At 47.2% G+C, this 72,089-nt stretch overlaps 4 long non-coding RNA genes across 4 annotated transcripts in view; 2 read left to right on the top strand and 2 right to left on the bottom strand.

Moving 5' to 3' along the window:
• LOC130529275 (uncharacterized) overlaps nt 1–1,545 on the bottom strand; it is a 3,738-nt gene extending 2,193 nt beyond the window's left edge. The window contains exon 1 of the long non-coding RNA XR_008951534.1: nt 1–1,545. This exon is cut by the window's left edge and continues 584 nt beyond it. This is a non-coding gene — a long non-coding RNA (uncharacterized LOC130529275).
• A 21,705-nt stretch (nt 1,546–23,250) lies between these two features.
• LOC130528677 (uncharacterized) lies at nt 23,251–28,613 on the bottom strand. The gene is made up of 2 exons (XR_008951351.1): nt 26,880–28,613; nt 23,251–26,575 (listed from the first exon to the last, which is right to left on the bottom strand). It is a non-coding gene; the product is annotated as an uncharacterized LOC130528677 (long non-coding RNA).
• Nucleotides 28,614–32,001: 3,388 nt separating this feature from the next.
• On the top strand, nt 32,002–32,606 carry LOC130529223 (uncharacterized). The gene is made up of 2 exons (XR_008951515.1): nt 32,002–32,169; nt 32,244–32,606. It is a non-coding gene; the product is annotated as an uncharacterized LOC130529223 (long non-coding RNA).
• A 24,087-nt stretch (nt 32,607–56,693) lies between these two features.
• On the top strand, nt 56,694–57,539 carry LOC130528762 (uncharacterized). Its single transcript, XR_008951390.1, has 2 exons — nt 56,694–57,129; nt 57,236–57,539. It is a non-coding gene; the product is annotated as an uncharacterized LOC130528762 (long non-coding RNA).
• Nucleotides 57,540–72,089: the final 14,550 nt, after the last annotated feature.

The following is a 72,089-nucleotide window of genomic DNA, read 5'->3' as shown; positions in this document are numbered from 1 at the left end:
GTGAAGAGGATTGGTCCGAGTACAGAACCTTGAGGAACTCCATGGCTAACCCTACTGTATGAGGAGGGAACACCATGGACATGAGCAAACTGGTATCTATCAGATAAATATGATCTAAACCAGTCTAGTGCTGTCCCTTTAATCCCAATCACATATTCCAGTCTCTGTAACAGGATGCTGTGATCAACTGGATCAAAAGCAGCACTGAGGTCCAGCAGAACCAGCATAGAGACCAGTCCATGATCGGAAGCTATGAGAAGATCATTAGTGACTTTAAGAAGTGCTGTTTCTGTGCTGTGGTGAGCTCTAAAGCCTGACTGAAACATCTCAAACAGGCTCTTCCTCTGCAGGTGCTCCAGTAACTGAGTCACCACCACCTTCTCTAGAACTTTAGAGATAAAAGGAAGGTTGGATATTGGCCTATAATTTGCTAATACGTCAGGATCCAGTGATGGTTTTATTTTATTTTTTTTAAGCAACGGCTTAATCACTGCCACCTTGTAGGACCGGGGTACATAACCTGTCACTAAAGAACCATTGATCTGGTCCAGGATAGAACTGCCTATCATTGGTAAAACATCCTTCAACAGGTGTGTTGGGATGGGATCTAAAGGACACGTGGTGGTCTGGGATTTCTGAATTAGCAATGAGCCTCAGAAAAATATATAGGACTGAAGGAGTTTAAGGGCTTGTTGGAGAACCTGTATGTTCCCAGTCAGCACATCTGGTGATGGTCCAGTTGTTGCGATGGCCTGCTTAGCTTTTTCTCTGATAGCTAGAACTTTATCAAATCAATCTTTATTTATATAGCATCTTTTACAATCAAAATTGTTTCAAGGCGCTTTCCAGAATGCCAGGACCTAACTCCAGACAAGCAACAGTGGCAAGGAAGAACTCCCCTTTAACAGGAAGAAACACTGAGCAAGACCAGACTCATGTAGGGGGACCCTCCTGCTGATGGCTGGCTGGGTAAAGAGAGAGAGGGGGGGCAGGTAGAGGATAGAATGGGGAGGAGAGGAGAAGACAGGCACAGTGCACAGAAACGCATACAAAAATACGCTATTTATGCAAGCCGCCGGCCGAGTGGGTCAGCGGGGCCGGAGGTCATCATGCAGCTCCGAAGGCGGCGATACCTGTAAATGAATACAGAAGGGGGGAATATATAGGGCTGAAGGAGTTTAAGGGCTCGTTGGAGACCCTGTATGTTCCCACAGTCAGCACGTCTGGTGATGGTCCAGTTGTTGGGATGGCCTGGTTAGCTTTCTCTCTGATAGCTAGAACTTTATCAGTGAAGAAGCTCATGAAGTCTTCACCACTAAGGGAAGAAGGGATACGTGGATCTAAAACACTGTGACTTTGTTAATTTTGCCACAGTGCTGAAAAGAAACCTGGGGTTGCTCTTATTTTCCTCAAAGAAGAAAAATAAGCTGTTCTACCCTCACGGAGGGCCTTTTTGTAGACTAATACAGTCTTTCCAGGCTACATGATAGCTGTCTATTTTACAAGAATGCCACTTCCTTTCTAGTCTGCGTGCTTTTTGCTTGAGGGTGTCGTTTGCTCCAACGTGAATAATAACTTTACCAAATTTACGTTTACTTCTCGCCGGCAGCTTTAGATTGGCTTCTATGTCGCCCGCTCTCTTAACGATGGTCGCTGGAGTTGGCTTCACGTCGCGCAAAACAGAGTCGCCAATTACCAGGGTCGGTTTCTCAGCGGGTGTGTCGCCGAGTGGGGAAAAACGGTTAGCCACGGGAAGCGGTTGGTGGTGCACCGTGGGCCTTTGTTTTGGGCTACGCTTCCTACGAACCGTCAGCCAGCCGCCCTGGCGAGCCGGCTGCTGCCGGGGGACCGCTAGCTGTAGCTATGCTAGGCAGCGCCGCAGCAGCTACCTTCTCCTGGCTACCTGACGCAACTCCAGCTAACTCCAAGCTGCGGAACCGTGTCTCAAGCTCACCAAGTCTTGCCTCCATAGCCATAAATAAACTCCACTTTCTGCACCTATTTCCTTCATTAAGGGAGGCAGAGGAGTAACTAAACATTTCACACGCTGAACAGACAAAGACACCAGGTGGAACAGATGGTGAGGCCATGCTAACGCTGATAATCGGCAGAGTCCTGTATCTGTATAATATGGGTTATTTCTCACTGTTATCAGGTGAATAGAATGTCCCAAGTGTTCAATTTTAATTAAATTGAATTTTAAGTAAAGTGAATACAACACACCGTGCACAGAGCAAACAACAAACGATTGAGAAGTCGGGAAGTGATGCAATACGTTACCGGAAATCCTCCTGTGATCAGTGAAGCTCATGAAGTCTTCACCAAGGGAAGAAGGGATACGTGGATCTAAAACATTGACTCTTGGTTAATTTGGCCACAGTGCTGAAACACAGCGTTTCAAATCACTCCTTCAGGAAGAGTGACACAAGCTCCAAAGCCTCGGTATCATTTGCTCATCACTACTTTCTGGACACTCCTCATAGTTCCCCTACTGGACCATACAAGTTGAGCAGTTTGCATCAACTGATCCAACAGAATCGACATAAGGAGGATGTTGAGATGAAATTAGCTTCTCCTCCTGTGTTGATCGAGCTTGTGACAGTCTTGGTGCAGCAGCTGGGTGGTTTGATGGATCTGCAATAATGTGGGGTTGGATTTTCTTCCCCCCATGTGTGTGTGAACAAGCACATTCTCTCTCTGGTTCAGTGCTTCTGTTTCCATCTACAGCGTGAGGTCTTTGTGCTCCACCATTTGTATGCGCAGCAGCACGTCCAGACTGGACAGCTACTGTAACCATCACTCGCTTTTAAAGAGAAGCGCATTAAAGCTGCACAGCCTCGTCCCTCTTCCCAGTCTGAGCATGTGCAGCGCTCGATTCCCTGGGCTCCATGCCTCAGCTTTTGATCCCAGTCAGCCGGGCCTGGTTCTCCAGCATGGGTCACCATGTGAGAGCCGTGGGCCTGGATTGTCTACAGGCTCCGCAGGGAAGAAACCTGGACCTCAAAGAGAGGTCAGAAAGGAAAAACTCAAATCCTGGCTCCTCGGGGAGAGAAGACAGACTGCTTATCAGAGAGCTTATCAAGCCATGGTGGGATATATGGACAGTCGGGCCTCTGAGGATTGGCATTTAAACTAAGGATGGATTTGGGAAAGCAAAAGGAAAAAGAGGATCAGGCACGGGAGGAAGATTGGCATTCTGGGGCAGTAAGATTGGTCTGCTGGGGGGGTGAAATGAGCTTTGTTTTCAGCCAGATTTTCTTTTGCGTTTAATGAGTTGGTCACTCCCTGTGAAATCAGACCTAACAAGAGATGTAATTTATTCCAGAAAGGGAGGAAAAATCAAATCACTTGAGGAACCTTTTACTTTTCATTAGAAGCTCCAGTGCTAATTGACAAATTCAATGTTTTCACGTGGATTTCAGGGATGGGTGAGAGCTGGTATCATTTCAGAGGGTGGCCCCCAGCATGAGCTCTGAGAACATTTATACGCTCGTTTCACCGCCTGCTTCCAGAACAATCATGCACAACTTTATCACAGTTGGAAGGTGACGCCCAATCATGACAGTTTAGGAATTTTAATTGTTAAATCGGCAATCTGCCGAGAACTGGACCTCGCACCAGCTTTACAAACCACTTAACGTAAATCAAATTTCGCTCAAACTGACCTGATTTTAGAATTGAAGCACTTCTGCTAAAGGTTCCCAGTAATTTATTTTGGGATTAGTTTTCTCACATGAGCCTCTGTAGGCTGCAGGGTTGCAACATAGACTGACTCATTGTTCATTAATGACGTCTGGGCGGCTTTAAAGGCAAATCCAAATGTTTGTTGGCCAATTATGTTGTGTTTCCAGCAGGGAAGCTCCAGTGTGTGTATATTGTACTTGGAGAAACCAGCCAGAGAAGAAAATGCCTCACAGATACACAGATGTGAACATCAAACTGCATCAATATCAAGGATGGAAGAGGCATCGGCGCCTGCGGGGATTCAAAGAGACTGTTTTAGCAGGAAAAATGAAAACAAACATGGCCAGTAAGGCGGCGAACCAGGAGCTGAAAATAGAGATCGTTCTTTCCCCCATTATATTTCACCAACATACAGTTTTTCTGCAGCCTGACGCCAGCTTGAAAAGGCTTTTATGAAACGGGGTTGACCCAAAGGTGCCAAAGCTCAGCTGTGGGTTGGCTGCAGGGTTCAGGGGCCTCGCTGTGCTTAATCCAACATGTTACTGAGGCAGTAACACTGGAAAATCCTGTAAGTACACAACGCCCACTCTGCAGTCTGCCTGCAGGCAAAACCTGCTTATTTTTTGCCCACTAACTCAATTTTTAGGTTTGTTTTTCCCTTTAGTGCCTTTTGCTGTGCTCGTTTACCAGAAACCAACAGAAAAGAGAGAACTGGACTTTGATGTTTTTAATGTTAAAGATGACTGGTCACCTGAAAAATGGGACTAAATAGTTCCCTAAAACATCCCTACAACGGTCAGACTGACAATTTCCCTGAGACCCCCCCACCCCCCCAACTGCCTTTAACACAACTCCTTCTAAAAATCCAAACCTTCGTGTACTGTTCATGCACACTTTTAGATCAGACAGCAATTCTTAGTCCCACCACACACAGAACTTGTTAAATGAAGAAGCATCTAATAGTGATTTTTAATAAACGCTCATAAGCGGAAAGATTCACACGCGATCAAATGACATCTGTGAGAAAACGGCATCCGCGAGTGCCTAAATGCATGATTAGAAAACATTATTTAGATAAAGGCCAGGCACTCGCGGGGATTTAATCTCATAATAACCGTTCGGAGACTAATTGCAGCACTCTGCTGCTGTAATCGTCGGGTGTCAGAAAAGGGTGAAACGGACATGGCAGCCTCGAATGCTTGTTTTCATGGTTGCCCCCCCCCCCACATCTGAATAAGCACGACCATCAGAAATATTGGGGTAATGTTGAAAGTCAAATGTCTGACAGCAACAATTACAGTAAAACCTACAGTACCGAAGGTGAGACTTGAATTATCGAACGGTCAATAATATCGCTCACATTAACCGTTTGCGTGTCGTCCACAACTGCATCATCAGGTCATCAACATCCACAACGTTCCCAGCAGCCCCTCAGTTTTCATTCCAGCAGGCAGAAAACAACCAGCTGAGCAATCGTAATTAGCATTTGACTCGTTTGACTAATGACGCATTTCGTCTCGTCGCCCTGTTGTTGCTAATAAGAAACAACATTTTTCTGACGCTAGGATGAATGTGAACAAGCAAATGTGTGTTCCGTTTCCTTCGCTCGGGCATCAGCTCATATTAGTCTTTGACTTCACTCCCATTGCAGCTCTAACAGGAGCCAACGTGCGACCGATGCAGCCGCGGCCGCATCCGGATACGTCGCATTTCTCACCCCGAGATCAACGTGGTGCTGAAGTCGTCCAACCTCATCTATAGTCTAAGGTTAACCGTCACATGAGCACATTAGTCTGCATGAAACGCTCCCCTCATAAACACCTGGCCTTCATTGCGGGTCATCCGGTTCCTGTCAACTTGTGGAGTCATTTTGGACCTCGTAGGAATTTGACGTCGGTTTGTTTGTTTTCACTTCTGATGTTGGAGGATCGTCCACGAGTGGTGGCTGTGGACATTCTGGAGTACAGTGGGCACGGAGGGCTCACCCGGGAAGACAGACATTATGATGATGTCGGTTGACATCAACCTTCCGAGTCGACCCGTATTCAAAGGTTCCACGTTGCTGGAGGGCGAGGAGAGCTGCCGCAGCCCGTGCAGGTAGCAGATAAGGAGTGGATGTGTGATAGATGACCTGAATTAGAAACCCTGCCACAGCCAGAATGGCGGCGTGGGATGGGTGCTAAACTAAATGACTTCATGGAAACCTATTTACACAGCAGCATTCATCAGACATTAATGAACAGCTGAAAGGCTGGAAATGCAAATGTGGGGACTGGAAAATGAGACAGACGGATGGCGAGACGGAGAACGAAGGGAGGGAGCGAGGAAGCTATCATCGTTTTGATGAATGAGAGTGGTGGCAGAAGCCCTCGGGCAATCACTCCGTCACTGAGACAGCCCTCTGTGGCCCTGACTTCATTATCATGACACAGTCACATCAACACACTCCCCCAGATAAGAGCACAGCAGAGCTCGGCTGGAAAACGGATCAGTCAGGACCGGTCGGGCTTCAGTGATGCGTCACAGACGCAGACAGGGTCTGCTCAGACTCACTCCGACTTATTCTGCATCTCTGTAAAAGTGTGCAAGAAACTGCTATCACAAGTCGGATAACATTGATTTTTGATGTATGATTAAGCCGCATGAACTGCTGTTTTCAACCCGAATCAACAATAATACCTCGAATATTCGTCTTAAACAACCAAGTACCATAAACTACTGGTACTAAACAGTTTTTCCTCAATAGGTTGTGGTAAATGACAGAAACAACTCGGTGTTCAACAATCCTACCGAGTCTAATCCACAATTGTGTGACATCAATTGGATTAATAAAGCAAACATCTCCCGCAGCACCAGTGTGACGCTCCTCCCCGGTGGGTCTGGACACATGCTAAATAAAACCTGCAGCGCTCATTAGACAGGAAAAAATAGGTTTGCTCCTGTGGTATCAGAAGAGAAAACTAGCCACAAATGACCAGATCATGAACGAGAATCAAACAGAATGAAGGAATCCTGCCGAGCAGGAAAGGCCGAGTCGAGTTATTTGGTTTCCTGCAAAGTCAAATTGCTTTGGGACTAACCCCGTTCACCTCCGCAGCAGTCGGGAAACAATACAGGATTGATCGTGTTATGTTTTTAAAGAGCACTTTTCTCCTGTGTGCACACCATATATCATCGGAGCGAGCGGCCCGCTGTGCCACGCTCCTTTCTACGTCTTACAAAGTGCTCCGAGGATCAAAGCTGGCATCCAGCTGTACACAGGAGACCGCTCCGTCTTCCTTACGATGCCATGTAAAAGATTTCTGCCTGGCGTCCTCCAAAAGCCTCCTGTTCGCTGCAAACAGGGCCGTGAGCGCCGGTATTTATCATAATTGTAGTTCATATCAAATTCTGTAGCAGTTATTTCATCTTGGTCACTCGTGTCCCTGGGCTAATTTTGCTTTACATTGATTCCCACCCTCCTGGGCAATTGCAACAAACTGGCTCTGATTACACCCAATTTGATTGATGAGGCGCTGCGGCCTCTTGGTCTGAGGCAGCAACGTGAAGGCGCCGCCACACAGCAAAAATGCCGCCTGAGAAGCTCGCTGCCGCTCTGCAGCGGTCAGCGGGGAGGACTGGCCGAGCTACATCAACAAAAAACCACATCGTAATCACGGCTTTTCTTGCTCAGAGGTCACGTAATAAGACAAAGGTAACGAGGGGACCGTTTCCATGGAGTCGCCAATTGTGGGTCCTGAGATGGATTTTACAGCTAACTGAAATGTGGAGATATAAAAGGTCCATATTAAATATTTATGCTGTGAATGAGCTTCTTTTGGAACGTGAACGAGAACATCAGATAAAATATTAACAGTGGTGAAGTCGTTCCAGAGCTCCCTAAACCTTCTTTTTAGCTCGCTGGGAAAAGTGAAGGAGAGGAACAGGAAGAGGATGTCTCTGGGCATCCTGTGACGTGACCATCCCATTGGAATCAACCTACCGTATTTTCACAACCATAAGGCGCACCGTATTATAGGGCACACCTTCAATTATTGGCCTATTTTAGAACTATTTTCATACATAGGGCGCACTGTGTTATAAGGCGCATAGCATAGAAACTACGTAGTGCCTGTGGTTTCATGACGCATTCACTAGATCGAGCTGCGCTAAAAGGAATGTCAATAAAACAGTCAGATAAGTCAGTCAAACTTTATTAATTGGATAGTGGAGTTTAATAAATCTTCGATTTAGTGCAACATTGTTATCACGTAGTACCGTTGCGGTAAATCAAACGTTAGTGCAAGCGCAATATACGGTAACTTGAACTCTCGTAACTCTCGAAGTAGTGCAAAACAATAGCAATATAACAACGTTGATCAAACGTTAATGTCCATATTCACAGTATGACCAGCCTTGTTAAGTTGTAAACACACAAAAGAAACACGTAAAGCTCACTTTATCAGTTCATTCCTCATCCAGGAATCCCACGAATTCCTCTTCTTCGGTGTCTGAATTGAACAGTTGTGCGAATACGGCATCCAACATGGCTGGCTCCGTCTCTTCAAAGTCGTCATCAGGGTCAGTGTCGCTGGTGTTGTCTGACATTTCAGTGACAATCCCTGCCTTCCTGAAAGCTCGGACCACGGTCGAGACTGATATATCAGCCCAGGCATTTACGATCCACTGGCAGATAGTGGCATATGTCGCTTGGCGCTGTCTCCCCGTCTTGGTGAACGTGTGTTCGCCTTCTGTCATCCACCGCTCCCACGCAGTTCGCGGTCTAGCTTTGAATGCCCTGTTGACACCAATATCTAGCGGCTGCAGTTCCTTTGTTAATCCACCCGGAATGACGGCAAGAACTGAATTAGTGTGCTTCACTTTTTTTTTTTTTTACACCATCGGTGATATGGGCGCACATGGAGTCACAGATCAATAGGGACGGAGCTGCGTGAAAAAAGCCACCCGGTCTCTTGACGTAAATTTCTCTCAGCCACTCACTCATCTTTTCTTCCATCCATCCCTTTGAGTTAGCTTTGGTTACGCTGAGTTTTCTTGGCACAGTCTTCCTTTTGAAAATAACCATGGGTGGAAGTTTCTGGCCATTAGCCTGGCAGGCGAGAACTACGGTGAAGGATGCCTTCTCATTCCCTGTGGTGCGAACATTCACCGTATGTGCTCCCGTTTTGTCCACAGTAATATCGAAGGTGAGCGGAACCTCGTCCATGTTGATGTGTTTTGGCCGGATCTTTTTTTCAGCGATGTCGTTTCTGCAGTATGCGCGGAAAGTGGCCAGCTTTTCTTGGTAGTCTTCAGGCAGTTGCTGCGAAACACTCAAACAGCTTTATTGACAGTGGGGGGCACACTGTTAAGCTCGAGAGGACTGGCGGTCAAGTGTGGCGGAACCCCAAAGAAGGCAGACAGACACGGGAATTAAAAGTAAACTCAGAAGGTTTAATGAAGCAAAAAACAGGAGGGAAGAAACTAAATGATGAGAGAGGCCGAGACAAACTATAGGTGCGTGATGCGGCAGACGAACCAAGTCCGAGATCCAGGGGCGAGAGTCCGTGGGGGAGTCCAAGTGTCCAGAGGCCAGGAGAAATCCGTCCGAGGAAGGGGAAGAGGTCAGAGGAAGAGGGGCTAGGAAGGTTGCAGAGGAGCCGGGGGAGACGCTGGAGAACGCTGGGAGTCGCAGGAAGACGCAGGGAGACGCAGGGAGGCGCTGGGGGTCGCTGGGGAGCCTGGAGAGATGCTGGGTCGACGGGAAGTGTTGCCAAAAACATCAGTAAGATCAAGCACTGGCCTGAGTGCATAGGGGCCTTTTATGGGTGCAGAGTCGTTTGGGCGGATTGGGTGCAGCTGAAGGAGAGGGCCAGGTGGTGGTGGTTGAGCTGATTGCCCAGGAGGAGGTGGGGCCAGAGTAGGAGTCACAACAGTACCCCCCCCCCCTCACGGGAGGCACCGGACGACCGCCCAGGAGCATCTGGGTGCTCTCGGTAGAAGTCTTCGAGGAGGGAGGGGTCAGCGAGATAGGATGGGGGCACCCAGCTCCGGTCTTCGGGGCCGTAACCCACCCAATCCACCAGGTACTGGAAGCCCCTTCCCCGTCGGCGGACCGCCAGCAGCTTGTTAACGCTCCACACCGGCTCTCCGTCCGACAGGACCTGTGGGGGAGGTGGAGTCGGAGCAGGAGGGGACAGGGGGCTGGTGGAGAAGGGTTTAATGAGCGAGACGTGGAAGACCAGGTGAACCTTGAGGGCGGCAGGGAGATCCAAACGGACTGCAGAGGGGTTGATGATGCTGCAGATGGTGTAGGGACCGATGTAGCGGGGGTTCAGTTTTCTGGAGGAAGTCTGCGAGGTCTGGAGGGGGAGGTCCCGGGCCAACAGCCAGACCTTCTGGCCAGGTCGGTAAGCAGGGGCCGGCCTCCTTTGCCGGTTGGCCGAACGCCGGGACTGCTCAGTGGCCCGCAAGATGGCTTTGCGGGCAGTCTTCCAGATGCGCCGACATCGGCGGAGATGGGCCCTGGTAGACGGCACTGCGATCTCCAGCTCCTGCTGGGGGAACAGAGGGGGTTGGTAGCCCAGGAAACATTGAAAGGGGGACATACCAGTAGCAGAGCTCTCCATGGCGTTGAGGGAGTGTTCCACCCACGGCAGGAACTTGGACCAGGAGGCAAGATTGCTGGTGGTCACGCAGCGCAGGGCCGCCTCCAAAGCCTGGTTGGCCCGTTCGGCTTGTCCGTTGGACTGGGGGTGGTACCCAGAGGACAGGCTGACCGTGGCCCCAATCCCCTTGCAGAAGGCCTGCCACACCCTAGAAGTGAATTGGGGGCCACGGTCAGAGACCACGTCAAGGGGGATCCCGTGGAGACGTACGACGTGGGAGACCAGGAGTTCAGCAGTTTCTGCAGCAGAAGGGAGTTTGGGGAGAGCGACAAAGTGGACCCCCTTGGAGAAGCGGTCCACAATGGTCAGGATGGTGTCGTTCCCCTGCGAGACGGGGAGGCCCGTCACAAAATCCAGGGCTATGTGAGACCAGGGTCGACTGGGGACGGGAAGGGGGTGCAGAAGGCCTGCTGGCGAGCGATGGGAGGCCTTGCTGCGGGCACAGACCGTGCAGGCGCCCACAAACTCCCGAACATCCTCTTGGAGGTTGGGCCACCAGAAGCGCCGCTGCACAAACTCCGCTGTCCGACGCACGCCAGGATGGCAGCGAAACAACTGGAGTGGCCCCACTCTAGCACCTGCGGCCGGACGGAGGAAGGCACGAACATTCGGTCCTGAGGCCCGTTCCCAGGATCTGGCTCGTCTCTCTGGGCTTGCTCGACGGCCGTCTCGATCGGCCAGGAGATGACCCCTATGACCCGGGCTGGGGGAACGATGGTGTCAGGGTCCTGGGGGCGCCGGGGAATTCCTCCGGAAACTGGCAGGAGAGGGCATCAGCCCGGATATTCTTGGAACCTGGACGGAAAGTGAGGGTGAAGTCAAACCGACTGAAGAAGAGAGCCCAGCGGCCCTGTCTGGGATTGAGTCTCTTGGCCGTTCTCACATAGGTCAAGTTCTTATGGTCCGACCACACAAGGAACGGGTGTCTTGCTCCCTCCAGCCAGTGTCTCCACTCCACCAAGGCTCCATAGACCGCCAGAAGTTCCCTGTTGCCCACATCGTAATTTCGTTCAGCCGGATCAAAACGGGAAAAGTAGGCACATGGGTGAATCTTCTGGTCTGCCTCGGACCGCTGGGAGAGGACTGCCCCGATGCCCGCGTCCGAAGCATCGACCTCGACGATGAACTGCCGAGCGGGGTCTGGATGGGCGAGCACCGGAGCCGTCGTGAACCTGTCCTTGAGGGCCGAGAAGGCGGTCTCAGCCTCCGTTGTCCAGGTGAAAGGGCGCGAGGTGGAGGTGAGAGCGGAGAGAGGGGCAGCCACTTGGCTGAACCCTTTGATGAACCGCCGGATGAACCCGGCGAACCCAAGGAACCGGCGAAGCTGAGTGCGGTCGGTGGGGCGTGGCCACTCCACCACAGCCTGGATCTTGGCCGGATCTGCGCGCACCTGCCCCTCCTCCACGATGTAGCCGAGGTACCCCACTGAGGCGGAGTGGAAGACGCACTTCTCCTTCTCGCTTTGATGAAGAGTCGGTTCTCCAAAAGCCGTTGGAGGACCAGGCGAACATGCTGGTGGTGCTCCTCCATGGTGCGGGAGAAGATCAAGATGTCGTCCAAGTAGACCACCACAAAGACGTTGATCATGTCTCGGAGCACATCGTTGACCAACTCCTGGAAGACGGCGGGGGCGTTGGAGAGGCCGAAGGGCATGACCAGGTATTTGAAGTGCCCGAGGTGAGTGTTGAAGGCGGTCTTCCATTCGTCCCCTTTCCTGATCCGCACCAAGTGGTAAGCGTTGCGGAGGTCTAACTTGGTGACACCCCGGGCATGAGTGAGAGGCTCGAACGTGGAACTCATAAGGGGAAGAGGGTACTTATTCTTAAACGTGATGTTGTTAAGTTTGCGGAAGTCGATGCAGGGCCTCAGGCCGCCATCCTTCTTGGCTACAAAGAAGAAACCTGCTGCTAAGGGGGATGAAGATGGTCTTATGATACCAGAGGCAAGGGATTCTGTGATGTAATTGCGCATCACCTCCTTCTCTGGGACGGAGAGATTGTAAAGTCGACCCGTGGGGTAAGGAGCCCCGGGGAGGAGGTCGATGGGGCAATCATAGGGCGCGGTGAGGGGGAAGGGACAGAGCATTGTCCTTACTGAACACTGGGGCTAAATCATGGTAGATAGGGGGAACACCAGTGAGATCCGGGGGAGTGAGCGCGGGCCTGGGATTACTGGATGGAGAGGGGGCGGAGCGAAGGCAGTTGGCGTGACAGGCCACGCTCCACCCCAGGATCCGACCCGAAGCTCATGAGATGTGGGGGTCGTGCCTTTCCAACCACGGTCTTCCTAACACGAGTGGAGCGGTGGGGGCGTGCAAAACCAGGAAACGTGTACTCTCTATGTGAGTGTTAGGGTGAGTGGGATGGTGCGATGTTACCCAGAGAGCGGCCATCGATCGCCTGGGGGGACAGGGAGCGATCGAGAGGAACCAGGGGAATGCCAGCTTGACGCGCGAGAGAAAGTCCATCAGGGACTCATCAGCCCCAGAGTCAATGAGAACACTCACCGGAATAGACTCCTTATCCCAGGAGAGGGTTGCGGGGAAGAGGCGGTTGTGTTGCTCGGTGGGTTGGGGAATCACAGCTCGGCTCACCAGTACTCCCCCTACTGGTGAGCAGGCCCTTTTGGTCGGACGGGGCAGGCTTGGATGAAGTGGCCGTTGTTTCCGCAGTACAGGCACACTGGTCTCGGAGTCTTTGCTCCCACTCCTGCCGTGAGAGACGGGACCGCCGATCTGCATGGGTTCCTCTCTCGGCTCTGGGGGAGGAGTGAGCTGGGGATTGCAAGGGGATGTGAGGAGGCGGGGCGGCAGTGTTGTAGGGAGAAGTCAGGGGCAGAGGAAGTGCGGTGGGAGAGTTGGCGGGTAGAACCGCCCGCACGTTGGGCGCGCTCCTGGCGGCGCTCCCGTAGTCGTTCATCCATCTGGAGCGAGAGGGTGATCAGCTCGTTGAGTGACGAGGGGCGGTGTCACGAATACTTGGCTCAAGGTAGCCATGACATACAAATGGGGAGACCAACGATGAGGATTTTCAACCCAACATAACATTTATTAAAGAACCCAGTGGAATATAAAACAGAAAAGTCCAAATAGTCACAAAGAGGGAAACTCCAAACTCCTGCGGCCGTGACAAGCTCCGGGCTCATCTGACGAACTCCACTGCAGCACACCAGATAGGACGAGAGGGGGCCTCCTCGACGCTCTCCAGACAGGTTTTATACCTGGACCCGTCAGGCAGCAATCCCAGCAGATGGGCCACAGGTGAGCAGGTGAACATGCTGGGTCGACTGGAAACGCTTGGCACTCCCCCTGCAGGTCAGCCAGGGAATTGCTCTTCCAGCCAGCCCCGACAACAGTGAGGCACGACAGAGCCATCACAGGCAGTCCCTCACAATCAGGTCCTTGATTGCCTCACTCAGGCCCCGTCGATAGGCGCTACGGAGCGCGGTCTCGCCCCAGCGGCTCTCTGCAGCCAGGATGCGGAACTCAAGGGTGTACTCCGCAACTGACCGTGACCCTGCTGGAGAGCGAGCAGACGACTCGCGGCGTCTTCACCGTAGGTGGGGTGCTCGAACACAGCCTTGAACTCCCGTCGAAAGGCGCTGTAGTCTGAGGAGAGGCGGGGGTCCAGGTCGACGGCAGCTATGGCCCAGCTCAATGCCTTGTCGGCCAGGAGGGAGGTTATAAATCCAACCTTGGCCTCGTCGGAAACAAATCTGGAGGGCTGATGGCGGAAGAGCAGCTCACATTGGTGGAGGAACCCCTTGCCCAGGTCGAAATCCCCGCCGAACACACGGGGGCTGGCAAGGTTGGGCTCGGCTCGGGGAGAAAGCGGGAGAGATGGTTCTGATGGAGCAGCCCCGCCGGGGTCGCTGCCTAGCTTCTGCAGAATGGAAGCCAAAACGGTTGCCATGGCGGACATCTGGTTGGAGAGGGCGGACAGGGTACTGGAGGTGGTCTGGGAGGAGCTCTGGAGCTCGGAAATCTCCCCTTGGATTGTGGGGAAGGCCTTGGTTAGCTCCGACTGAAGGGAGGAGAGCTGGGCAGAGTGGGCCTCCACTCTTCTTTCGAGGGGGAGGGTAACGTGGGGGTCCTAGGGCCGCCCGGCTGCCCCGGGGTTCCACCTTGACTCATCTTGGCTTGATCTTTCTGTTAAGCTCGAGAGGACTGGCGGTCAAGTGTGGCGGAACCCCAAAGAAGGCAGACAGACACGGGAATTAAAAGTAAACTCAGAAGGTTTAATGAAGCAAAAAACAGGAGGGAAGAAACTAAATGATGAGAGAGGCCGAGACAAACTATAGGTGCGTGATGCGGCAGACGAACCAAGTCCGAGATCCAGGGGCGAGAGTCCGTGGGGGAGTCCAAGGAGAAATCCGTCCGAGGAAGGGGAAGAGAAGAGGTCAGAGGAAGAGGGCTAGGAAGGTTGCAGAGGAGCCGGGGGAGACGCTGGAGAACGCTGGGAGTCGCTGGAAGACGCAGGGAGACGCAGGGAGGCGCTGGGAGGCGCTGGGGGTCGCTGGGGAGCCTGGAGAGATGCTGGGTCGACGGGAAGTGTTGCCAAAAACATCAGTAAGATCAAGCACTGGCCTGAGTGCATAGGGGGCCTTTTATGGGTGCAGAGTCGTTTGGGCGGATTGGGTGCAGCTGAAGGAGAGGGCCCAGGTGGTGGTGGTTGAGCTGATTGCCCAGGAGGAGGTGGGGCCAGAGTAGGAGTCACAACACACACAAAGAACATGAGGAACACGAGGGCATCCCTCCAGGACTGGGGAGCACCCAGGGAACAGGGGCGGCCCTCCAGGGCGCAGGGAACAGGGGCGGCCCTCCAGGAGACAGGAAGCTGGGGCAGCCCTCCAGGAGACACGAAGCTTTTCATAAACCGAAAGCACCAAGAAGGACCGCCTCTAAATTCATTTATCTTCAGTTCGTCTGCTAGCGCTGTTGCCTTCATTCGAATAGTGACTGTAGAGACACTTCTACTTGCTGCTCTCTGTTCAACAACCCACTGTTCGAGTTTGTCCTCCAACTGTGGCCATCTTGCTTTGTTTCCTTGGAAGCTCCGTTTAGTCTTCTTTACCTGGCGCAGGTCGTCTTGTTGCTTCCTCCACTTCCGCACCATTGACTCGTTCACGTTAAATTCTCTTGCCGCTGCTCTATTTCCGTGTTCAACTGCATGACTGATAGCCTTCAGTTTGAACTCTGCATCATAAGCGTGTCTCTTGCAAGGAGCCATTTTGGGGTCTTTACAGACAGAAATGGTTTGGGACTCGACTGGAATTCCTATTTATCATTCTTACCGCTGTTACTTCGGCCATGCCTTCTGACTACGGTAGCCGTGATTAACCAATATTACCGTAATCCATACAAAAGGCGCACCGGGTTAAAAGGCGCACCGTTGATTTGTTTTCGAAAATTCTAGGCTTTTAGGTGCGCCTTATAGTCGTGAAAATACGGTAACCACGATTCCTGAAGATTCCGGACACCAAATGGCCCCGATCAGTCATTGAAACAAGCGTCCCTCCAAATTAACGACATCTGTGGGAAAGTGAAAAGATGATCTCGGAAAAAGTAATCACCATAAAGCCAATGAGCCGTTCTGACCACGTCTCGCACGCCGGCGAGCATCAGGTCAAAACGTGTGCTGATCGTTTAGAGGCAAGGGTGGCGGTGGGACGCCATCAGCTTCTTATTAGAGCATGAGGCTCTTTCTGCTGCCACAAACTCAAACGGTGGTTTCGCTGCGCTGACCAGCAACTACTCCTCACATCTCCGGATCCGGAGACTCCAGACCGATGGGTCACAGGAAAAATGGAATTTGAGCCATTTGCTGTTTTATCTCCACATACCTGGTTGTCCCGTGACCTCTTATGGTTGGCTGAGGCAACTGTCAGCGCATCTATCGTTGTACCATGTCCACATAAATTGCACCGAAGTTCTCTCCTCTTTTTTTTTTCTTCTCCCAGAGGAATGTTTCCTAAATCTGATTTATTTCAGAGGATGAAGAGAAAATGGGATGGTTAAACAAAATCCACTTTCCTGCATCGTGTATATATTTTTGGGTATCGAGGTTTAGTTGTGTTTGCAACCCGTATAGCTGTGTTTTGGAGTAAAGACATTAAGATAGAAAAGTGTTGTTGTTCACGGATCATCAAAAAATGAAGCGACCTCAGAATCCTAACAAGATGGGCCGGCAGCTCCAAACGTGTGTAAACAGATGTTTGCTGCCCTGATTCTCACCAAACCCTGACAGCACCACCTAAATATGTGGTCAGTACAGTATCAGTGAGTTTGCATCATGAAATGACACCAGAGGGACGCTAAATCCTCTTTATGAAGCCTTGAGGAGGCTCCGGATTGATCACTTGTTGAGTTGGGAACCTGTTGGAATCACTGTTCCACACGGCTGAAATGTGGATTGTTCTTGGATCGAAAGGTCAGTCCAAGAACCAAGGCTCAAGGTCCCTTCTGGACCGAGTGGTCACAAAAGATATCCCTCATTCTGCTGACAGGCTGCGCAACAGAGTGGTGGAAAGGCAGAATAAAGTTCCTAAAGCAGGAATGTGTATAAAAAGAGGCTTGGCTGGAAAAGGTCACCGGCCTCAACTTTCCCTTCAAATAAATCCATGGAGGAGAATTTGTTCCCACTGTAGCGACTGTCCTCATGAGTGAGTCTTCCCTTTGAAGCAGGATTATAAAACCAGCATAAACCTTCACCAAAATCTGCTGAGAGCTGCACTGGAGCCACACTTGTGTTGTGTGACACACAAAACCGCTCCAGTCTCTCCTAAAGGCTCAGGTGAGGCTGGTGAGCCCAGCCCAGTTTAGGCGCCAATCAATAAAAAGAGGTTCTCGACAGCATTTAAATACAGTAACGGTGCACTTTACAAATGTTGCTGATGACTCAAGCGCAGTAAACAGGTCTGGGCCAATTATGTTATTATCTGCGGTTATTAACGCCCGAATCCCATCGTTCCACCGCAGCAGATCAAACTTGTAAATGTCCAAGTCATCCAACCTAATGAGGTGACTGTGTAACTGTCATCACACCTGACCGCTGACAGGTTTATTCAGCCTCTGATGGTCCAGGCGAGTCTCCAAATGTGTCACTAGTTGCTCCTTTTCTTCCTTTGTTATTTGACCTAAACGTCACTGGTACTTTTTGGTCCCCGAACTCCATCTTTCCTCCGAGGTTCCGCTCATGTGCTCCACCTGTGTCTGATACCTGCCTTGATCAGTTTCACCTGTGTTCTTTCTCCAACCGTCTATTTAAGGCAGAGTCATCCTTTGCCCCCTGGTGGCTGCAGCATGAGCCCATCTGGCTCTGCTAGATCACCTGTTTGCAGTTATCTGCTCTCATTTACTCTGGTCTGACTGTAATAAACACGACATTTTGAATCTCTGTTTACTGTAGTTAATAAACCTAGTCAGGTTCTATTAGAGCCATCTGAGTGGGAGCTCATCATCTTTGGGGCTCGTGAGGGGGTTCATTGTCTTTGCCAGAGCAACGGCTTTCTATTTAAAATCTAAGCCCCCCCCCCCCCCCCCCCCACACACACACACACAATGAAAACCATCCAAAGAAAAGATGAATTATTGGTTGTGATGGACGTTGGCTATTAATACAGGCTAAAATGCATTTTCCCCTCATGTAGAAGCACATACGAGAGATGGAAGATCGACAGCTTCACATTTTCAGATAGAATTTGTTTTTTTAAATAGATTAAATGCCCCATTCAGACATGGGGCACATTCAAAGTGGAGAACGGGGTCATTTTTGACTGAATCCAGTGAAATTAACAACCTTGTCTTGTTGGGGATGTGCTGACCGGTTTATATGCTAATATTCCAAACCTCAATTGGGGTTTTTGGTGATAACGACATAAGTGGCAGATGAGAATTAATTCCATCCGCAACTGAGGGTGGAATGACGCAGACGTTCTCATTCACGGCGAGTTTCTCCTGACTAAGAATTCAGACTGAGACAGAACAGCTGAAGGTCATCAGCTCTGGAGTCTCTTCACTGATCCTGAATCTGCTGAAACAAACGGGCTTGGACCAAATAGGATCCCCCTCTTCTCCACATTTAGAATTTAAAACGGGATCTAAATTACTATCTGGGCTTGAACAACAGTTCGTACTGTAGAAAAGTTTAGTATTCACAAAATTAGGGGAAATGGATTTAAAAATGAATTGGCTGATTTCTTCCTTCAACATTTGGCTCAAACAGAGCGAAACATCGGCTGTTTCGAGCTCAGAGTGAGTTGCTCAACCCAATTGTCATTAAAGAAATTTTTTTCTTATTTGTTTCCAATTTAAAAACTGCATGTTGGCCTCAGCTCTTGAATGGGGGGGAAGGGAAAAGTGCATTTCCAAAATCTTGGCTTAGCTTAATATGTAGCCACACTTGAAGAGAAGCAGAAAGAAACTGGCAGCCACACCACCGGCTGGAGCTGCGTCAGGGAAACGTGTCGTCTTCGTGAACAAACTCACGGCCTTTCCTCCCGTGGCGTGTTGGCCAGAGTTGGCACACGTGGTTTCGTGCTGTCTGGCGGAACAAGAGCCCTGTTGAACCGTTCAGGGCTAAAGCGCTGGCCAGGATGCAGCACAAAGGATCAGAGCAGAGAGGGGAGAGCCAGGTAGCTCACTGGCTACCTGGACTTTAGCTACAGCATCTGCTCTGTGTTCGTTATCCTGCGTCGTGGCCGAGACGCATTTGAATCAAAACATTAGCCAAACAAAAGACAAGAATTATCCTCGCGCTGCTTCCTGGTGGCACAAATAAAAGCTCTAGCGGACTGAAGTTCATTAAACAGGTCCATATTCAATTCAATTCAATCTTTATTTATATGGCACTTTTCATACGCTGGGTAGCACAAAGTGCCTCACAAAGGATAAAAACAAAGAGAAACAGGAAAATCAAGAAACAAGAGAATCAAGGACAAGAAAAAAATACCTGACCCTCCCACCCCCACATATATGCATACACGAGATATATAAGCACACACACTCATATACACTCACACACAGATACAGACACACACATGCATACACACACTCAAACACACACACCCACACATACAAACAAGCTGAGACATGGCCGGGCACCGAGACCTGAGGCGAGGGAGACGCCACCTTTGGGGGGGCCAGCGAGGCCACGGTCCATGACCACAGGGGGTACCGCCACCCCGACCCGGACGGACAGGAGGCTCCACAGGAGGCACAGAGCCCCCTCGCCACCCAGGCCAGAGCCGTCCACGGGGGAAGCGGGCCCGAGATAATTAGCCGTTTCCCCGTGTCCAGCAGACGGTCCACCAGAGAAATGAAGTCCTGCTTCAGAACCTCCGACTGCTGGAATTTGAGGTCGTTGATGCCGGCCTCCAGGACCAGCGTGGAGGCCGAGGGGTGCTGTGCACTCAGCTGCAGGGCCGAGGATGTAACCTCCACAACACGGGCACCAGGGTGACAGAAGGTCCGGCCGTCACGCACCGCCACGTGCCTGACCATTTTAGGTCCCGACCACCAGCACCGCGGGGGTGCACTGCACCTGAGTGGCCGCCTCTGACCGTCTGGAGGTGCGGCGGTGGCAAAGAGGAGCCTGGGGATGGTGGCGCCGGGCCGTGGCTGCTCTTGACCGGGATGGTAGGGGTGTTCAGGTTGGGCGAGCTGACCTCGGTTCCTCGCCTGGTGAGAGCCAACTGGACGGACAGAACCAGGAGGCGAGCTGGAACAAGAGCTCACGGGAGGGAAGTCCTGCAGGCTTAGGATGTCATACCTGTTGTCCAGTGGCAGATACGGGGCGGAGAAGGGGGAGATGGACGAGCCCCAGCGCCCCTGGCCACCACTGACCAGGGTTCCCTTGGTTTGAGCGGTTTGAGCTCACTAGGAGAACCATGGTGAAATTCCCTTTGCTACATTTGACTCCTGCCAGAATCATGAATGAAATGAGGTCCTGAAGGACAAGCTGAGCTTTGGTGGTTCGTAATGCACAGGGCAACTTTGAAGTGAGACTTTTAACAGCGTATCCTGAGGCCTGTTCATTAGAGGTGAGGAACATCTATTTTTAATGTCTGTACTGTCAACAAGAACCCCTTTGATGTTCTTTGGGAAAAACCCAAAAACCCTCACTCCCTAAACATGAAAGGAAAGAGTGCCTTTAGAGGAGATAATGAAACTGTGTGGTCACTTTCACTCTTCATCCCATCAGTTTTCAGCTTTTCAAAGGGAACGTGACCACAGATTTACAGCAAAATGCCAACACCTGGCTTGAATTCTGCCCGATCTCCGCTTCTCCTTGTCTGCCTCCATCGGCAGGAGGCTCCTGCTTCAGGTTCCCCCTTGTTAAAAGGCAGTTTTCTGTTGCTTGTTTGGGGCTTCTGGGTTTCTGTTAACTGCTCGATTAATCAACAGTTGAATATAAAACTGAAGCTATACATCTGTTTTTTATGGCTTATGACCAACGCGATAAGTGGCTTTTTTTTCTCAATCTTTTAGATTTAGGAAATCGGAATCACTCTCGTGTTAAGGGTTCATACCAGGTTTTCATTTCCACTAGTTAATAGTCTGTTTTGTATTCGATATGAAACCCTTCCCCTGCTCACAGGGAGCTATGCTTCCTCCAAATTGCCAGATGCAGTGAATCTGTTGCTGTTCCGTCTCTGTTGCCAGGTTTAATTCACATAAACGTCAGTCAAAATAAAATAAAAGCCCGTGTGGAATGAGCAGATGAAACACACAATAGATCCAGCGTTGTGGGCGGTTTTCAGCGAAGGACCCACAAATGGGCATGGCAGGGGATTTTAGGAGCTGCGTGTCACAGAAAATTGGGAATCAAAGAAAAATAAATGGTAAAATTTTCTTAGCATAAGTTGGATTTGCCACCAAGGAAAAAATCAGTAATTCCTTAATGCCTTAGACACGTTCTGTCCAGGAGGAATGCCAGGGAAAAAAAGGAAAATGTAATCTCCCTTGTTGGCCACACTGGTGTTATCACACACTCCCCGGTAACGTCTTCTCACACATTCTTCAACATTTGACTCTCCTTCCTGATTCACTGAATTTTTTGGAAACGGTTGCTGATAGTTTCATGACTTTTATGATGCTCATATTTAATAAAAGTGACATCTTTCTTTTATAAACATCCACTTATTTTCTAAAGCCTTTTCCGTAACATGAAGTGTGTGTGGGGGTGTGTGTGTGTGGGGGTGTGTGTGCACCTGCCCAAACTGTTGGTTCAATACAGACTGTCATACATTTCCTTTGGTCTTTGTGTTGGTGTGAGCTTGGGAATGTCGGGAAACATCTCCGGATGTGTTTGGATCCAAACATTATTCGGGAACAGTTTCCTGCTCCTCCCACTGGCATCACAACCATGATGACATCTTGTGCACACCTTGTTGAAACTGGAATTAAAGAATTCTCTCCACAACTGGGTCAGGAGGTGCGGGAGCCGACCCGCCGGGCCCCGGGGCTGTTGCCCTTCCACCAGGTTAGAGCACAAAGGCCAAAACATCCAGAGCAGCTTCTCCTCCAAAGCCGTCAGCCTGAGGAACCCCACACGTCCCTGAACTTCCATGCTGCTGTGTAGCTTCACAGCATGTGCTTGGTTATTATACGTGGTGTTTTATGGAGTCTGAGGCAAGAGTGTAAATGGAGAATAAACCTTGAACGTTGGAACTTTGAAAGTGAGAAGCAGCTAGGTGTGAGTTGATAATCAGCCCTGTCGTAGCAGCATTTTTTCAGACTATTTGTCCTCGAACGTGAACACGAACGCCTCCTGCGATGCGTTGAAGGGGAGCCTGCAGATGGAGAACGGCCCCATTTTCCCCCACTGTTCCCCCTCACATGCCTGTTTGTCCAGGTCGACCCGCGTCTTTGAGGTGGATAAATCACCTTTGTGAGGGTTTTCTATGTTGGGACCAATATGAAAAGAGGAAACATATAATTCCTGACTTGATAAAAGACCTGGAGCTTTCTTTTTATGATCTTCGAGCTGATGTTCTGGTTAAAGCTCTCCTGTAGTTTTGTGGTGGTGTAAATTTTAATGCCCTCAGGAGGAGCAGCGGGTGGCAAATCATTCCTCGGAACTCTTCACTTATAGACCAACTCTGGTCTCTGGGGTCTCTTTTAGTTCTGTTCAACGAAATGGCCACTTTTACTGTTAAAATGTGTTATAGCCGCCTGTTGCCTGCATAGTAAACGGCTCTTTTTCTGCCTCAGCATGTTTGAGGAATATTTAAGCAATAAGCAAAATAAACAGGAAAAATGTTCAGTATTTCAAAAGCTGTTAAATGTAACTTTGTTTTGGTTTGCTAAATGTTAAAAATATTAAACCTATTTCACCACCTGTCACCCAGAAATCAAACACAGACCTCTGCCATCTCTAAAATATATAAAATTCTGGTCCATCAAATATTTGAGAGCTTTAACTCTAAGTTTTAGCCTGACTGGATGGAAAAAACGACCATCCTTCCATATCAAAAACGATTCGCACATCTCTTTATTGTGCAAAAACATCCATATTTGGATGATTTTCCCCATTAAGTGTCTCCAGATTAATCTGCAACTAAAACCAAACATGCTATTAACATTCTGAATGTTATTATTCTGATCACACAGGTGGTTCACAGTAAACCCGGTAAAGGGGGAATCCTGGGGACTCTCAGGTAGACCCACATCTTGTGACTCTGCTGGGGCTTCAGAGAGATCCCCACTCTCGTCTAAAGAGTGAATTCAGGAATTTAATTCCATGTCTGGGTCTTGTTCTGTCATGTGGAGTTGAAGAGGTCGTGATCGTTGCTCCTGCCTGTGCTGAGACGTCCCGTTCCTCCCTAGATCCGCTAAAAAGAGCTCGGCTGTTAATTACAAACCAAGGACACGCTGTGATTTCACGCTCAAGGTCGACCAAGTGAGAGAAAGATTCACAAATGGGCAAAAACCCCAGAGGATTTATTAGCATTCACTTGAAAGAGGAATAACGAAGGTAATATTGATTTAATTAAGATGAAGTTCAATTACACACAGACGAACAGAAGAGTTTTACGTGAGGAAATGATTCTGCAGAAAGCTTATTGTCCACCTTGCTCATAATGACACAAAATGTTTAATTAAATAAATATACAATATTATAATCCAGGATTTTAATGAAAAACGTGGAGACAATTATATCGAGCTCAGCAGTCTAATGAAATGTACTCAGATTAATAAATGTCCGATTTTCAAAATGAACAAACAGGTTTGTCTGCAGGTTTAAGTTGCTCCTAAAACTGTCCTGGAATAACAAGTTAAATATGACAAAAGTGTGGGTTTATGCAGCCCTTTATGTCACACATGAGCACAGCACCCAAACAGAAACGCTAACGTTTGCCTCAGAAACGTCTGAGGCAAACGTGATTGACAGCGGCATAGGCCCCGCCCAACTGCATGATGGCCACGCCCATTCAGCTCTGCTCCAAAGACTTGACTTTTATTTTATGTCAGGAATGTTGGAAGTCCAGCTTTTCGGCCCTACTTAAAATTGTCATGAAATATTCTCTCAGAATCTCCTTTTCATCTTCACATTCCCTGAATCCCGACCCCCAGTTTCCTGGCTGCCATTTCCTTCAGCAGTGGAAGAAAGAAAATGAGTTTAACAGTCACGTCGTCACGCAGATGATGCGGATACGTCTGCGGTTACTCATCATGGTGAAGTCGGCCATCGTGTAGCCAGAAGACAACGGAGATCCTTTATGGGGCAGATGCTCATTAAAAAGAGCAGCTGAGCTTAAAGATGTGATGAAAATAGCATCGCGTCGCCTCTTCATGGCCTCTCAACACAAACATGGAGAACTCTATCAACTCCAAAAATCTAATTGGTGGTTTCATTGATACTTTCACCGCTCCAATCTTCACTGTAACGGATTCTTTTGTGAGGACGTCGTATTTTCCGGGAGATGAGGCCTGTGTGATCAGCTCTCAGCGCTGCAGTTGTTGTTTCCCCCCATTTTTAGGTAATTAAATTTCTTTCCGCCTGCCTTTTATCAGCAGCTCCAGAATGTGCAGTTTATCTGTCACTCTAATGAGGCTGCTTTCTCACCTCCTCTGGGTGCATGAAATAATTTAAATTTCACAATAGCAGAGCGCATGGAAAGCTAATGGCAACGAGGCAGAAGGAAATGAATTTGAAATGATTCGGAATGCTTGTGTGTGCAGCAGGTAACTCAAATGGAGAGAAGACCGAAGCCGTTGCAGGCGACTGTAGGCAACCCCCCACGTCTGTAGAATATTAAATATGGCACGTAGCTCAGTGGACGGCGGTCATGCTGCCTCCAAACTCCTCCTCACTCATTTCCCAGTCTCCTTCATTGGACAGATGAGTTTGAAGCCCGCTGCGACTGACACGCATCAAACGCGTCTCTTTAGGTTCACGCTACGACTCTCTGATCTCTTCAAACACCCGCAGTCGGGGAGGTAGTTAAAAGAATATGCTGCACTCAAAGGAGATAAAAGTCTCCCCAAGATGTCGCGGGCACACGGCGAATCGGTCAAAAGGTCAGAAATCAGGAAACATCAGCGTCATCGTTAGCGACGACTCCACCGCTGCCCACAGACCTGCGCCCAGTCTGATTCCATAGAGAACCTTCGCGTCCCTCGTAAAACAAAGGGAATGGTTAAAAAAGACGATACGTCTGCTGATAACGTTGCTATCGGCGACTCTTCGGCGGTCCGCGGCGGCGTGGGCCGCTCCTTTCAATTTCATCAGAAAGTCAAATGTTATTAATTAATGAGCAGGGGAATAACTGAGAGGAGAGCAGCGAACGTGACGTGCACGCTCCTCGCTTAATCAGGGTAAAATGTGTTCTCTCACAAATCATCCAAATTAGATTCTAAGGAGCACTCGCAGGTCGTGGGTGCGTTTTGGGCTCAGGCGCCAGCGACGCCACTTCAAGGTTTTTGGGAAACGAGGCCCAACTTTAGCTCATGTGAGGGGACTGGACCTGGAACCGGAGCTGCACGGTGATATCATGCACCAAATCTTGTGCAGGCAACTTTTCATCCACCATCTTCTTTTTCCCCTTTGTGGGGATGATGGGAAGATTATGTGAAAGCTGTCAGATGGAGTCAGGTTAGTCACCAGTCACGGCCCAGTTAAACGTGCGCCGCCACACGAGGCCCCTTCTCGGGCTGACGCGCCTCTCGTGGTCGCGACTCATCGGGAAAACGCAGAATCTGAGACGGAGGTGTGAAAGGAGATAAACTCGGAGAGAAAATCAGCCTGTTTGTAGGTGGCAGATGTTGGCGATGGAGTTTCTATCGGTCACAATGATGACGGAATGACACTGGTGTCCCTCTTTATCTGCAGGTTTGCCTTTCCAACGTCTTCATATCCTGCGGGGTAAATGCACGGGGCAGCTGCAGGTCGGGGTGTTGGTGGTGGTGTTTGGAGCAGCGTTGGCAGATCTGCACACGAGGATATTAGATGCGTATTCATCGTCCTGCCGCGCGATGATGTTTCTGCTCGATGATGTTTCACCAGAGCTTTGGTGAAAATGCGCCGCTGAAACTCTGATTTCTCAATCGATCCACTGATTTGAATCTTCTTCACCAATGAGGTGATGTTCTCACTGCTGTCATTAGATGGGAGTTAATAGGCAAAACTTCCTCTTCAGCTGAGCCGTGCGGCTGCTGGAGTTCTGGTTCGATTCCAGCCTTTTTTCCCGTGTCTCTCGGACAAACTATTCTCTGGAAAATGGAGGATCCAGCCCGGCTCCTCAGCGACGTCACACGGCTTATTTTGCTTTTCTTCCGGATTGGGCGCCAAATGAAGCATCTCGGCTGCTCGTGTCCCGTCATGCGCACTCGTCAGATCAGATTACAATGAACACTTTATTAGGAGGTGTTTCACTTTGAAAAACGCTCTAATGTGACGACTGCAGATGTCGGCAATTAACATAAAAAGCATGAAGATTCTTTGAAGAAGCTTTTAAACGTAATTATCACCCCGCAGTGCTGAGTCAACTATGGTGGCCTAAGACATCTATCCAATAATGAGTGCGTGGTCCATCAGTGATGAGTCCACATTAAACGGTGAGTGTTGTGTTTGACACAGGAAGAAGCGGCGCCTCTCTGTTTCTCAGGACTAATTGTCTCTCATTAGTATGAAAAGCATGACATGATGCGGTTTGGGCAGCCAGGCGTGGTGGAGCTGTTTACTCATGTGCTGGCTGCACTCCGCAGAGAGCCGCTGAGCGTTGGTTCGTGGGAATAAACAATGCTGAAAGGCAGAATTTCAAGTGTTAGCTGCTGTCTTATAAAATGAACCCTTGATTAAGAGTCATCAGATCATTCAAAAATGCAAATATAAACAACACACATGTGGAAATCTGAGAGGAACTTGATATTTGTGTTCATTTCCAAAAATGGGTCCAACTTGATTGGATAAAAATGGAGCTGCATCATGAAAAACACCACAAATGGCGTCTTATCTGTGCCTTCAAGGTCAGGGGTGGCGTGGAGAGAAAACACGAAATATTTGCACAATTAATTAGCATTTATAGATTTGAAATTGTAAAACTCACCTCTGACCTGCTCTTCCGTAATCTTCCACTGGTGTTGACTGTGCACATAATTGTCTCTGGTTAATGTTTGTCCTTAGAAAGTGATCTGTGTCCAAGCAAATCCTCTGTAGCCTGAACAGACCTGCTAATATTTAATCAGCCAGAAGCAGCGGAGACTTGAACCCTCAAATATTGTATCCACAGTGGAACATTAATGTGTGTGTGTGTGTGTGTGTGTGTGTGTGTGTGTGTGTCTTCTGCTGCTCTGGAAACAGAAGCATCTTTGTTGCTCATAAACCTGAATAGTTTGAATAAATATGCATTATCCCCCGGAGCACAGGCGCTGCAGGATCGTCACTTGGCATAGCTGATTGCCTTTCTCATAACCTCAGCTGCCTTCCTGCGCATGTTTTATGGAAAAATAATTAAACTCTGACAAACTTCTACCTCCAGCAATGGAGGAAACCGTGAGATCACCCTCCTCCATCAGGGGCTCTCAAGAATCCTGAACATGTCAACACATTCAACATCCTGTTAGACTTGAAGCTGCTGATGAAAGTCACAGTTTGTGTGTTTAGGATTAACAAGACACTTAATTTGAATCTTTTTACAGCCTCCCTGTCTAGTTTATCATCTTGTTTCGCAGACAACAAAGCAGAGTCTTTATCTTCAGTTTGGTCTTTTGTTTGCCTGTCATAACAACATTTTAGGAATCTGCTGAACATCTACTATTGTGGAGAAAAAGAGCCTGTAATGTCGCTCTCGGGGTTGTTCCTGCAGCTTCTCACATGTTCCTGTCACCAGCAGCAAGTCTCATTTTCCTGCTAACACATGCACAGGTTTCCATGCGCAGGAGGACAACGTTTTTACGTAAGCGCACTGCTGATGAGCCCGCCATGAATAAATAAGCAGGTTGGAACTGAGTTATGCCACAGCACACATTTAACAGGTCCCAGTTGCAGCATCAAACAGGGTCATTGCTAATTGCTATTCACTTTGACTGGAACTAAATAATAAATCAGCAATCTGCTTATGTCACCGAGCAAGGGAACGTTAGCACACAGCGGCGTTGGTAACACGACGATTAAAACTTCCATCAGTTCTACAAAAACTCCAGCGTTGGCTTTCCAGGGTAGACAGATGGATATAAAATAACGTCTGCACGGGACGGAATTATATTTCCATTTCAAAAGCAAGCTGTTGACCTGTGTGGTACGCTGGAAATTTCACTTAGCGACTCAATACGCTAATGATCTGCACTTCGATCCCTCTCACCTTGAGACATAAACACACACACACACACACACACACACACACACACGCTCTAGCAAGAGTGTTTGGCACCACGGTGTCTCCGCGGTGCGATTGTTGCAATCCGACCACCCGCCACATCCCATAGTACCAGCAGAGTACAGTAAAACATCCCCTCATCGGCAGCTGCCTTTATTTTCAGCACTAAGTAGGATACATTTTGTCCTAATTAAATATAAATAAAGTGGCCTAAGATTTTCCTTTGACTCCGCGTAAACGGACCTCCGAGCTCGGTCACGTTTGAACGGCTAAGCCTGCAGACTCAGCAGTTCTTTCCCAGCCAGAACATGACAAACTATCAGCTGTGAGGATTGTTAAATGGGTATTGATCCAGTCGGAGTTTTTCCCATTAATATGGGCTTCATAATCCTTTCTTCATCTGCCCTCCTCCAGCACTGCAGTTCACGAGTGTCAAGCAGCAGCAGCAGCCTGGAGATGATGCCGATGACTGAGCTGACTTTTAAATCAACGCGGCAACGGAAACACCAGTAGGAGTCAACTCATGCGTCGCCAGAGCAAAACATCTGGAAATCCTCCACGCTGAAGCTTCATTGTTCCACAAAAACAGTTTGAGTCTCAGAAATGAGCCTGGAATGCTGAAGCTGCTGGAGCAGCAAATGCATAATATTCAGAGGTTGAAAAGAGCCTCTAGCAAATCGAACTTTTACGCCAGCTTGAGTCGCTTTGAATAACAATAATGAAAAAAAAGTTGGCTTGTTGTCTGACTCGAGCACAGCTGCAGCTCAAAGTTCTGCTGCATCCAGGCATCAAAGGCTTAAGTTGGAACCGGCTGATCCAGTTGGACTCAAGCCCGAGTGACAACAATGACGTTCGCTTATTCTATGATCTAACAGTTTTTATCTTCACTGTTGGAGTTGCTGCTTCACTGGTGACACATTTGGCAAGATAAATCTTCTTCAGGTAGTATTACAACAAACAAGGGGCCCTCAAGGTCATTTAGCCTCAAGGTCAGCAGGTAGTAATTCCACCTAAAAAAGCAGCCCAGCGTGAGAAATTGTGATGCATTTCTTTGATATTATCATTATTTTTACTGCCATCGTCTGCAGCCGTGTGGCACCAACAGCTCGGCTTCTACACATGTTAAACAATAAATGTATAATTATTATTTAACACTCTGTAGATCAGCTTGATCAAAACAAGAGCATTTGAACTGGCCTCGCACTCGTTCACCACCCTCTGTTCTCATGCAAGTCCGGACTTTTGTTGTTGGTTATTTCCATGGAAAAGCTACACACGGTTGCACGGAGAGGCAGAACAGTTGAACAAGGCTCATTTGTCGCTGTTTAAAGGTCCTCTGGCTCTACACACACTTCGTGACTCAGCTCTTCTGGACCACAAAGGCTGTAGTATTACAGCGAAATGCACAGACATGCACACACATTATTACCTGCAGCTCTGTGTCTCACACACACACACACACACACACACACACACACACACACACACACACACACACACCTCTCTGACCTTCTCTCCGCTCCCCAGCAGTTTCACTTTTGTGGAATAAAACCCAGCCATTATCGCTGCTGTCAGAAGAAACGTTGTCATCTGCCCAGATTCCTCAGAAAAGACCGCTCTGATTTTAAATCAAGCTTTTAACAAGAGAGCCTCTGATGATGCAGTTTAATGGGAAAGCAGACAGAAAAACAAGATCTATTTTGGTAAAGGGGTGCGTTGCCTTCAGCAATGTCAAAACAACAGCCTGTTCGGCGCATATGTGTCCTCATTTACCGCCGTATGCTGAGTGTGTGATTTTGTCTTCTCCCATTCTGCATCAATGCAGGTTCACTTTGCACACGGCGAAGACGAGAAGCCGGGATAGAAGTGAGGTGGTGTATAATTATCTGCTCCAGTGCATTAGCCTTTGGAGAGGAATCCATGCAGGGGGTGGGGCATGTGTAAGACTGCGTTGGAGGAAAGTGGAGGGAATGAAGAACACGGAGGCTGAGAAGCAGCTATTTTATTTCAATTATTGGTGTGCACGAAAGGCTTCGGCCGGTCTGAAGTTTGTGTGACTGTAACCACATTAGTCAGACTGGTTTTTGGATGGAGGATGAATGTGATGCTTCTCATCCATATTTTACCGCAGTGCCTCGGAGCAATCCAACCTGCTGACTTTAACGTTTTCCTCCATTGTGGTGGAAATGAAGTTAGGAAGAAGCTTCAGCCAGAATTAGCGCCAGCTCCTGCGTCCGCTACCGTTGCTGTTTGTTTCAGGCTGCAGCATCTGGAGTTATCGACACGTTGGATTGTACAGTACAAGGGTTTGAGGTCATGTGGTGTTTTTAATGCAACACTATGCATTATACTGCAGGAGGCCTGCTTCGTTCCCAGTCAACAGATCATTATGGGTGAGAGGAAACCTGGTCTTATTCAGCTTTATCAACATCTTCCATTAGCTGCTGCAGTAAAATCTGAAGATAAACCAAAAGCACGGTAGGGAAAGAGGGGGCTGATCCCTGCCCAGGTGGGGTATCAATAAAGAATTACACCTGAACCTAAATCCCTGAATGATGTGCGTTTATGGAAATGGCATCACTCTGATGACACCTACCAAGATGGTGAGACACATCTGTATCCTCCTGTCCATAAAGGCCACAGGAAACTGCTGTCTGAGTCCTTCTAATGAAGGAAGCGTCTGTGTTTCCAGTCTGACATCAGTGCTGAAGAACCCAGCATGTGGTGAAGACGTCTCAGAGGAAGAACAGTTTAATCTTCATCTCTGACACCTTTATCCAATATCAGCACAGCCAGCCAGGGTCCATGTATGCAATCAGAGCGGCTAGCTAGCTTGCTCCGGGCACCGCAGACAAAGAGAGAAATCAATAGAAAAACAAAATCAATCGAGAATTTAATTTGTTTTATTCATTTCACCTGGTAGATGGAAGAAAGTTGATCCGGTATAATATTCTGTCAAAGTGCATCACGTTGACTGTTGGCAACAGCGGCGTTGTCGGGCATTCATGAACGTCCAATCAAAGCAACACACGAATGTTAGGTACACACGTAGCCGCAGCGGAGACTTTCTGGAAGGCTGCACAGTCCTATAGCCTGCAGCTAAAGATGGCGCTATTCAACACAGACGAAATGAGGTTCGAGTGGAAAAAAATGAGCGAAATTCCAAATGGCCTTGAGATAAAACTCGCACGCCTGTTGTTCACAGAAATGGCTCTCGCTCCAGCAATGAGAAGGGGACAAGAAAAAGAGACTTGACAGTGTAGAGGTGCCATTATCGCCGTTGTTACCTGGAAATGTAGCCGAGCAAAAGGTTATATTTATCACTAATGAGATAAACAATGCCGCTGTTTGTTTCCAGCTTAGGCCTGAAGGACTACATCAGCTCAGAGAAATGAGAATTCTGCAGTGTAACAACCAAACAACAAACAGGGAGGTAATACGGTGAAACAGACTGGAAATAAGGCGACTGGGGTGAATATGGATGCATTTTCTGAGCATTTGTCTGCACAGACAAAAGTAATCATACCAAAGCATAAAAGCATAAAAATATGGAGGCTGAGAGCATTAAGCACAGCACAGCCCAACAAAACAAAGAATCCATTTGCAAAATGATAATAATAACGATAATAATAATTCTACTGTATTTCAACCAAGAGGGACGATGGAGGGGCCAATAACTGTTCGTTCACCTGATTTCACCTGATTCTGTCCTGAGGTAACTCGGGAGCAGAAAGGAGGCATCAGATCATGACATCCCATGATAGCAGGAAGACAGGAAACACCTGAGCTGGGGAAGAGGACACGGGTGAAACAACAGGTGGCAACAATCAGACAAATCAGGAGAGACCAACACAGGCAGGAAACATCATTGCTCTGTGTTTCCATGCCCACGACGAAAGCAAGAGCAGAGCCGATCCAAATAAACAGGAAGCAAGTTGCCCCTAAAGTTGCCCCTCCCATGATGAGTGCCCCAAATGAACGAAGGGAGGGAGACGTTTCCCCTTCGTGCTGCTGTCGCTCGGTAAGAAGATGCAGGTTTACTGTAGTTTAGTGCTGTTGTGGTGTTCTCACACATCCGCGCTGACCTTTCTGTAGCTGCCGTGTCGGCCGAGGAGAGAACGCAGAGCCAAATTACCGGGAGCCACAAGGCCAAGAAAACACAATTAGCTGGGAGAAACCTCCCACCCTGAACCACCCCTCCGTGCCTCCGCTGTCTCTCCTCTCCTCAGTCACACTCCGCTCAGGAAACAACCTCACATTTGGTGCTGATGTGATCAGGCTGGGATCGTGCACGTTGTTTCCCTGTCCCTGGTTATTGTCTCCATGGGGGGGACACCACTGATCTAGCGGCAAGATGAATGTTCAGAGGAAGAAGGGATGATTTTTCTGATGATTATTCAGGGATGGTACCTGCTGAGGGCTATAATGAGAAAAATAACAAAATATTGAATAATAAAATTACTGGTTAAACAGTTTTAATATGCTAAAAAGGACAATTGTCAATTGAGGTCCTGCTGTGCATCTTTAAAGTGTATAAATAACTCGGTGAGTCTTACAAAAGTAGATGTTCCAGAGAAATAGAACCAGAGCCGTTTCCTCAGGACCTCGAAATTCATTTTAAACTAGGTGAATGACCACAAAGAGCCAATTTCACCTCATTTGGGTGAATAATAATACAAGAGTGTGTTTAATCAGAGGTGACATCAACATGTAACGACACACTTTCTGCAAAACTCATCTCAAAAAAGCCCCTCACAAATAAACTTGGGTAACTTTTTCAACCACCCACCTGGAGACCACTGGGAAGGTCCCAGGATCAGGGTTAAGAGATGGGTGGGTGGATGGATGGATGATGGATGAATGGATGGTGGGGTGGGTGGATGGATGGATGGATGATGGTGGATGGATGATGGGTGGATGGATGGATGGATGGATGATGGATGGTGGGTTGATGGTGGGTGGATGGATGATGGATGGGTGGGTGGATGATGGGTGGATGGATGATGGGTGAATGATGGATGGATGATGGGTGGGTGAATGATGGATGGACGTGTACGTGGAGCCAGTGGGAGCTCTGTGGCCAGCGTGTGTTTCAGGGCAGAGTTGAGGGCCAGGATGTGTTTTGCTGTGAATCACAGACCATGATGCACTGCTGCAGACACATTCAACAGTCAGTCAAAAACAGTTGAGAAGGGAAATTTACTGGCCTCGATCTCTCATTCTCTCTCTCTGAGCAGCCGAGACTCGCGAAAGAGCTCAGGAGAGCAGCTCTCTCTCGATCTCTCCATCTCTCTCTCTCTCTCTCCTCTCTCTTCTCCTCTCTCTCTCTCTCTCTCTCTCTTCTCTCTCTCTCTCTCTCTCTCTCTCTCTCTCTCTCTCTCTCGTCTCGGCCTATACGGACTTGATCAAATGATGCCTCTGCCGCTCTGATTAATCTCCCCACTGTTTCTGGGTCCCTGACCGCCGCCCACCCCTTCCCTGGCGTCTCTATGAGGCCGACAGACTGACAGCAACATAAGTCACAGGGCTGCATTAAAAACACATTAGGCCAGCGGAAGGAATTAGGGTTGCACTTATCTGGCGGAGAGGACCTGCTCTCCTGTGTGCTGAATGCTGCCTCGCTCATGTATCACCATCTCCTTTTCTGACAATGTTGTGAATTATGGACTCACCAAATGCACTTCCAGACACTTCCAGGGACTTCAAGTACTATGAATATATTGAATTTACGAAATCTCTGAGGACTGCTGCAGTTTCTATTTCAGGCGGAGGATGGAGCCGAAACAGGGGGACCGGTCCTACCTGAACCCCTGGACCAAATATAAGATGACTTCCTTGAGTGAATGTTGACCCACCAAACATGACAAAATGACCTTTAATCAGGTCAATACGCTGTCAAACACTAGCAACCTTCATGGGTATCGGTTAAAAAGACTGAGATGGAGAAGCACATACATGAGTGGGAGCCCAAGGTTGCCTTACAATGATCAGCTTGTTTTTTCCTTGAGCTCATATCCCGACCTGGAGTCCCTGTGGTTCCCATTTGTTTCCTGAGCTGCTGAAATTAGGACCCTAACTCAGTTAATAATCTGGTAACATATCAACCTTGTTCATTGGATTTATGTTTCTTTAGATTGACATGTGAAGGATTTGGAAACATGGCTTTGGAGCGACACAGCTGCTGAAATAAAAGGGATCTGATCAGAGAGCCACGGATAAGAGGAGAGGAGGGGAGCACAGGGCTAAACCTCCTTTAGAGTAGTAATTTGATTTCCCATGGTTCTCAGTGCTCCTCCGTGTACAGGAAAGGTCGTAATGGCAGCCATCCACCATCCATTATCTCACTAGCGTGATGCGTTCAGGCTCGGTGAGCAGGTCCCAACCGCACTCGCTCCAGCGCTTTCCCGCCTCTCCTGTTCATTAGTCACAGACGCTAGATAAATGGTGAAATTTAGGTCGGAGCGGCGTCGTGTTTGCATGTCGGCGACACACGCGGGCTGCAGGTCACAGCCAGACTGGGGGTTAAGCTTTTTGACAAGGACCTTTGACACCGTGGACGTGAATGCTACTGGAGCCCTGAATAAACCAATTAAAAACCAATTTGCCCTCCATCTTCGCCAGCAGGTGACTTTCAATCATCGGTTTAAGCACTTTTGCTGCTCAATTTTAAAATCACATTACAGGTTTTTTGGCCTCCAGCATTGTTTACCATTCAAAATATTCCAAAAAATAAAATAATAAAAAAAAAAAAAACACCGAAGAGGAAAACAGGTGGTCTCGGTTCTGAGGATTAATGAGCTCCAGTAATCTGACTCCCACATTCACCAGCACAATATTAGCGTGACAGTTTCTCGTGGGCGTAGACCTGTGCATCTGTGTGTGTGTGTGTGTGGTGTGTGTGTGTGTGTGTGTGTGTGTGGGGGTTATTCTGTCTTATTTCATTATTTCATAATAAAGGTAAAGTCCCCGATGCCTGTGCATTGCGGCGTAATACGCACGCTCCTGAAATCTGTCGATTTATTAACGGCAGCTGCCTTCAGGAGACAGATTTATGCAGTAGCGACGTTTTGGTGCTATTGGCAATGAGATGTTGGGTCATTAAAACAACTTTACCTCCAATTGAGGGTCGCCCGTCAAAGAGATTCAACTGAATCTTTTGGACAAATGTGGCCTGAGGTCATTAGATAGACTCTAAGGAGGAGGCTTCAAGCCTGCCTCTACATGCTGCTGTATTGACGTTACCTTGGTAACGTCATCAATGGTTGCCCAGCTGGTGACCTTTTGGCTTTACCTTTTTGTCTAAATGCAGTAGAGAGAACATGGCTCATTGTTGACCACCTGTCAGCCCGCAGTGCTCTAGCTCCACAGTTACTATGGTTACTACTGTAACTAAAGTTAGTACTCTTACTAATGTAACTGCAGTTACTGACTGTGCTTTTCAAAATTTGACTGGTATTTTATGACTCTTAACTTTTGACAACGAAACTGCAGCTCCGATGTTCAAGGGGCAGCTTTTTATGGGAATGTCGTGTATTTTTGTAGGTAACTATTTTTTTTTTATTGTGTTGTTGGTATAAAATCCAAACGACCACAGGTGGCAGGAGAACGCAGCCTGTTTACTCTTCTATGGTAAATCCCATTATTGGACACAAAACCAGCAAAGTGTGAAAACACTGGCAGCAACTAAAGGTTCTAAATCAATGCGAGAGTAACAGCAACGTTCAGTCATAATGTGCTTGATGAGCCCTGGTGAAGAAATGCTGCTCGTACCGCCAGCCTGAATAAGCGCTCCGCTGCATACAACAGGACAGGTTACCGATGTCCTGCGTCCATTAGCTGATATTGACTCTGTCACTCTGAGTGCTGTAAGCCGTGATTGCCAACGACACATTGTTACGTGGTATTTGTTCAAAGATGCCAAGCACAATTCCTCTGCTTGCTATTTATTCCCGACAACAACCAGAGCATGTAATTAAGAGACTACTTAATCCAGCCAAAACCTGATACGCTGACAAAATAAACCCTCCTTCCTCTGCTGTTTATCTCCAACACACCACACACGCGTAATCCCACCAACAAACACCCAGTTCATCCATTAACAGGTTGCTCCAATATGCTACATGAGGCGAACAAGCCGTGTGGGAAATCCAGCAACAAGCAAACTCTTAGAGCAACAATGTTGCCAGACTTTGTCGGCGTTGCCGAGGCGTCAGCTCGGTTCTGCGGACTGAATCAAAATAAATCTCCTGCATTCAGATGGAGCCATTGTCTGTAAGTCTTTCCGTGCGCATCCTGTGCGTGCTGTACTTCCACTCCTCTCCCATGAGTCTTCCAGGCGAGGCAGAAATTCCGACTTTGCAGCTCTTCGTGCCGTGGGAGGCTTCCTGCGAGACTCGGCCAAGGCATGCTGAATTTTACATGACTTTGCTTCAAAGAATAACAATGATGTATGAGGGAGAATTAGTGCCTTATTGTGCTGAAGCCTGCCTTTCCAGTTTGACCTCCTCCTGCACCCATCAACCCCCCCCCCCCCCCCCCCAGCCTTATTAGCCACCCCTTCCATCGTTCCAAATCAGAGCTTTGCCGTGTATCGTTCATGTTCTCTACCCCAACACGACCCGCCGACGTATCAGCTGATAAGAACAGATGGATTTTCTGTCAGTGGATGAAGCTGCAGCAGGATAAAACCTTGCCAATGTCATATGATAAATGGGTCTCAGAGTTATCAGGGTGGATGGATCAGTGTGCTGATCAATGCCAGAGCTCAGATTCCAGGGTTCCCACCTGTTGACATGTTCCAGATCATTTTTATTGAGTGAGCTGAGGAACATGGGTGGCAAAGACACTAAATGAACAATGTTTGACAAACCAGGGGGACAGAAAAGGCAAACTAAATAAATGCCTTCATGTCAGGTCATCTGCTATTGATGCAAAACTGCTGGAGTTGGTTATTTTATGATCTTCTATCAATTAGCACCACATCACATAAATGGAAATAACAAAAAGGAATAAAAATACTTCCTTTAATTAAATCTCAAACCATAAAACAGTTGGTTGTCCATGCACACGTACTTCAGTGGGCATTAAATCACATATTTTGAGGTCTAGCTCCACCACCTGATCATGCTGGATGAGGGGCTAGTTGGAGTGAAGGGGCAGGTGACGTGATGAGGCAACTCCACATCTGGAAAAAGGCTCCCTTGGTGACCTCACAATGAGCTTCAGAGTCGGTGGAGTTGGTGGTGGAGCAGCAGCCGGTTCCCTCATCAGCTCCGTGCACAAAAGATCCTCCACACACTATTTAAGACATACATGATTAAGATATTTATACCACAACCATTTGCATAAAGCATTATGCATGAATGGCACAGAACTGCAGATGATTTAAAGCCTGGATTAACCTACTTCACATCAGTCATATCACTGAATCAATCGGAAATTGGTGTTTATCTTGTCAGGAGGCCGCCTCCAACTGGTCACGTCGGGCTTATCGCGTGATGATAAAATCACATTTTTGAAAGGTCATTGATGGATTATCATCATCAGCATAATCATCATTTTTATGTTGCTGCTTCAGAGAAAAAACACTTGTTTTACAAGAGTGTAATTTAGACCAAAACTGGACCTGCAGGCGGAACCATTAGCCCATACTGCTGAGCTTAGGAAAGAACACATGCACGCATGCACGCACACACGCACACACAGACACAATGATAAAGCTTTTGGGTCATTAGCGTGAGGAATATTGAGACGATTTATTTATAAATGAAGTTGGATTTAAGGTGTGTGTTTGTGATTCGAAGCATGTTTCTGCCGATGATGCGGTCGTGTGAACAGACCAGAATAACTGCTCCCCTCACTACTTCATTATTCCTCACAGATGATAAAACTAGGAGCGGTTACAGGTAGTTTTCGCAGGTATCGCCAACTTTCACCTCAAACAGCTGTCGGCCACGACGTGATTCAACGTGACTGTTGTGTTCTGATTATTAAGTTTTTTCATTGAAAACTTTTTGCCCCTGTGATTATTCTGAAATCTTTTGAAACCCACCAATTAAAATAAGATTCACATCCAAATCTCCGTAGGAAGAAGCAGCTGCTCAGTTATTCCAATTCACCAGAAAGATCAACACAACCAACAAACAAAAGTATGAAATCCCAACTCAGGTTTTATTGCTTCAGAATAGCACCTGCCACCTCTAATCCAGCCCCACTTACTTTATGAATATTTATTTTGCCCCTTGTGAGTGTTTTTTAATTGTGCATTTGGTGTTTTCTCCAGCCAGATTCAGGCATTATTTGTCATAAAAAAGAACTTTGATTTTGTTGTCAGGCGAATGCCTTCATCACCAAGTGTGAAGAAACTATAAATAGACAGTGTGAATTCTGCCTCTCTGAACATGACAGAACCAATATAAATACCAATAATCAATAACTCACCCCCAGAACAATCGCAAACCGGCTCAAAATATGCAGACTCGGAAAAGCTTAATCCACAAATTCGAGCTGGACTGAACTCGGATATTTTCAAGGTTTTTTTTTTTTTTTTTACAAAGAGCCACAAATGGTCCAATAGCTGAGATAGTTTTATATGAAAAAAACAACAATCTAATTTCCCAATTTTATGGTGTAAAAGGTCACTGAACCGAGGAGTCAGCAGCGTTTCTCAGAAAAGTATTCATGCAAAAAAAAGAAGCATAATGAGCTTCAGAGATAAACTTAGTGCTAAAATTCCATTACTGAAATAAAAAGATTCACGCTCTGTGCGTGTGTGTGCGCGTGCGTCCGTGTCATGTAGACATGTAAAATGAACGATGAAAACCTTCCAGCAGCTCAGTCAGCTGCAGCTCAACGCCAGTGTGGGAAGCTGTTCCAACCATTTCAACCGTTTCCAGCTGGTAAAAGGACAGAAAGATTTAGTGGCCGTTTATTGTCATCGATGAGATGAAGCGAGTCCAGACGCTGGGGCTGCTGGAGGCTGGCGGGGGATGGAGCACACGTCCAGTAGAGAAAGACACGGATTTTAACACTTACAACCACCATTGAGAAGATGAAGGCACGGATGTGTAGATGTGGACCTACGACGTCTCAGTAGAAGACGCTTTGTTTAACCAAAGCTGTGAAAACGGGTTTTAATGCTCGTTTTGTGCAGGTTGTCCAGCCGCCCTTCGCTCCCCACTTATGCTCCCACCGCCGTCGTCAGGCACCCGGTTCAAACTTTACTGCTGAATTATCGATTTTCTGGTCGTTGGGTTTTAATGACAGCGGGAGTTTGAGGGGCAGGAGGGGAAACGCAGCAGTGGCGACTAATGACAACCCTCTTCTCAGTCACAGCATGATTGACAAACCTCAGCAGGGTCGGTGACACTGTGAAACTGGAGCATCTAACACAGCTATTATTACTATCTAAAAGCCTGTTGAGAGACATTAAATATTGGATGTACAATACATTAATGTATACAGACTGGGTGTAAAACATTCTGCACCTGTACCTGCAAAAACTGTCCCTAAACGCCTGAATGGGCCATGAATGTCATGACCTCTCTGCTGACCTTCGCTGTCGTGCACATTACTGGCCAGAAGCTGGTCCACAAGCAGCACCAATTCCCTTTCAGGGGTGCGAGTGAAGCTGACCGCAGCCCAGGCGCTCCACAAGCTGCCGTTAAGGGTCGCAGCTCCAAGTCTGCGTGCTTAATATTTCTGTCACTTCTGCAGCCATCAAAGTCAGTCTTAAGCAGTCAGAAAATCAGTCAGGAAATGCAGCTGTCTGTGGTCGAATGCTGACAGCAGCTTCCTGCTGTGTCACCGTGACTCTGCTAAATGACATTTTCATGCAGTAAAGTAAATCTTGGCCCTGCAGGATTACTGTGTCTGCAACACAATCTCCACAATCATTTATTTTCCTCGTGACATTAGTCAGTAACACTTTTGCTTGTCTGGTACAAATTCAGGTGGAATTCAGACGGGCTTACTGGTAGGCTGGTCACACCTTGAAGCTATTTTATGTCTCCTAAGGCCTCTGATACCTAATTTTACAATCTCTTATTGTGAAAGACAAGAACATGATGTAGGACAACCACTGATGTAAAAGAGTGAAGGAAATGAACTTTGCTGAAATAAAGAAGAATGAATGAAGGTTCTTTAAACTGGTCTGAGTTCTGGGCTGGAGCCGTGGAGGCTCCATACCAAAAGCCTACCGCAAGCAGGTGTGAGCTAAGATGACTTAATGCTGCCTTTGCATGCTTGAGTCATGTCACCTTTTGGTCGGCTTTGACCAGGAGACGAGGTGAAAAGAGGAGACGGAGGGATGCTGAGAGGAGGAAGATGAGAGGGTGTCATCACATCACACTGCAGCAGGCTCCTTATCGGCTTCTAGAGGTCTTTGAGTGCCACCACTGCGTGAGCATCAAATCACAGACCTTCCCCTCTGTCACGTCCTACAGATGAACATGAGTGCATAAAAACGTCAACACGCGAAGGAGGTTTCATTGTTTTATCAGAGTTTATGGTTATATTTGCTACAGTGGAGGCTTTCTCCCCCTCGGCTGCCATTTCCAGGAGCATCTGTTGAAGGAGAGGGCAGAGAATGCTTCTCATTTCTGCCCTGAGGGGTCTGCACACACCTCCTGATTACTGCTCGCAAGTCTCTGGAGGTCTGTGCGTCACTCGGCTGTTTAGTTCAATTACACAGCAGGCAGCCGAGAAACAGGACAATCTGTTGTTGTGCCCAGAGATATAGAAGCAAGAGTCCGACACCTCCTTACGCTCAAATATACATCCCAGTCCAGGTCTCACTGCTGAATGTTTGATACAGGTATGTTAAAAAAACATGAACATGAATGAAGACAACCTTAATTAGGATAATTCAATGAGCACATATGAGGTTTATTTCTGATTAATGCAGATCATCAATCAAATATGAGATGGTGGAAATGACCTGTCGACATATTTATGGGAAACATATTCCCAGAAACATATACAGGAGACAATAATTAGGATAAACTGAGACGTCTGCGGTGGTTTTTGTCGTTGGTAAAAAAAAAATTTATTGGACAATCGGCCAAATTAGAGAAAAATATCAGATGGGATATTTGTGAAAGTTGTTGGAAAAAGGCTCCTGAGATATTGATTCATAATGTTCCAAACTAGTGAATTCAGCCCAGCGCTCAAAAGCAGAGGCATAAAATCAGATATTGATCAGTAAATGATGATGATGATGATGATGATAAAAGGTGAAACATCCCAATATTCAGTAAAAGGAAATAGAGCATCAACATTTCCTCCTGTGGTTTCTCTTCTTAAGGCATCAAGACTAAACAAAAAGGCCTTTTTAAGACAGGAGGTGGTGGGAATAACAGAAGGATGAGGGGAGTCATTTCATGGAACCCTTCTAGAGTGTAAAATCCCAAAATAATATCTGGGGGAGGGCAGAATGTCTGGGGGAGGGGGCCAGCGCCAATCAGGGTGCACTTGGGAATCCTGTCACTGATCTCCCACACGATCAATGCTGGGATCACATTCTGGAAACAGAAGGATTAAATCAACAAATGATTGCATATTTAATAAGTTGTGTGCTGTGTTCATCCTTCACACCTCAGTAGCCACCCCCCCCACCCATCCAGAGGTGGAGGGAGGTGAAGGTTCTGATCAACAAAGTGAAAAACAAAGGCCCATTAAGCACTCAGGAACTTTATTATGCAGCAGACGCGACGCATCGGCTCGGGTCCTGAAACAGTCCTGCTCTTAAGCGCACGGATACTCGGAGCCTCGCACAAGATGGAAAAAAACCAGCTCCTGACGTCCACACGGCGGCGAGCGCGGCGGACCCGTGCGAGTCCTGACGCATTGATCTGCTGCTGCAGCAAACACTTAAAGCTACCGCAAAGCTCCCGGGGGTCCGGCCTCACGCGCTATATGTACTCAACCTGACAGCATGTTGTCACCGTGTCAAAATGAATACAGGACCTTTTGGAGACGGGTGAGTCACCGACGAGGACGAACGCGCCGTGGAGATCTGATGGCGTCCTGAATCTGCAGGTCAGAGTTTGTCACTATTTATATGCCGAGGACGAGGAAGGCTCCAACCTCAAAGGTCATTCTCATTAAACCATCGGCCGGGAAAGGTTTTCTCACTTAAACAGGGATTTATATGCAAATGCTTTGTCTCATGACGCTAATTTTTATTAACGCTCGACACAGCCAATCTACAAGCAGTGAGTTTATGTTATTTCAGCAAATTTCCCATCATTGAACGTTATTGAAAAGCAGGCCGGTGCAGTGGGGCTGCCAAATGAGTCCGACGATACTCAGTTGGAGCTTATCTGGCCTGAACTGGTTGTCTGACATTTGGTTTCTTCTGTCGGTTTCCCTTCTGTTCCATCGCTTTATTTGAACACAGAATCATGGAGCATTGGCGTCCCCGCGCCCACCTCCCATTCCAGCCAATGGCAGCCCAGATCAGACCCCCGATATTCTGAAGGGAGTTTGGACCTTCACAACAAACCTGGTCTCCACCTGCTGCTTTGATTTGTCACTACTTTGTTTTCCCTGATTATTATTACTTTTTCACCCGTCGTCCAGTCCTGTCCAGCACCGCCCTGACATGGGTTTTGGCTGCCTGTCTATATTTTTATAGGGACCCCTGAAGCCATGATGACCCTGCTGCCAGATATCCTCATCTTGAGATTTGGCAGCGTTCCCAATCAATGATTATCTGTCTGCACGAATGAAGCTGCTGCTACAGGAAGCTCTGGAATGTCCAAACTGTCTGCATGAGAACTGCTTTGATTTCCTCAGCACGGGGAGAGCATTGATCCTTTGATGGCCGCAGTGAACTAACGTTGAGATGGCCGACGGAGCCGAGGTCGCGGCTCTTAAATGTCCTTCTCTGCTGCTGCACCTTCAGGGGACGTTGGTCTGTTGGTGAGACTATTCTAGGCTGATCCGTCCCCTCCGTCCGAGTAATTCGTTAATTGTCAAACATACATACCAATTAGTACCAACAGCCACTTTCTTGTTTTTCATCATCAAAGAAAAGCCACAGGTACGGAGTCGGCCTTCAAAGGTGAATTTATGTTTCAGTAGGTGAAGACAGCGAATCCCTGACACAGCGAACACTGACAACCCTGCATCGATTGTCCAGATGGGGAGAAAACCCCGTATCGATTGGCAGCATGTTATATTGAGCAGCTCTGTGCTGGTTGTGCACAATCACAGCTGAAGGTTTTACTCTCACTTCTTTATCCTTCCTAACGTCCACTCGCACCTTTAACACCTCCTCTGGAAGAGCAGAGCTGGAGAAACCCTCAGGTAGGTCTTTACTTACAGGAAATGTAGCTTTAAAACAGCCATTTGTGTGTTTTCTATGGATGCACATACAGTATATAAAGTCAAAGTTCTTAAGGATCAACTGTCATTAAATATTCTATTTGTTAGAGGAATAGCAGAGTTGCTCAGTCGTGACCTTGGCTGTCTGTCTTCATATTCCACCTCATGTCCCAGTAACATCGATGGGGGGGGAGTTTATTAGGGATGGAAGTCGGAGCTTCCCGTGCAGGAGCATGATTGGAGTGCCTTCGCTTCACTCCTGTGGAGCTCTTGAGTCATCCATCATCGCTTATTATCTTTTTACTGACAGTCCTCAGATAAAACCACTCACTCGTTGTCAGACAAGTTTGAAACATTTACTGGGGTGTCCCAGAAATCTGCCCCACCTGAAGTCAGTGTTGAAACTGTCCACACCTCCATCAGGGCTGACAGTCACCACCTAAACAACGTCCACATCATCTTTGGACTTCTCCCAATAAACTCTGTCAGCCCTGTGAATCTGTTCTGAGTTACATGTGCCCAGGTGTTTCAAATGTAACCAACTCCGCCCATCGCTTTAAAACAGTAATCATCAAGCATGCTGGGTAATTATGACTGCTTTCCTGCTATGAGCATTAATTAGAGTTTAAATGTTCCAGGACCCAACGTTACACCTGGAATCCTCCTTTATCAGGATTAGATAGATCCTCTTAAACTGCTGAAAACACCCTCAGAACTGCTGCACTCCATTCCTTTATGTAAAAAAATGGGAGATAAATCTGGATAATGGCAAGTCGGGTTCAAAAATATCCGTACGCTTGGTGGTGAAGTTACAGTATGTCACCTACTGTATGCAAATATTTATCGTGGGCTTGTTTGATGCCAACAGGAGAGCCGCCCCTGCAGCCAAAACTCTGCAACACACAACTTCAAAGTCTGGAATAAACCAGACCAACATTGCTCTCCATACTGACGCTGCTATCAGGATGGAACAGAGAGTCTTTTCCTGAAAGGCTGAAGCTGCAGCCCACAGGAAATATCCTAATGACTAATTACATTTGAAGATGTGCAAATAGTCGGTGTACAAAGTGCCGAGTGCGCTTTAATCCTGCGCCACAAAAGGACGCCATTTCAGAGCCGGCGCTGCCCATATGGGCTGTTCCACAGGACACAAATGAGACTTTCACTGAGCGCCCTGCAAACGTCAAACAAACTTCCCCATTATGGAGGGAACAACGGGGATTTAAGCGGCACGTTTCAGAGGGGGATCACGCCGTTACTTGATTGTGAGGAGAGTGTTTTGTGGCGGCGGTGGATTAAAACTCAAGATGAAAATGAATTCCAGTAAAAGCTGGAAACGAGTTTTCAGGCTGTTTTTCCCAACGTGAAGCGTGTTGTGACATATCAAATGAAAATCACCGTTGCGGAATATATTAGTCTGTCAGACTGGAAATAATAATAATGTAGTCGGGGTTTATTGGTGCTTTCAGGGGCCCGGCATAAGTGATGAAATATGGTAATTGTGTTTTTAATATCGGCAGCAATGTGTGGAGCGCTGCGACACTCTTGTGAGTCTGCACCTTTCTGAATAACTCATTAAAGTTCACGTGAACTGCTGCCTTCTGCAGCACCTGCTTTAGGCGGGGCGGGACTGTGTTCATGAACAAAACAGAATCATTTTAAATGCTGAATAATACTGACACCAACAACAATATAACAACATATAAAGCTCCTTTTCCTTTAAAAGGGCATGAATTATGTTTAAAACAGTGCAGGTTTGTTCTAACTCCTGTATGGATGTGAATAAAAGTTTGTAAAGTAGATGAAACTGCACCCTTTCTGTCTCCAGTGGTGAAGTCAGACCAGTGCCACTGGTGTCCACGCCCACACACCCGCTGTGGCCTCTGGGTTTGTGCTCAGTGGGAGGTGCAGCTGGTTTTACATCATTTTGACTAATTTATTTAAAATGCTCATGAATCAAGGCGTTTTTGCCGCGTTCTCATTTTAGCTCTTTAAATTATTCAGATCTGCCAGCGTTGGCTATTTTTTTCTACCTGCTCTGATGCTCCGAACAAACTTTTTTCTTTCGTCCAATATTAAACTTCAACTTCACTAAGTGACTTTCTAGCGAGAACATATTGTAAATTAAAGATATTAATATGCCTGTAATATTCTGGAAGTGCTGGAATTAAGCTTTATCTGCACAGTTTCACCTGTATTTGTGACTCTAAGATAAACAGGAAACTGAAAAAAAGAGTTTTGGTTTTCTTGACAGGAAGCTATTTTCTTTAGGCTTTGTGAAGAAACCTCATGGGTGACAAGATCACAACGATATTATTAGCTTCTCAAACACAACTCCTGCAGCCTGCTGTCAAATCTGACATAACACCTCACCCCTGCCTCTTTTTAGAGTGGCCCTGCCTGGTTACAAAGGTTTGCCGGCTAACGCTAACCCACAGGGCTCTTTTAATTAATCAGGAGGACAAGTGATCTCTGCCACCAGCTCCGAAGGGAAAAGGGCACATGTCACATGATATTATCTGGGAATGATGGCGGTCATTAATCACCCCGACAGCCCCTGATTTGTAAACATGGCTAATTAAGAGCTCTTTCGCTCTTTTCTTACGGCTGCAAGGTGCATCTCTCCGGCCATGACAGCTTTAAATTGCCCTTCAGCAGGAAACAGTGGAGCAGCCGTGCTGATGCTGATTGAATTTGACATCATGTTTAAGTGATCGTGAATCGGGGATCACTCCGGAATGAGTCCACTCATCCTCTGGCTGCATGTTGCTGTTTTCTAAACTTTGTTTGGAACTCAGTGGCTTTTAAACTGTAATTGGGGGACTCCAAACGATGTTCGCTCTCATTACCTCCAGCTCAGCTCAGCACAGCTCAGCGTTGCAGAATTTCGGTTAACAACTCTGATCATTTCTTTGAGCCGCTGTTGTGATTTATCATGTAAACAAATTAGCTGGAATTTAATTAAATGCAGCTTAGAGTCTACAGCATATCTGAGGAGATATTGTGTCGCATCGGATGATTGATTAGTCCGTTCATGGGATTACTTATTTCTGCATTATTGAAACGGAGGATCTATTTAGGGCAGAATGACGTCCCGTCCTTCTGTGCTCACTGCTGCTTATTCCTGATCCAGATGATAAAGGGTAGTGGAGCCGAGGTCACCAGGAGGGCAACGGGACCCCACAGACCTTGGTGGGGTCAGCCGTTCAATTCCGGTTACACCGTTTATTCACACAGACGAACCAGGTGTGAGTTGCAGGGTGCACGTTCCTGCCAGGAGAGACCATGGAGGAGGCTACTACACGGCCTTGATCACAAGCACACAGACACGTGCACGACTGAGAAGCACCACATAATTGTCGATACTGTGCACAAAGCTTCCTGCTTGAGGATGGAAAAACGGTAATAAATCATCATTTGTTTGTCCAATTGATCTAGAAACAGCAACAAATGGTGTCAGAGGTCAAAGTTTACTGAGGTCAAACTACTGGGGACCGGTTTTAATCACTGATGTTACAGAACGAGTCCTTTGACAATAAGCTTGGCTCTTTCTTTAAAAATCTTATTTATTTTGTGTTACTGAAGGAGGGGAAATGTAGATAAACCATTTTTTAATGGTGAACAGGAACAACGATTTCTTCAAATGTGACTGAAACGAATCATCAGCTTTCATATTTTCATAGAAAAATGCAGTTGCAATTTCACCGTCATAAATGTGATTTTAAAAGCCTCCATCCTGGGGGGAGTACTCGACAAACGGTTATTGCACAACGGTGCTTCTTGCTTTCAAAGAAGGGCCAAATAATTACAGGGAAAAGGACAGACCAGGTGAAACACAGATCAAACCTGAGCTAGGATGCACGTTTTCTATAGATATTTAGCTTTGGATGGACAGGAATGAGGCCATCTAAGGGACAGCGCATGGTGTTTGGACACGTCCAGAGGAGGGACAGTGGTACGGAGGTGACCAGAGTGGAGATTTATGGATGGAAGTAAGTGATCGTGAGGATGCACAGGATGGGGAGGGGACCCCTGATGGGAGCAGCTGAAAGCGGAAGACTTCGTGGCCTTTGTGTGGTTTGACTCATTCTCTGTGGGAGGTCCGATTCCTGGGCTTTTGGTGCTCCAGGAACATAAAAAACAAATGAAATGTTGCTGCATTTCTGCTGTTTTCTCTGCTCGCCCCATTAAAATATACATGTGGGGAGCATATTTCAAACTTCCTCCACTTCTATCCAGGAGAGTTCATATTGTTGCAAACAGCAGAGGAACCATGGAGACTTTCCCACAAACAGATCCTTCATTCATTATTTACAGAAAACGCTCTGAATTTTTAGATAAATGAGAAAACAAAATTTAAAGTGAAGCTCGACCTCGGGTGGTCGAGCTTCACTTTAAATTTTTTTTTTTTGTTGACACAAAATATATTTATAGTAAGTAAATCAAATCAGCTGTGAATCACCGTCCCCCCCCCCCCCCCCCCAGCTGTCTGCTAGCTGTGTGCATGTTTATGTGCACGTTTGAGGCCAAAGCTGGTTCTGGTTCAACCACAATCACAAAACTGTCGAGCGCAGTTCATAATTATGGAGCTCAAACCTATAAAACCAGTTTTAATTCAAAGTAACAAAAGTAAGAAAGACAGGAGCCAAAAAGAGGCCTGTTTATTTGACAGTTGGTAAAAATAGGACAAATGAAAGAGGGACGGGGCTGCAAGCGAGAAGAAAACAAGCTTGTCTATTGTTTTTGAGGACATTACCTCATTTAAAGGCGGACACGTGCACAGTGTCACACAGAACTGTGCCAGTGAAAGCGGGGGAACAGAGTGGTCAAAGCTGGACGCAGGGTACCAACGGTGGTCGACGTAATGGCTGAGAGTGAAGAGCAACTCTCGGTGATTAGTCCAATAATCAACCCCGGACGGCGAAGAAGAGAAGATGGTGATGGAAAACAAGCTTCTGCTCTATTCTGAGACCAGACAAAGTGCAATACAGAAGGTAATGACCACGATTGCACAGGCTGGTCAGCGGAGTCACGTAGAAGAGCCTCGTCATGTGATGACGTCTGAGGATGAGGAGCGGCTGGAGAAGAGGGAGGTGATGTGTGATAAAAACCAGAAAGAGCTAAAGCGACGAAACCTCTCCGTACGGGTGCTGAAGAAACAGCTGTCAGCTGGATTCAGAGGCTGGAGACGAGATCTTCAGCCATCAAAAGAGGCCTCAGCCAGAATCTACATGTTTGGCTTTGACTTTGATCTATATTTGGATCAAAGCGCGACCAGTTTGGGGAATGTGTGAACTTCTTTTACGCCCAGAGTTCCAATGTGAATCAGCCGGATGAGAAACAGGACCAGACTCAGGAGTCGAGAGATCAGTATTTGGATCAGATGTTCCCTCAGCGACCATCTGATGAGGGTCGCGCCCCTGCGTGACTCGCATGTTCCTCCACACACAGTTCTGATGTTCTCATCACGGCAGCACAATTGATCAGGCCTCCTTCACTTTAATACTTGCAGAATTTCATCAGAAACGGGCTGAATGGAAGGTGGAAACCTTCTGACAGACAACCGCTGCCGCCGTGCACGTGTGATGCAAATAAGTCCGTCTGATCCAAATTGAAATGTCAGTCGTGCTGCTGTGGAGTCCAGGATTGTGCTGCAGGATCCTATTACAGCAGGACTCTGCAGAGGAGGTTGTGGCTTTTTAATTTTGCCGTCCATATCTCAGAAACAGATATGTGTATTCCAATATGTGCACGTCTCAAAGCTCCCCTCTGCTGTACACAGGTGATTTACATCCACACTGGAGGAGGGAAAAATGCATCAGGGACACCTTCCTCCACTGGGTTATTATGGGCTATTTCGGAAAATGAAATCAGGAAAGCTTTTAAGTTGAAACGCCTGGTTTATTCAAGGTTTGGATCATGTAAAGGACCTTTACATCTGTTTCCCTGTTGGAAGCACTTATAGGAAATTCTGTTCTGTCAGGGGCCCAGTTCTAAATCTTGGGACTATATCTCAATTACTCCCCCAATTAGCTCCTCATTTACTGAGCCTTTCCACCGTGTGGTGACATCACAAGCCTTTGCCGGTCGGACTGGTTTTAGGAAAATTAGTCGACGTGAAAGTGTGCCAACAGAAGTCGTCGGGCAGACGTGAAAAGAACGATTCTAAAAGAGAAACATCGTCCGTTGCCACTCGCCTTGAGTGTGTCGGCCACTGCGGCGCAGGAAGCACTTTAATCCCGCTACCATCCATCCGCCCTCTATTCATCACCACTGGCAGGTTACACATCTGCTGACTGGTGGAGGAGGACTCCTGGGGGGGGGGGGGCGATGGAGGCGGTGGATGAAGGAGGCCACGTTGGACGGTTGGGAGCGTACAGTTCTCCCAGCAGCTGCCGAGGGGGGGCCCAACTGGGATAAAACTGGGATAACTGGGATGTGTTTGTTGAGGATTTTGGAGACAAACCATGGCTGAATATCAATCGACTTTGGGTCAAATCTTTTCCCGTAATAAATACCTGCTTTAAATATGAATATGTAGCGCGGGGTCCGTTTTTTCCTTCATGAAATAAGCCCCCATTACTTGATCTAGCAAGTGTGTCTCATCAATCTGTTGGGATTTTATTTATCCTGGGCTAAAACTGCCGCCTTTGACAACCCACCAAACATTTCTGTCACGGCGCCATGTTGGTGGGGGGGGCTGAAGATGCCAGCGCCTGCGAGTCTGATCAAAGCACTGCTAACAAATGTATTCACGCCCCGCGGTCACTGTGTTACAGAGCCAATTACATCACAGCTAAATGTTTAGGCAGCCGGGGGAGGGGAACCTGCACTCCCCCCACATCAGCCGCCGTCATCTGGGCCTGAAAGGAGCCCTGTGACAGCTCCATCATCTGTTCACGACCGCTCCCCATCCAGAGTAAAGTGGTGTGAACATATGGCGTCATTCACCACCATAACGACTACAAACAAATGAAATTTGTGGCGGTTAGCGTACAAACGGGTGTCGGCAGAGCGTGCCGAGTGAAGCCCCTCTTAATGAACACCTGGCAGACCGGAACACAGGAAGTGATGATGCCACTGAGCACAGCGATGATTTAATGACCCCTCATTAGATTTTAAAAGGACTCTAACGAACCCCCATGCAGATGTGTGAAAACACACACTTTTTTGTGCTGAAACTGTGTGACTTGATCCAACAGTGGGTCGAAATCTCATCCAATTTGCCCACTTTAACCCGTGGGAGCGGCGCACTTTCCAGGGGAATCGAGGAATTTGAAGGCAAATTCCAGTGTTTGTAAAGAGCACCATGATGATTGTGTTTGAGCAGAAACACCAACAGAGCCGACCGAGTCAAGCTAAAGCCAGAGTGTGAGATCCCAGGACCCAGAAAAGGTCACTCAGCTCTGCCCCACAGAATAACATGTGACACAAGACGAGGAGCACGGATTTATGTTGGGTGACAGTGCACCAGAGCCGTTTCCCCTCTCTGCTTCTGCCTTCCTTCCACACATGTCGAATGTGACATTTGGGCTGCTGAAGATCATATTGCGCGATGCTGATCACCAGGGACGTTCCAAATCACGTTGCCTCCCACTGGAGCCGTGCAGCTCCTGGGGAAATATGTGAGAACATCTCACCACAAAGATGCTGTAAACAGGTTGTTTTGCACCGTGTGGTGGCAGGAGGATGTAATAAGGTCCTCAGTATTGGACACATTGTAGTTGTCACATCTGGTAGCATGTTGATGCAACCAACTCAGTCATTTTAAGGGTTGACTAGCTTCAATATGACAAATATGGTCATTTTTCTGTGTCACATTGGTAATGGGTGTGAGAACTGAAGACACTTTCTATTGTTTGGGGAGGGGGGTGGAATTCTGATTAGCTGCAGTCAACATTTAAAACACTAATTAAATTCAATGGGGGCAGAAGGAATCCACAGCGTGTCTGTGCTGCATCTTCAGATCAACGTCCCACTTCCACAGAGCTCAGAACATCTAGCAGGATGTGCAGTTGCTCCTCTGGCTTCAGAGGAATCCACAACATGGACAGAGACATTTGGACCAGGTTCCTGAACTGGACAACACGAGCGATGACGCCGGGCGTGAGGATTAGACCCTGATGTTCAGAGAGAGTTCATAATGTGGATTTGCTCTCACATGATAAAAAACGCCACAAACGTCTCCCCACTGGTCTCGGCAAACTATCTATAAGTAAAAGATGAGTGTAAAAAGGAAGCAGCATCTTACATGTGTGTAGAAGCCTCTTATAGTTTACGCTTCTTTATGGCCATGCATCTATAAACGTCTACTGGAAATGCAGCTGCCAGAAAATGGATTAAAAGATGAAAAATAATATGGCTCAAAGGACCTTTGATGTGTCAGCAGGAGACGACTTTTATGATTCTATCAGCTTGATCCTGTTTTTGGAAGTTTCATTTTGTTCTTAAAGGGCGGCAGCCACATCAAACCCGAGGGGGAAGGGGGGGGGCATTTAGCTGTCCTGTGACAGACGGGGGATTAGGGTTTGACAGCAGGCCTGATTCCACTGACAGATAGGAGGAGGAACAAGAGCGCAACGTGGCCGTGGAGCTGAGGAACCTTGAAAAGGAATCAGAGCCCGGCTGTCGAGACAGCGTTGGAGGAAACGCTTTCAGAAATCTAAAGAGTCGCGATTTGAAGGTCAGAACGGAAGAGATGAATGAGTTCAGCAAGTCGATTCGAAACACAGCTATCTGGCCATTAATCTTCAAAGGGCCGGAACATTTTTACGCTAATGAAACGTCCAATAGCTTTTTGGAAACGTCTTTTATGCAGATGCCGTTCATCCGTTTTAAATGAAACCAGGTAGGAGGATGAACAACAAGTCAAGGATTACATTTCAATCTGCATAACTGCGTTTACCCAACGCCCATATTTAACCTGATTCCATTTCTTCGCTATTCATGTGAAAACTTTCCAGCTGTCGCGTTTGACTTCAGCTGTTTTGCAAAACTTTTTGTTTTTAATGCATTCAGACGTGTTTTCTCCTGTTTGTGACCCTCATTTTCTTTACTAAAACGGGTAGCAGATGCTCACACTCGGTATGTTTATCGCTCCCCTTCTCCTGTGTAAATCATCGATAGCAGCTCCGCTCATGATCGATCGAAGCTCCGCTGCTGCGTCTAAACTGAGATTAGGTCAAAGGTTTCACAGTGTGTCAGGACACATTTTCATCTTTGTGCTGCAGTTGTGTTACAAACTGCAAAAGTGTGATTCTTTATGGCTTCAATAGCGTCCGTCTGCCAGAACAGCCTCGTTACCCTTCCTATCTGCACCTGCCCATCTCTGTGGGGGGGGGCGTGGTCATGTGACGCGTTTGTGGTTTCGTTCCCCATCTAGCTCAGGCTGTCCAGCTTCTTCTCCCAGAACTCTCTGTAGCCCATCTGACACCCCTCCACTCACGTTCCTCCAATACGGCCCACAGAATTCCATGTGGATGCTGCTGCTCCTGCTGCTGCTGTGTCCTCCATGTGCTGTTGTGAACTCATCTCACGAGTTTTGGTGTGGTCACCATTGTGAGCGCTCGTTAAATGTGCATGTGTATAAACAGGACTTGATTCTCATTATGCCGTCCTGTCTTCATGAATATTGAAACGGGAACATATCCGTGCTTTCATAGAGATGCAGTAGCATCCAAGCTGCATGCCCAAGGAGCAGAGCAGAAATGGACCCCAGAGAAGCAGCTGCAGAGTTCTGCTGGATCATTTGAATAAATAATCCAGCACAGCCTTTGTGCTCTCGCCTTGGCGTTGATGTCAGGTTCCTCCCTGCTGAACGGCATCTTACGGCTCCTCTTGAGGCAATTATTTTGAATATGTGATCGTGTGGAGGAGATCATGTGGCCAGATATCAGCAGCTCCCTCCTGTTAGAGAAACCATTGTTCAGTTTTATACGGCTCAGACGTTCATGATTGCTCACCTGTAGAGAGACGATTTTCTTCTCCACAATGGTAGAAATCTTTTTTTTTCATAGCTAATGAGGCAGACCCCCACATTACTGAAAGCTTTGTTGAGAATCTTCTGAATCATTAAAGGTAAAAATGAAACTACTGAGTTTTGGTTCTCCGGGTAACCTTCCACACATCCAATTGTCCCACAATGCAACACAGCTTTTCAGTAAAATTGCTTCCATTGAACAGGCTCCTCCATCTTGCATGAAGATAGGATCATTTGCTGAAGGGTCAGGGCCTTTTTCTTCTTCTTCAGATAATGACTGTTTTCTCTTCTCTGGATTGTTCAGCAACAATCCTGCATCTTTCACTCAAATGCTGACGTCCTTCTCCATGAAGCCGCTCACTTATTTAAAGCTCAATCTCGGCACTGCGGATATCTCGGGAAGCGGAATGCAATGTCACAATGTTGTTTTTAGACACCAGTGACATTCCTTTAGTGTTCAGAGTTTCAGGATCTGCTGTGGTAAACCTTGAAGCTACAGCACAAATCAATATTTAAGCAGTAACGTGCACTTTTTATGAGGTGCGTTTTGTTGCGACGGATGATGCTGGAATTGTCTACAGTAAAATCTGAACAAATATTTGGAAAGAAATGTTACTAATGCTACTGTAAATGGGGATTTGTGCTGAGCGTCACTCATGCTAGCAGTTTAACCAGCACATCTGCATGTTCAGGACCACTGGTTTAAAACACTAATGGAGAAGGAGGTGTATCATCAGGACTCATTTCCTCGGTTGTGACGGCACCACAGGAGCGAAGCACAACATCCACATTATGAAAAGGACTCAAAACCTAGTAGATCTGAAAAAGAGCACCACTCTGACAACTATGGATGGGTTTAATTTTTGGCTAATTATTAAACTGTACATGCTGCAGCTGAGCAAACGGCGCAAGTCATTTAGCAGCTCGGCACAGTTCCGTCTGCTGTGGATAATAAGCTTTTGATTTATTTTCCCGATCACTGCGTTTTTGCAACAAATTGAGCACATTTAATGTGGGTTTCATTTCAAACACTAACAATAACAAGATGAAATGAGCACAGTTTATTCCTCACAGTGGGGGCCTGTATAGCTGCTAACGTTAGAATGTTACGCTAACCAAAGTGCTGCTTCTCAGCCTCAAACCTGGCCTGGTTGTAACATGCAGCATGACTAAATCCTTTAATTAACCTAACATGGCTTCAGGTTGAACTTGGATTTCTGAAGGGCCTTTACCCACAGCAGCTCTTTCACGTGATTCCATAATATTCCCTGCGTCATAAAGGCAGGGATATTGTTGCAGTAGGTCAATAAAGATCCTCGGGGCGAGGAGTCAGAGGAAGGACGTTGCTGCTAATGCCAGTGGATGGAATATTGAAACTGTTTGTCTTCGTTTGTGTGCACCACTGTCAGCCTTTTGGTCAACCTCCAGAACACATCGACTGCCGTCGGCGGCTGTCAGAGTAAATAACCAAAACACCAGAAAATGACAACAGCCGTCCAACTTAGATTCATGAGGCGCTTCCATGCATCGTACACATGCTGCGTGGCTGCAACCTTCACACGTGGGTCCAAGAACGTCCAAGAACGGAACCAGGAACAACTACACAGGCTTTCAATTTACAGCCTCCTGGTCTTTATATTGAGTACGATGTATAAAATCCTGAAGATCGTATTGAATGGAACAAAAACAAGATTCTGAAGGTTGATAAATTCTGGATAAATGGATGGATTAAGTGTTAATTGGGCCCTGAGACAAAGCCCGGGGGTTCTGCAGAACACCTAGTGTAAGCTATCACGTCACAGCTGGTCCACTGTCTCCTTCCTGACAGGACAGGCACAACACCAACACCTGAGGGAAATATCTGCTGCCGAGGCTCTAACGGGGCTGCCAGGATGCTTCTGCAAAGTTAATCTGCTCTGAGTTTATGAAGGTTTCTTCTTTCTTCTGTTTCTATGGGTCGACAGATCCCATAACAGCTGACAGGAGCTGCAGGAAGACGTTCAGGTTTCAGCTTTTCTAAGATATAATTAAAGGCTCCCATTAAACCTTAGAACAAACTTCTTTTCATAGCATGAAAACCACTTCATTAGAAACGGGCCACAGCTGGAAGCCCCCCCCCCCCCCCCCCCACTCAGGCCGGCTGCACTTGTTTGGATAAAGTGTGGAGTCAATAATCTATTGAGCTGTTTGTTTTCCCCTTTCCTTATTCGTGGTATCCAGCGAAGCTCAACTTTCTTCTTGGAATACTTTGCTGATGTGAACTATTGATCGAGAATATTGTCTGTCTTTAATGAAGTCAACACTCGAGGTGGATACGTGCGAGTTGACCTTGCCGTGACGATGCATCCTGTTTGTTTGTTTGTTTGTTTGTTTAGTATCATTCGGGCAACGTCTGCAGAGCCGGAGAAGCCGCGTGTCTGCTGCGTTCGTGCTCCTGAATGCAGCAGCAGCGGGTTCGGACTGTGACAGACGCTGATGCCGCCGCCGCCGCAAACATCCGGAGACTCAACGGCAACATTCCAGGCTGACGGGCTGCTTGCTTGCTGTGAGGGGAATTGTGTAGATACTGGCTACACATGTTCCCGGAGCTTTTTGTGTGTGTTTGTGAATAATTCACTCTCCATAGCTCCAGTTCTCAAGTCAACTGAAATTACAGGTCCAGGCCAGATCAAATCAAGCTCAAGTCTCCCAAATATCATCTCTGACATCATCATTTCTATGTGCTTGATTATAGAACAACACAATTAGAGTCTCACACCGGCACACGTCTCCAAAGTACACGTGAATGCTGCCTGGGGGTGCAGATACGTAAACTGGGACGAGCACATGAGTGTGATCGAGTCTTTCACAACATGTTTTGTTGATTCTAAAATGTAAAGTCATCCACGTGGGTTGGATCTTCCTTTTCTCCGCGCAAACCGAGATTCCGGGAGTGACTCTCCAGCGTCTGGTTCTGGCCTACATAGGAGTGCAATCAAAGGGAGCAGTAGCAGAGAGCCCGTCCTCTTTGGTGCAAACAGAATGAGTAAATGTTCCTCCCTCTGCTCTCTGCCCAAGTTCTTGTCAAAACAGCAGAGCAGCGCCGTGCCAGCTCAGAAGATCTTTCACTTCATGGATGTCAGCGCTAATGAAACGACAACATGAAAACTACAGCGCACGCGTGAGTGAGGAAGGCAGGCTGGGAAATGGAGCGAGAACGTGAGACTTCCCACTTTATTTAATCAGAGCAGTAGGTTCTCATCCACTCCCCGTGTGCTGCTGAGATGTTGGGGTTTAATAATAACTCTGAGAGAGAGAGGAAGTAACGCAGCCGCCTCCTTCATTCATCACGTGCATCAGCCGGCGGATGTTTGCTCATCTGTAACTGTCGGCCAGATAAGAACCACCGAGGGTTGACGTGACCTGATCGATGGCCACGTATGTTGAGAGGGTCTCGCTCGCCCCACCGAGCGTTTCAGCTCAGCTTCTGGCACCGATCCGAAGCCTGATGCCGATTCATCCTCGGGTGGTGAGACAGGACGCGGGGAGGGAACGACACTCATTTTCCTAATGCAGTCGTCTTGCTTTCAGATGTGATCGTCAACATGGAGCCAGCGGTCGCTATTCAGCCTAAAAGCAGATGTTTCACTCTGGTGCCTCCCCCGAGCCCAGTTTTATTTGTTCAGTCTGGAACGTGTGAGTGCGTCTCCTAAAATAGCGTGATGTATGGACTCGATGGTGCAATTCCTGGTAGAGTTGATAGCACATTTTGTGTTTTGTTTGCTTTTGATGTGATGTACAGTGTCTTGCAGGTAACAAGCTCACAGGGGGCAACAATAAACCATTCATCATCAGATGCACACAAAGTCTGGCAGATAAGACACGAGCGCGAGGAAGCGAGCGGCAGAACGTGGAAAAGGCGAAGATATGCTAAAAAGGCCGACAGCTGAAACTGTGTGTGGGAAACAAAAGCGTGAAATGATTATTGCGGTGGAAGAAGTAATTGTGTTTTTCCTCACCCAAAGGAAATGGGAGTAAAAATGAGCTCAATTTAAACCTGCAAAAATTGCTATTATCTGTCACCATTAAACACCACTCTGACACCAGTAACGTGATTTCCTGCTTGTCACGCTTCTCCCTGCAGCCTGTGAGGAACTATTTCACCACAAAGGCCCCATTTTGCTTTATCAAACATGATGGTACTAATGTAATAACGAAAGAAATAACTTAAAGGAGAAAGGAGGCGGTCGCTGCCGGCAGGAAGGGGCAGCAGATTTATTAGTGGTGACTCGGTTCAGGTGCGGCAGGTGTGGATGCAGCCAGCAGACACTGGTGTAATTGTGATTCAGCAGCTGTCCTTGGCAGAGCTGATTTGGTTCCCCTCTCCTCTTTGTAACAGTGACAGCACAAATGAAGAAGAATTCTCCGGCTTTGCCTGGGTGGCAATTCATAGCAGGTGGATAATTATTAATGTGGATGCAGAGGCCAAGTGTAACTGTAACAGTAGGAAACAGAAGGAGCTGCTTCACCGATATCACTGAATCCAACAGCATGTAGGAACCACTGCGACGTACCGGCTGGTCCACAGGCTGCAGACACGTCGGGAGCATCGGCGCATCGAGACATTTAAATCTATTCAAGCTTACTGCGATTAAAATAACATTCAAATTTGTCGTTAAATAATGGCGCAGTTAAACGATCCACTGTGATCCGAACATTTACCTTCCCCGTCCCACTAAAACCAGTTCGCTGAGCATCTCCCTCCCAAAGTTGGTCCAGTTTATTTCATCCATCTTTGATAGTCAACCCATTTAGCCCAAGTTGGTGATTTAGGTTCATTGGTTCACTGGTGCAGGACAGATTTATTTATATAGAAATGGTTTAAACTCACACCATCCCAATAGTTTAGCTTATAGAAGACTGCTCAGCGGCTCAGGTCCGACCTGAGTTACAGTTTGTTCTGTCAAGATGGTGCTCAGTGACATACATTCATGTACTGTAGCTGTCTCGCCACTGGCACACACACATCATGGTTGTCCACCTCCCTGACTTGCTTCCCTGGGGAGACGGAGCTCCATAAGAGATTTGAGGCTGGCCGAGCTTCCTGCCATTCAGAGTGAATGTTGTCCAGAAAGCTCATTAAGTGCCCCTCCGCCTTGCACGCAGGCCGGGCCGGGGGAGGCAAACTTGGGAGAGGTCAATATCTACCCTGCTGCTGCTCTCTGGACTTCAAAGTGGGTCTTGCTAAAGCTGCCACGTCTGAGCCGTGCACAGTTCAGACGTGGTCGTGACAGACAGGGCGGCGGCTAGTGGCTGCAGCACAGAGGGCATCGCGGCCGCTGTCGGCTTCATTAAAGAATCGGCTTCTCTTTCAACTCCCGTCTTATCTCCCTCATCCTCTTCTGTTCGAGCCACCTTTGCTCCCTTTCCATATCAAGCACCAAGGACTGTTTGTGTTCTGCTCCCCCCCCCCTTCTGCTAACGTCTGACTGTTTTCTCCAACCTTCCCCAGAATAACTTTTTATTTCTATTTACCTTTCTTTTGCTCTGCCCTCCTTTATCCTGAGATGGCCTGCACAGTCACACGCTCTTCAATCTCTTTCCATTAATGAGGATGAAACAAGGTATAGTACAGGTCCTGACACTGAATGGAACGAGGATTAATCTACAATAAATGACGGGCTGCTTTGCTAAGTGTTTGTGACAGCACAGAGACGCATGACTGAGCGTACAGTTTAAGAAAAAAACAGTCCCTCTCCGTAAGATTAAAGCTCAGATGGAGGACCTCAAGCTGTGCTTCTATAATGAAGCTCTGCCTCTTAAAGCTCGTTAGGTTTGTTTTGCTCTGGTAAGTTGTTTTGACCACGTAGTTTAAACCTCCAAAGTTTGAACTGGCACCAGAACGGGGAAGAAAGTGGATTTAAGTGACTCTGAATGTGGCTGGGTGTTGCTGCCAGACAGGCTGGTCTGAGTATCTCAGAACCTGCTGATCTACTGGGATTTTCACCCACAACCATCTCTGGGTTTACAGAGAGTATCCGGTGAGCAGCACTTGAATGAACAGACTGGTTCAGATGATAGAAAGGGAAGAGTAACTCAGATAACCACTGGATAGGAAAGTCACATGCATGTGGAACCGTGAGCAGGAGCAGGAGACACATCGGTGTTAATATTATTTATTTAAAGCCTTTACTGTTGAAAATGTAGTTTTACAACATTTTTAAATTTGAAATGCAGAAATATAGCTCTTCCCTTTAACAACAGCCCATGATACAAGCGTTTATGAGACTGACAAATCCAATGGAGTTTTATATTTGGGCCCAGACAACTCTCCATCTAAACATCCTTAGTTAACAGGAGGTGAGCCGCTGGGAGGCTGCGGCCCTTCGGTCCTCGGAGCACTTTCCTACCACAGGCTCATTAAAATCCACCTCCAGATTTGAGGCAGGAACCCTAAATGGAACAAGCAGGACTCTTGAGTATCTGGCACAGATTGGAGCGGGCCCCGGGGCCTGGCGGCACCATTATCTGTCCTGTCAAACGTCTGCACCAGCGCCACAGCAGGAGGTCGTTTTTATTGGCAGCGCGATCCCCCCCAAGAGGAGTAAAGCTAATGTGAGAGGAGGTGAGTGTTTCCTGTCGTGTGGGAAGTGTGACGGTGTGATATTCCGCTGAGGATTAGATAAAGCCGGGAGATGGAAGCGTGATCATTAATTAAACCGTGATGAAGTCGGCGCCGCGCATCCCATCGACGGGCCGACCGGTGCCAGCTGGGTCAGAGCTCGGGAAGTGAGCTCCCTCGTGGAGATTTCCTTTCAGTTCTGGGAAAAAAAACAACTTTGCTGCAAATTTGAAGCTTGGATTGAAAGTTCACGGCTGGAATATTGACTTGCAATTGAAGACTGAACCTTAGTTCTACTAAAACACCCATTTATGACAGCGTGCCCCCCCCAAACCCCACACTGTCAATAAGCTGGACCTGATTGGTGATGCTGAAGAGATCCATCACGAGCAGGAATAAAAGGATCTTCATTCAGGTACAGAGTAAATAACAGCGGCTTTGTAATTTTTCCTCCTTCCTGATGAAGTAACCCAGCAGCAAAGCAGCAGATTGTTAGAATCTGGCAACCCAGAAGGTGCTCTAATTAACGGCTTATAATGGATATACAAATCATTATAGGAATTCCTGAATTTGTTTGTTTCTTTTTGTAAATCCCCAATAAAGCATGTGCACCAGGGACCCCAGCTGTTCCGCATGCGGAATGCTGAGGGACTCGCTCTTCTTCATGGTACACAGATGCTCCGGATTTCTGTTTTTCATTGTTCTACATATCATTTAAAATTCAAACTTTCTTTTTGGGTATTGATTAGGTTACATTTTGTTGTCGTATTATCATTTCCAGGATTTAATCCATCCGGCAACGGAGTCGAACCATCACGATGACGAGGGCTGGTTTAATGGATGTTACCTGGATACCTCAGCCTGGTATCCAGGTGCCCTCAGGACACGATCATGCAGGTTCTGCACAAAGTTGGCAGCACAGCAGCACTTCGGCTTCATCCAGGATGGAGACCAATGTGAACTAGGCTGCTTCACCACTTACGATGCACAGGCGACTTCAAAAAAGGAATAAACGCTTTCATGCCCATTATGGAGGCACAGAAATGAAGGGAATGTGACCCAAAACGAGTTTTTTAGTGTGATAATTGTTGTTGTTAAAAACGCAACGATGATGTCAAATTAGGAGACGTTCCACATCAGAAGGCGTTGCTGCGTCTCGGCTCAGAACAGCCTGAGAATGGCATCACCCCGCAGGTCTCTGAGCTCATTAGCGAGTTACAACATTCTAAACCTGAAGACACACCTGTCAACATGTTAGTTTAGATGCTAAATTTGTCATTTAGCCTCCTCCTCAACCCCGTGTGTTAGAAGCAGAGGTGTGTTAACTCTGCCTCTGTGCATCGCGCCTGCTCAGCTGTCAGTCAAACGGAAGGATCGCCCACACACAGACGGCGAGAAGTCGTTATTATTGTTTTTCGTCTCAGTCATGCAGATTAGTAAATGTCTCTTTCACTGCTGTTAACAGCCCACAGCACAAAAGTTAGTCTGCACCTGTTTGGATTGGGAGCATTCATTATCCGGCATTGCTGGATTGTGGAATCAAATTTAAATGTGACAATTGAGATTTGCAGCCGCAATCCTTTGTCAATATTCAGATGATGTCCTTTTACGGCCCGTAAATCCTCCTTAAATGATTTCCTGGGTGACCTTTTGGTAAAAATGGGGCTCGAATTCTCAAAGATAGCAAAGATAACTTTAGCAAAGATCGCGACCTTTTCCGCTGCAGAAATACAAAACCAGAAACACTAATCAGGATGCATCGTCCATGCAGCCGCTTGTTTAAAGGTGATACCGAGCAACTGGTGAGGCACTCATTACTCCAGCTTGAGCGTTCTATCCTCACAGTTGAATAATGAGGCTATTATGGAGATATCCTCTAAGAAAAGCCTTGAGAGGCCTCAGCTCCCAGTGCTGAGACAGGCTGCCAAGCTGCCGTATCCAACCAGAAAATAATCCGCAGCCGTCATGTGGTGAGCCTGCACGGCAGCTGGGGACTCCTCCAAGTGCATTAGTGCCGTTTGTTAAGTGGTGGACGCACAAATGCGCCGATCATCGTTTAATACATGAGATACTGTAATTAAAAATGGATGTTGGAGCCCTTTTGGGATGTGTTTACGCTAAATCCGGCGGAACCTGTCAGAGCCCAAGACGGAGCAACAGACGTGAGAACAGCGACAGACTTGATGGAGGCGAGGACGCTCCCCTCGACTCGCTCATTCTTCTCTCTCCCCACTCTCATTACAGCCATTTTCAAGATGAAGAAATTGTGCGTTGTGCCTCCAGCTCTGCTCCCCGAGGTGCTGTGTGCATCAGCTAAGAAGATGCTTCCACTCCACAGCTCAGCTTCTTACAGATGGTGCAGAGAGACGTGCGGCACGAAAACAGTCCGTCTGAGGGGAGTAAAAGTGTTACATACTGCCTGAGAGCCACATGTTTACAGCAGGAATTAAACACTGTAGCCTCATGAAACACTCAAACCTTCTGATTCCTTTTGAGTTCAGCTCTCAGATGTGACTGGGTGGGCTGGGATAACCCCTTTAAAAACATGCCCTCTATTGTGCACATAATGGGTGGCTAACACACAAAGCTTCTTTGATATCCTTCTTTTCTCAGCATTCAGTTCCTCTAAGGTTCACAATCGTGGAGAAGAAACAAACCAGATGTCGATCTGTTAAGCTCGTTAATTTTGGACCCCCAGCAGTGTGAGGCGACGCATAAAATGAGGATAAAATATCACTTTCTCTCAGCGTTAGGGGCCTCTTAAACACCGAGGCTCTATTAAGTATCAGATTAGATCCGCCCAGTTTCCGTTCAACACAATCGTATCTGATTTTGGAAAAATAAAACCCTAAGAAGCAAAATCGGACTCTGCATCTCTGTGGGTGACGACCTTTCTCCTTCTGGGGCGGAGGTCATTTTAACATCTTGCTGCTACACAATAAAGATCTACAAAGCTCTTGATAAGAACGTTATCACAGATTAGAGGTTACAGATTCATGGAAGAAACACTAAAACTTCCATATGGATCTTCTCCTTTTATGTTTCGAGACTATAATCCTGTAATTTATGAGGATCACGTTCCTGATTTCAAAGAAACGCTTTAATTTAATTAATGTTTGATGCATTGCAAATATCTCTCAGCCCTCCAACCACCTCGTCAGCCTCGCAGATGTGCAAAATGAAGGTGTTTAGGTTCTAAATCGCGGCTCCATCAGGTCAAACGGGTCAGCATCACAAATGAAATAAGTGCTGTTTTCCTGTTTGTAGGGGAGCAGCTGTTGTTCAGACATGTGGGGCAGCTTAAACAGGGAACAGGGTTTGAGATTTGAGTGGAAATTGCTCTTTTCTACCCTCCATCTTGCCGTGCATGTCAGGCACTTCCAGGAAATGCTTCACTGTGGCATTTGTGTAATTAGCTGGGGAGCTCGTTTGCTGCAATTAACCAATGAAAGCACTTTTAATGCTGTGTTTGCTCTCTCGTTTCTCTGGAGAGCTGATTGCGACTCTTCTGTATTTTCCTGTGACGGCAGCGGCGCCCCATTCAGGCGATGCTGATGACCTTTAAGAGTGTGACACCCCGGCTTTATTAATACACCTGTGATGTCACCTCCGGAGATTTCCAATCCTGCAAAACTCGGACTCGTCGGCGGGAAAGAGGAGGCGAGAATGTCAAGGCTGCCCAGCTGGAATCTAAAGCAGCAGCTACGTCCCTGACGTCCCTGCTGCAATAACATATCGATCCGGCGCCCTCAAAGAACTCAATATAAAGTCTGGTGAATGGCCGCAGAAAGGAGGCCGCGTATTCAAATGTCAGCCGGGATTCTTCTTCCACCGTTTGTGACATTAAACGTTTCAAAGAGCACAAAGAGCGAATATAAATGGGCCGACGTCTCAGAGTCGGCTCTCCTTCACAAAGGAAAGCAACGGCTCTATATTTAGACCAGTGTTCTTGTTGCAAGAGTCTTTGCACAGCCATGCATGCAAATCATATCACATTAGGCATCCCGGTGAATCCACACACACTCCATTGGCTCTGACTGAGCAGCTCATTGAGAGGAGAGTGACCTCCCAGGGAGAGCTGGAGCAGGTTTGCCTGATGAGCTACTTCACGCTGCATTGATGAGGCTTATCAACATGATAAATAACTGCTGCCCAAAACTTCAGACCAATCCTGCCATTTCCCCGAGGATGCCATCGGAAAATGGAACTCACTGCATTCGGAATGTCGCTGCTGCTCTCTAAGGTGGGACACGCAGGTACGCGGCCCCTAACCAGGGGTTTGAAGCAACTCCCAAGGCCACTTAAGGATGGCATCTTGTACTGTTTACAGGTGCTTGACTGCACCATTTAATCTTTAATTTAATGGATATTCTGCGGACTTTAAAGATGTTTGTGTTTGTAAAGACAGAAGGCCCAAAGTCTGACTGCAACCGCATCAGCTGAATCTCAATGTGCTGCTGCTTCTGGCTGCTTCTGAGTTTATCTGGCAAAAGGAACGGAGGTCCAGTAGCGACCTCACAGAGGGCTCTGAGTCCGCTTCCTGGGTTGTGACCTTTCCCCTGCTGCCTGTGGGGGTTTCTTCAGTTCACACCCACAGTGCCAAAACACGTGTGCTGGGTTAATTGACAATATTGACCCTGGATGTGGGTTTCCAGGCCCTGAAACGGTCTTTCAAGCTGTTGTGAATGTTATTATTACTACTTTAAGGGGAGTGTAGAGCGGCAGTGTTGCAGGTGAAACCCCCAGGTGCCACCGGCTCTCTGACTCCTATCTTTCAGCCGAGTCAACAAGCAATTTCTTCTTGACAATCAGTCACAATCAACTAATTGCTGGGCTGGTTCATTCAACTCACGGCGCTGCTGGGGGTTAATGATAATTGCACCTTTTTACTGGCGTAACTTCCAGTCACTTTGGCTGCGCAGAGCAGGGTCCCGGAGCCGTGTCAGGTGGACAGATGAGCCTTAAATGGAAAGACGAAAGGAAAGGTAACCTGCATCAAACTCTGGAGAGAATGACCTCATGCACGCTTCAAGTGCCAGACAATAGACACAGCTTCAGTTACTGCAGCAGTGACTTTTTCACGCCGATTCCTGTGAAAACACCCATGTGAGGTGTCAGATGATTCAAGACGATGCCCCGTGTTTACTGCGTTGTGAGCAGGACATGCTCGTAAATTGTGAAGTAATTATGCAGGGCTTTGGTTAATGAGGTAAGAGGAGATCACACACACACACACACACACACACACACCGGCAGTGGGGGGCCCGTTTTGGACTCATTAAATAGTGCTGTAATTGTGCCATTACGCTGCTCGTTACGGACAGACTGTGGCATAATCTCCCCCTGGGCTGAAGTCACAACTCAATTCCATTAGACGCTGCTTCCTGGGAAGCTTTCTCACTTGTTACTCTTAATGGCGACCCCCCCCCTTGCTGATTCAAAGCTGATGAAAACTGGACAGCCTCGTCCTCTGGAAGCAGGGTTGCAGTTGACAGCGGGCTGCTCGCTGGCGTTGGGATCTGTGGACAGACGCACACATTTACTGGCTTTAAGGACTTAAACTGGGGAGAGCAAACAGCAGCAGATTCCACCAATCAGATCGGCCGTCAAGACTGCAAATTAGACCTGCAGCTCCAGATAACATCCACACACATTTAATTCGTTTCTTGACAACTTGATTCCACAATTAGTATGACAGACATATTTTTATTCTTTTCAAAGATATCTTCTAACCCCCCCCCCCCCCCCCCCCCCCACCTCCAACAGCAGACAGTCTATCCTGAAGTAAGCTGACATTCGCCTGAGACTCCAGAACTTTCTTTGTTTGACAAAACTTTGTTATAGGCAAAAAGGCTGCAGCTGAATCAGGTAGCGTCTTTCTGCACAAACAAACCGAAGGGTTGCTGCAGTGTTGAGGGGGGGTCGTGGTGCTCAGACACCCTTCAGTTAGAGAAATGTCTGTGCCTATAAGTAACCTCATATGGAGCACAACCTGTGCACCTGCACAGCCAGAAGACAGCTGCAAATATCAGATCCTTTTAAATAATAAACCCGTGACAACTGCAGCTCAAATCTGTCAACTACTAAAAATCTAATTATCATGTGGAGTTTATGAAAACAGGAAATCGACATGTTGTATTTCATTACAATTAAATATTTGTCCCTATCCATTTATTTTATGGTGAAGACCATGTATGAGCCCAAAGCCAGCCTGGGATCACCAGGTTCACATTAAGATACAGAAAGGCACCTGGCAAATTTACATTATTACTTTCATTCAATTTACGCTCAGAATCTGTGTGAAATTAGCATCTCATTTATTTCTGCAGTGGCTAATTATGCAATCAGTGACGGTGGGCTGCCATCATAAGGTGCCGCTCAGTCATGGGATATGTTAGAGGTGAGTAACCTCATTAAATTAATCCAAATTATTCTGCCAAAGAAAAAAAAGCTAATGTGTCATTTGCATTTTTATGCTAATCTGCAGGACTTTTGGAAGTTCAACACATCAGGACACAGTTTTCATACTTTTGATTTCTTTGTTTTCCCCTCACACTCAAGGTTTGATGTGTTTTAGGAACCTCTGGTGTCTGAGAGCTGAAGACGGCTTCCATATGTTGACAGCTGCTCAACTTTCACAGCTCCCAGAAGATTCAGGTTTGCCTTTCAGAAGCTTCCATGTTGAAACTAAAGCGCCTCTCAGGTTCTGTCTCTGAGGCACACGTTGATCTCCTTCCCCCTCACCCAGGGTGGATTCTGGGAGATTTGAGAGATCCTGATGGGATGTTTATGGAGGTTGATAGAAACAATTTTGATCATTTTCACGCCTCCAAAGGGACACGAAATCTGCTGGGTGCAGACAAATCGGCCACCTCTGGAGGTTTCTGCGGTGTGAGAGGACACGCTCGGAGGGACGGGAAGTGAGTGGAGACACACTGAGACCATCTGTGTTTCAAGAATCTTCTGGACTGGTCTTCAGGACCAACCGTGTCAGACAGCAGAGCAAACTCACAGCTCATTTCATTGCACTTGTAGTTGTATTTCAGGGAAGACGGAGCAAAATGAAACATGTTTTACCGTAACTGTCACACAAATGTTGGAGGGAAAGTTGAACAGCTGTTCGGGAACTCAAAATATAGAATTATGTTCTTACCCGGTTGTCAGAACACAAATGAAAGTGCTGAATGGCTGTAAATTGGCTCCTGTTCCTCATCTGTTTTGGCTTAAAAGGGTTTCAAAATGTGCAACATATGTCAGCTTTGGGGATGTGATGTGAACTAGTTATGGCATTTATTATTTATCAGGCATCATAATACAAACACTGGTGATGCTTGTGTTATCAGGACCTCAGTCTCTACACGCTGAATGTTGCCAGAAGTAAAATAATAAAAGTTAAAATGGGTTAAAGACAATAAGAACCAAAGTCCAAACAGTCTCAGGATGGACTGAGGTTTATTATCCACGGTCCTGCTACTGCGGGAACCACAGAGATCTCGTTTGATGCAGTAAATTCTGGTTGTGCGGTTTGATTCAGACTCATCTCCTTTTATTTCCGTGCGTCACAACATTCCCTCAGAATCTCAGAAATCCTCACGCAACATCAGAAACGGCACAAAAACCGCAGCTGACCTGAAATTCATCAGCCTGCAAACTTTTCTTCAAACGGCTTCACAAAAAAGAGAAAAAAAACAAGCAACAACCAACAGAAAAGTAGCAGCGCTGCTTAAATTTCTTTGTTTATCTAATCAATCAGGGGACTGGGAGGAGTGTTGTGTTGCCGCAGCATGAAAGCGTCATGCAGGCAGTCACAACCTTGGGCGTGTTATTTATTGTGAGCCCCACTTGGAGAAAAGACATCAAGTGGAATTCAAGTGAAAAGAGAAAAAGAACTGGCTCATGTCTCACCGAGGGAGGTAACAGACAGCTGGCAGCATCCTTTGGATCCGGAGGCTGCCAGCGTCCCGGAGAGATGGTGGAGACGGGAAGTGGGTTGAAAAGAGGGGGAGACGATCTTTGGCTTAGGAGACCGAGCTCCATTTAGGATTCTTGGGCAAATGAGACATTCCTCTTGATCCGAAAAAAACCCCGAATATCCAAAAATACACAGCGAGAGGAAGAGCTTTGTCTTCAAGTGCGGAGCGGCGCCGCAGCCGTTTACACTCCGCCATTTCCTCCGCTCCCGTCCACAGCGGCCTTGTTCTCCAGACCCTTGTGAGGCAGAGGAAGGAAGAGCTGGAAGTGGCGTGAAAACTAAAAGTTTCATTGCTTTTGCTTCTATATTTACATCATTGTGCACGTGCACGACCGAGAGTAATTAATACAACACTGAAACATACGGAGCAGGTCTGGAGGAGACATTTGGGAGGGTCGGCAGAGGAGATGTTTGAGCATATCCGTGTGCAAATGTGCCCGTGATTCTTTTCTTATTGTGTGTAATATAAAGCCAGCTGTCCGAACACTGGATCGAGTGTCTGGATCGGGTGTCTGGATCTGGTGCCTGGATCTGGTGCCTGGATCTGGTGCCGACTCCTGAAGACGTCCTGGTTTCTGCACCGTTACACTGGAGAAGATACAAAAACTCACCCTGCAAACATTCTGAGAGGGACAAAAAGGTGCAAGAACATAACCACACGTGCATATTTTATAAAAATGTCTTCGCCTCAGGTCAGATGAGTGGAAGTGGCCACCAGGAGCAGGTAATTATCAGTTCTCGCCTCAAAATAATCAATTTCATGCATGTTACGATATTTTCTTGATTTAAGCCAAACTGATTAGCACAATTTATCCATGGGTCATGCCAAAATAACAAATATGAATTAAACATTTTTACCTGCGAGATGGATGTTGACAGTGTTTTTAGGGAAATTCACTCACGCCATCATTTTGTGTGTCAGGAAATATTTTTCTGCTGTGTTGCTGCTTCAGACGGTGGTTTGGAATAAAAGTGGACATCAATAACAAGAGGAAGATAAAAAAAAAAAAAAAGCAATGATTTGAAAACTTCTCAGTCGGTTCCAAACTCAATCAAAATAGGTGAAGTGTACAAAAAAAACCCAGCCACACCGGGAATCATCCTGGAAATGTGTGTCTGGGACACAGTGGACCGGCTCGTCTGTGGACATCCATTACACCAGGAACCCCCACAAACCTAATCTCTGCGTGGAGATAAGGCTCGGCAGTGCTGGGGAGTCAGCTGTGCACGCAGCCGTAGCCAAACCTATTACCAGCTGCAGGAGTTCTCCAATGCTGCTCCTCAGCGGCTGCAGCCAGATGTCCACGTCCAACTGTGAAGACAAAAAGATAAAAGAGGAGAGAAAAGGTTACCTGTTTGTCCCAAATGTCAGAGTGAAAGACAAGATGAGCCTTCCTAATTATCTGCAGCCCGAAATGAAAGACTGGTGGAAAAATCGGCAAGACTTGATGCAATTAGCATGACGCGAACACACAGTTGTAATTGAATCATACAGGGATTTGGATGAGAAATTCAAATGCAAGCAATCAGGTAGGAATCAAATGTGTTGGCTGCTTTCTCCTTTAGCAGCAGCAGCCTGAGGCTGAATTTAATGCCTGTCATTCTCTTCAAAACCATCAGTTTCCCGTTTCTGTTTCCTCTTTCTACTGCTGACGCACGTGGGAGGCCGCTCATTTTCAGCTTAAGAGAAGTATTAATTCACGGCATCTGCTCGTCGCCCTTCTTTTAATGTCCAGAAAAATATGTGAAATCACAAAGAACCTAGAAAAAGGATTAGCACGCTCTGCCCCGCGCCTTTGCTATGGTGCATTCAAAATCACTTTTCTATTTACAGCATCACCACAGAAATATCAATAAATAAGACAGACATTGTGTTTTTGTCCAGATACATCGAGACAGAGACAGTGGAAAGAGGAAAACATAAGAAAACCGTAACCAGGGGGACGAGTAAAGGCCACCGGGCCACCGGGCCTCAGTGACCCAACATGGCCGCCGGGACCGTTCAGGATCAGTTCTTAACTCCAACCACGAGGAATTTAAGTGTTTCTGCCTAAAACTAATGAAAAACTTTTAGACGCTACATTTAAGCCAAAGACCAGTGTCTGAAAACATTTTACAAATAGCCGAGTAAAACTTGAATATTGAGCTTTGTAGCGCTCGAAGGGAGGGGGGCATATTCACACTTGTGAATAAATCGTTTCCCTTTTTTCCAGGTTGCTCGTTAAAGCTGTTTCTGAATCCCGTTAAGGTTTTATTAAGTCGAATCAGATATTTTCATGGCTCATTCCTGCAGTATTTCTCTCACATTATCCTGAAATGAAATCAATTTCCGAGCCCTCCCTCTGATGAGCTGCACAGTATGAGATATCAATACGTGACCGACTGCTTTTCAGTTCTGCTCGTCTCAACTGGGCCTCAAATCATTTCGGAGAACTGGACTTTGATTTGAGGTAGAACACCTCCGAAGTGCCTTCGCCTCTGAAACGATTGGACATATTCACTGTAGCACGACAGCGGCTCAAAAGTGGAACACAAGAGGGCAGTTTGTTAAAAATTGTCCTCATGACAGGACAAGTAAATGTTGACAAGCTCGAACTGCCCTCCTTAAACATCTGGTGGTTTAATTGGGCTCTTCCCCTGTTTGAAGAAGAGGAGTGCACTTCCTCTCCCCCAGGCTCAAATGCAGCTCTGAGGCTCTGTTTCCGTCCTCCATCCATCTCCTCTTATTCCTGCTGTGTCACATGACCCTCGGTCTCCTCCCCGGGCTCTCCAGCTGCCGCCATCCTCCACTCTGCTTCAACCACTTTACTCGGAGCACTGGCAGAGACATGGGGGGGTGGGGGGGGGGGGTGGCGTCGAGCTGATGGGCTCATCAATAACTCAGCTTCACCCTGACGGACGAGTGAAGGGGCCAAAGGTGAGATCCCCCCCGACACTGAAACACTCACCAAAATGGGTAAAAACACCAAAATGATGCAGGACAAAGTGAAACTCACACAGATAAAATATAAGAATTCATGCAAATCCACGATCGAGTGCCTCATCTCTGCGGTTTCATCAGGACGACCCCGCCGTGATCGAGATCTCGTTCCGGAGCGCCGGGGATTACTTTCAGCTCGTATAATTTCCCCTCCTTTAGTGGAATTTCTCCGACGTTCACTGTGACTCTCAGGATTCAGCAAATTGATCTCATATTTTCCATGTTACGCTTATTAGTCCTGCAGGTACATTTATATCTCGGTGCGTATTTAAAAGTGCAGTTTCTGGCCTCTCGTCAACACTTTGTGCCCCAAACAAAAGCTAATCCAGGATTCTTCAGTGTAATTACTGCCTGGGCTCATCTCCTCAGTGTTTCGGATCGCTCCGGGTGAGCAGGAGGGCCGTAAACTCAAGGTGCTTTGCTCTTGTTTAATAAAAGCTTCTGAATTCCCATCAGGTGCTGAATAGCTGAACCTGGTGGAGAACCTGTTCCTGAGGGAGAATCCTCGATTGTAATGTTCCGTTAGGCTCCGCTTTTTTAAGTAACAGGGATCATGAGATGTTGTCAGTTCTGCTGTGAGACAGACACCTTCATGGGCACTTCCTGTTTCCATCACAGGCCGATTAGAACTCGTCTTCATCAGAATAACTGTAATGACAAAAAAAGATAACCATTTTTATCAGTCCAAAAGGTAAAATACACAAGATTGAACCCTTGAGGGATGCCATTTCCCCTTGTCACACTTAAATAAAGGATACTAGCTATAAAATAACAGACAGCTTTGAACGTGAAGCTTATCTGGCCCCATCGTCAGCAGCTTGTAAAACGGTGCTGGAACAAGTGCAATCTCCACGGTGATAGATTGCAGCTGGGGCGTTAGCTCAGCATTCACGCCACCCAGGAAACGGGATGAGATGGCTGTCAGGTGTGTGAGGAAGCCTGGATCACAAACACTCCCTGTTTAAACCTTATAACAACCTCAGATTTGCACATTTAGAGGGATTATAATCCTCATTTTGATGACGATGCTGATCAAGATTATACACAGACGATATTAACCTCATTTTTACTTGAACTTGAAA

This window comes from Takifugu flavidus, chromosome 7 (assembly GCF_003711565.1).
Source record: "Takifugu flavidus isolate HTHZ2018 chromosome 7, ASM371156v2, whole genome shotgun sequence".
NCBI lineage: Eukaryota > Metazoa > Chordata > Actinopteri > Tetraodontiformes > Tetraodontidae > Takifugu > Takifugu flavidus.
This window is presented reverse-complemented; position numbering and strand designations above follow the sequence as displayed.